This window comes from Heterocephalus glaber, unplaced genomic scaffold (genome assembly GCF_053883595.1).
Source record: "Heterocephalus glaber isolate CG9 unplaced genomic scaffold, H.glaber_assembly_v1.0 deba00001729, whole genome shotgun sequence".
NCBI classification, from domain to species: domain Eukaryota; kingdom Metazoa; phylum Chordata; class Mammalia; order Rodentia; family Bathyergidae; genus Heterocephalus; species Heterocephalus glaber.
The window spans coordinates 806,459-878,547 of record NW_028258440.1 but is presented as its reverse complement, the minus strand read 5'-3'; positions in this window follow the sequence as shown (position 1 = coordinate 878,547).

Sequence of the window (72,089 nt, the reverse complement as noted above, 5' to 3'; positions counted from 1 at the left end):
AATTTCATTGTCTGTGGTAAAATCCTAGGAGATGCAGTAGTTTCCAAAGCAGACCATACTTTCACTCCTCTGGGTCTCTGCTCATATATTTTTTCTAACCTGAATACTGTTTGGTCCCAAGACCTGCCAAAGTCACACATATACTCTGATTCTGCTGGGCTAAGTCCTACACATTTTGTAGGTTTCAGCTTGGATATCCCAGTCTGAATCAGTCGATCCTCAACTGTGTCCTCATGTATTAGTGCATTGCTACAACAAAATGCCTGAGGTTGATAGTTTATAAAGAAAGGTTTTATTTAGCTCATGGTGTTAGAGGCTAAAATTCTAAAATCAGGCAGCTTCATCCAGTTCAGCCACTGGTGAGGTGCCCATTGGCTACATTACTTGATGGTATCATGGTAGGAGTGTGAGACGGAAAGATCACATGGCAAGATAGGAAGCCTGAGAGAGCAGGGAGTGGACAGGCTTGCTCTTCTAACAACTGGCTTAATCCCTTCTGAGGGCATCACTCCCAATGACCTCCCAATAGGCTCCACCTCTAAAGATTCTACCACTTCTCACAGTGCTGCACTGAGGACCAAGTTTCCATGTGAACCCTCTGAGGAGAAGCTCCAACTGCATCCAAAGCATAGCAAGGCATAAGCCTGTGTGATTAACTATAATTGTACTGTCTGACTGGTTTTTTTTTTTTTTTGGTACCTGGGATCGAACTCAGGACCTTGTGCTTTTGAGGCAGGCGGTGGAACCACTGAGCTAAATCTCCAGCCCCTGTCTGACTTTTATTAAAACTGAAACTGTCTGTCTATCTGTCTGTCTCTCTCTCTCTCAATAGTCTGCGAGCTTCTTGAGGATGGAACAGTTTAGTACTCATCTCTCTCTCTCTTTTTTTTGCTTTTTCTTTTTTTCAGAGCTGGAAATGGAACCCAGGGTCCTACCACTGAGCTAACTCCAGCCCTCTTACTCATCTCTCTATTCCCAATGCCTAGAATAGGGCCTAGCTCAGAGTAGATGCTCAGTATTAAGAAGAAGCAGGGCTATAAACAATGTGGTATCTTGGGTTGGGTCCTGGAACCAAAACAAGAAAGGATATTAGTAGAGAAGTTGATAAAATCCAAAGAAAATCTATAGTTCAGTTAATATTTAATAATAATTAACAGTCTTTAACTTAGTTAATAGCAACACAGTACCAATGTTAATTTCTCATTTGTCTTTTAAACCATGTCATTGATGTATGATTTACATGTAAAAAGTGTTGTACTTATTTAATGTCTATAACTTAAGGGGAAAAAAGTGATGGATGTATCTATTAACTTGATTGTGGTAATGGTATCAGAGTGGATGTGTATTCCAAACTCATGTACACAGTACTTTAAATGCACATTTTTGTATGTTTGTTTGTTTTCCCTTCGTTTTATTTTATTTATTTATTTTTTAGACAGGGTCTTGCTATGTAGTTCAGGATGGCCTCAAGCTAGGAGCAATCTTCCTGCCTCAGCCTCTGAGTGCTGGAATTACAGGGGTGCACCACCATGCCCTGGACTATTTTTGTATATTTAGTATACTTCAACAAAGCTAAAAATAGAAAAAAAATTTTCTTACTTGTACCAAAGGTAAATGGTTATGTATGATGTTAGTATTAAGGGAAGATATGAAGCACATGAAAAGTCTCTGAACTATTTTTGCCACTTTTTCTGTAAAAATTATTATTTAAAAACCCTTATTTAAAGCATAAGCCAAACAGGAATATTATTATATAGTGGTTAGGAGCGAAGGCTGTGTGATCGTAAGGAACAACTTGTCCTTCATGAGCCTCTATTTCCCAATCTGTAAATTAAGGATAATGAATATCTTCTTTTTTAAAAAATTCTTTTACTGGTACATTTTAGCAGGGGAATAGCTGGGTCAAATGGGACCTCTAGTCCTAGTTCTTTGAGGTATCTCCATACTGATTTCCACAGTGGTTGCACTAGTCTGCATTCCCACCAACAATGAAGATGGGTTCCTTTCTCTCCACACCCCCACCAGCACTTGTTGTTGGTTGATTTCTTGATAGCAGCCATTCTTTCTGGAGTGAGGTGGAATCTCAGTGTTGTTTTCATCTGCATTTCTCGAATGACGAGTGATGTTGAACATTTTTTCATATATTTGTTTGCTGCTTTTACTTCTTTGTCTGAGAAATGTCTGTTCATTTCAGATGCCCATTTTTGAAATGAGTCTTTAAATTTGGGGTTCTGAGTTTTTTCAGTTCTTTATATATTCTAGATAATTGTCCTTTGCCTGAGGTACAGCTGCTAAAAATATTTTCCCACATTGTAGGTTGTCTCTTAGCTCACTTGGTGGTTTCTCTTGCAATGCAGAAGCTTTTTAATAAGATGAGATCCCAGTTGTTGATTCTTTCTGCTAGTTCCCGTGCTACTGAGGTTTTGTTCATAAAGTCCTTTCCTATGCCAATGTCTTCAAGAGTTCTACCTAATTTATCTTCCGGCAAGTTTAGTGTTTCTGTCTTAATATTTAGATCTTTAATCCACTTCGATCTTAGTTTAGTGCATGGTGATAGGTATGGGTCTAGTTTTAATCTTTGGCACGTTGAAATCCAGTTTTTCCAACACCATTTATTAAAGAGGCTATCTTTCCTCCAGTGAGGGTGGTTGGCTCCTTTGTCAAAGATGAGGTGGCTGAGTATGTCTGGAGTTGTTTCTGCATCTTCTAATCTAATGAATATCTTCTTGATAAGGCTATGAGAATATTAATCTTCATATGTGAGTATATATGCATTTTTATATGTTACAAATGTATATCTGTATTATGTACATGCATAATATTCACTGTAGAGCAGGTAGCATTCTAAACATTCATATAATGTTTTAATCCTCTTAAAACATTCCTAGGACGTAGGATTTACCACCACTCTCATTATCATCCTCCTCCAGGCAAACAATTTGAGGCACCAAGGATTTGATCAACTTGTCCAAGGTCTACAGGTTGGAAATGACACAGCTGAACCATGAACTTGGCAGTCTGGCTGCAGAGCTGATGCCTATGTTGTATTACTTCTAAGTGTAACACAGAGTAATGCCTAGGACCAACTGCTCAGTAATACTTGCCTTACTTCTGGCTTCTATGACAAATATACCACAGACTAGGGCAGCTGAAACATTCTCTTCTCACACTTTTGGAGGCTGGGAAGTCCAAGATCAAGGCTAGTTGTGTGAGTGAGGACCTGCTTCCTGTCTCCTTGATGGCATCTTTTCCCTGCATCCTCTCACAGGGACAAGGCAGCTCTCTGCCAGCTCTGCTTTAATTTTTTTGGTTTTTTATTTTATATTTTTAAATTTTGGGGTTGAGGCATAAAATCGTACATGTTAATGGGGTACCTTGTTATGTTTAGATATACGTATACATTGCACGTTTTAAACAGATTAAATTTATTTATCTCCTCAAATACTTATCATTTAGGGGCTGGGGGGTTTAGTTCAGTGGTTCTGCCGCCTGCCTCGTAAGCGCAAGGACCTGAGTTCAATTCCCTGTACCAAAAAAAAAATACTTATCATTTCTATCTGTTGAAAACTTTCAAAATTCTGAGCTCTCCTTTGTAAGAGTGGTAATTCCATTCAGGAAGGCTCAGTTGTCACAACCTTTATCACTCCCTCAAAGGCCCCTGCCTTCTATCATCGCCCTCGGGGACTAGGGTTTCGACACCTGAGTTTTGAAGAGATACAACATTCAGATCATAGCAAGCCTTATAGGGCATTTTGACAGCCACTGCCTTTAGAAGTGGGTAAGTGTGTGTGTTTCACCAGTCTCCACCTTAATCTAGAATCAGTAGGATCCTTTGTAGATCCGTAATAGACAGAGGTCATTAAATCAGACACTTTTCTTAAATATGTTAGCCAAACTAAGGCAAAGACAAATCAGTAACTGTTTGTTCCAGTGAGTTCTGGAATTAAAATCATTCATTTTTTAATCAGACTTATTTTGCATATTCATTATGCACCAGGCACCGTGTTAAGCAATGAGGAAATGGAGAATGAACAGACACAAACTTCTGATTTCTACTTGCTTACAGTGTAGTGGCTACGACACTGCTCTCTATTTTAGACATGCTTCTGTCTGGGCACCAGGAGCTTTGTGCCCACTCCCAGCCGACCAGTTTCTTGGCCCAGAGTTAGACTGGCCAGATTTAGCAAGTACAATACAGGCTACCCAATTATATTTGAATTCCTGATAAACTATGAATTTTTTTTTTTTTTGGTACCGGGGATCGAACTCAGGACCTTGGGCTTGTGAGGCAGGCGCCAGAATCACTGAGCTAAATCTCTGGCCCAATGAATATTTTCAGTATATCCTAAGTATATGCATGGGACACACTTATACTAAAAGAAATATTTTGTTTATCTGAAGTTCAAATTTAACTCAGCATCCTATATTTGATCTGGCAAGTCTACCTCGAGTAAATACTCAATAAATATCTGTGGAACTATGAGAATGAGAGGAAGGTAGAAAGAAAGAAAGGAAGGAAAGAAGAGGGTCAGTTCACCCACTGGTGGAGAATGAACAAGAAGAGTTGCAGAGCTGAGGAGAGTAGGGGAGTCACCAAGATCGAGAAATCACACAAACTCTGGCCTTGGCATAGCTTCTCGCTATTTTCAGTTCTCTAACATATAAAGTAAATAGTTGTTTCCCCTTTTTTGTTAAAAAGTCTGCCCTCGTGTGGTGGAAAAGAAGTATTGGGCCAGAGCCTTAATTCTGATCTTTCCTTTTATTGTGGCAAAAGGCTCCATACAGGCAAGCCATCTAGAAGGGAAGGACAGGAAGCTAGGAGTTTGTTTGTTGTGGTGGGAGGCAGGGAAGAATGAACAAAAGATGAATAGGTTCTATGTGTGAGATACCAAGAGAGTGTTGTGAAAATAGGTTTTATAAATGGTTCAAAACACATTTATAACTTTGTGTAAGCCAGCAAAATCTGATTCCAAGCTGTTTTGATCAGAAAATATGGTAAGATAGGGCCAGGGATTTAGCTCAGTGGTTCCACCGCCTGCCTCGCAAGCACAAGGACCGGAGTTCGATCCCCGGTACCAAAAAAAAGAAAAGAAAAGAAAATATGGTAAGATGCTGTGCCTAAAATACATGCTGGGGAAATTTAATTGTAGACACACTTTATAAAGTACTAAACGCTGTTCATTAGAAAGCCACTATAGTGACCTTGGATATGAAGAAGGCCTGGTTCAGATGCTTCTTCTGGTCATTAATCCATCTCCATGCTGAATCCACCATTCCTCAGGTGACACCCCACAAATGCAAGCTGCTTACTCTCCAACCACGAGAGAAGGAGATGAGTTTGGCCTCTGCTTTGGGTCCAAATCTCGCTTGCCACCGTTCAGTCCTGAATCACTCCAGTACCTCCAGTGTAGACACCCCTCCAAAAACTAGGCCTCATAGCTCCCTTTCCTCCTCAGCTGCAGGACCTCACTCTTGACTTCACACCACATGCCCATGGACACGACTTCGGCTTTGCTGTCTCTAGCTACACCTCTTCCAAAATTGCACTCTCAGGCTGAACTATGACGACTTCCTGTTCTTCCTACTTTCTCACTCTCCCACAGAATCTATTCCTCAAGCATCTAGCAGACTCCAGAACCATGTCTCTGTTTGTCCAGGCTGGCTGCCTACTTCTTACTTCACATTCTTCCCTTAGCCTCAGCTCCCTGTGTGACCACCTGAACTACTTTGCTCCAGCACCTGAATTCCTCAGCCTTTCTATCCATCAACTGTCTTTGGCCTGCAACTGTCTTGCAGTTGGACCATCAATCTACCTCCTCCCCAAGGGGGTGACTACAGCTGTACGAAGTGGCATGGCTGAGCAGACTGGTGCCAGTGGGCAGTTCAATTAGTCCATCCTGGCTCAGCCCTGGAAGCTTGTCTTCAGTTATTTTACCTGTCCTTGATCAGCTACCTCTCCTTTCCATCCTTTAGGTATTCCAACTTTCTATGCTTCTGAATAGCTCACCTTCCTCCTCTATATACTAGGCCAATTATTCCAAGGGTTCTTGTGAGGAAGCACAGATATGTACACAAATGCCCTGGCATGTTGCAGACCACTGATATACGTCCCTTGCTTATTGGTAACTTCCCCCAGCATCCACCACAATCTATATTCCTCTTACTCTAGCAAATGATTCGCTGTCACTGAGAAAGGAAAAGGCTTTGGATGTAAGAGAGGTGGGGAGCTCTACCCTCCTCTGAACCCACAAACTTACCTGGTCTCTACCCACCTAATTTGCTTCTCATATCAGAGAATGAGGAACGACTCTTCTTCTCCCTAGCCCCTCCTCCAAGTGCTCTTCTCAGAGTTGCTGCTTGATCCATTCCTTCTCTCACCTGTATCTCGGCCTCCTCTTCCCACTCCTTACCTTGTTAGCATGCTCAAATATCTCCCATCTTGAAAATATCTTCTATCTCTCATCCCTTCTACAGTGGAGCTCCTTCAAAGAGTTATCTATACTCATTTTCTCGACTTCTTTACCTCCCACTGACCTCTCCTTCCACTGTAATCCACCCTCTACCCTCACAGCTCCACCAAAACAACTTTCCATGAGGTCCTCAGTGACCTACACACATGTTGCTAGGACCATTGCATATTTCTCAATTTCCATGTCCTTCACCGTTTGACACTGTTGTCCTCTCTTGGCTCCACACCTTCTCAGGCAGGTGGAAGACCGGCCTCATCGCAGCCTTCTTTGCTGACCCTTGTGAGCGGAAGCCTCTGAAGGTTAGTCCTGGGCTCTCTACGCTGCCCTGTCTACACTCTATCATGGTGAGCTCTTGTTCTACTGTAGTTACATGCTGACTGTCCCCCAATATCTATCTCTATTGTGAGCTATGGAGCTCTTATCACATCTTGGGCTAAGGGCTTTTAAGGGAAAACTCACATGCTTCTAATGAGAAACATCCATTTACTTTCACATCTATCTACAAGACAAGGAATAAGTTAAGCATTCTGACACCAGCTGTCCTGCTCCCAACTGACCCCTTTGATGAGTTCAAAAGTGGCCACCACCACTTGTTAGCTATGTGATCTGGGTTAAGTTAACCTCATTAGTAAAATGAGGTTAATAATGAGGTCAACCTCAGTGGGCTACAGTGAAGATCAAACGGGAGGATCCATGTACAGTATGTATGTGTTGCCTGGCATATATACGGCAAACACTGTTTTATATTCTGTCAGCCTGTCTGGGTCAGAATTCTGGTTCTCCTGCTTCCTGTTGGTGTCCCTATAAGCGTGTTTTTTAACTTCTCTGAGCCTCAGCTTCCTCCACTGTAAAGTGGGGATAAAAATAGTGTCTAGCACATAGGACTGTGCTGGACATTCAATAAGTGGACATGGATAATACTTAGAAAAGGGCTCACAAAGTATTCCATGTTGTTGTTACTATTATCTTTTGAAAGGCAAAGAATGCAGCAGTGAGCCTGTCAGAGTACAGCCACCTGGGTCTCATTCCAGATTCCCCTTGCATTGTACTAGACACATGTATACATGCTCCTTGAGGCCAGCCAGGAAATGGGAAGCAACATCAGGACAACAAATGTCACCTGGTGTAGCCTACTGTCAAACTGCTTCAAGAGCAGCTCTTTGTGCGGGGATAAAAGCTTGTTCGGCAATCTCCAGCTACGTGATCGCTTACAGCTGTGCATTGCTACATGACACTCCCTTGAGGTCCAAGTGGCCTCTCCTGGAGTGTCAGGATCCTGTTCTTTCTTATCTTGAAACTATCTTTGGACCTAAACAAGGATTTGCTGTTATTATTTTACAATTTTAAAAAACCTTATTATTAACCCTTAGTCATCTTGCCCTCTGCCACAGAATACAACTGCCTTTTCTACATATCGAATAGGCCTTCCATGCTGCCCAGCAATCCTGCTCCTTCTCTCTGGCCAACTTGTGTTTTCTTTTTCCCTCGTGATGTTTTCCAGCTTTCTTTCCTCTCATGTCCCCAACTCTGCCATCTTCCCAACTTTCCTTATTCCACCTCTGTCTTAGTTACTTTTCTCATTGCTGAGACAAAATAGCTGATACCCAAAGTTAAAGGAGGAAAAGTTTACTTAGCTCACGGTTTGTAAAGGTTTCAGTCCATAGTCCACTGTCTCCAAGGCAAGAAGGGTGGCATGGCAGAGGAGCACACAGATGAGAAATAATTAATGGAGGGCAGAAGGTAGCAAAGCAACAAAGTAGCAAAGAACCAACAGTGACGATAGCAGCTTCTTTTTGCCCGTTTTATATTCTATCTAGGCTACCCAGCTTAAGGTGAGTGTCAAATCAATCAGTGGGCTGATTTAGTAATCACACACCCTTAATCCCAGCACCTTTAATCCTAGCATTGCACCATAAGTCAATCACACACTCTAGATCCAGCCATCTCTGATAAAGCCCCACCTATGATCACATGAGGCTTTGGGGGGACATCTAGACACAAGCCATGACAACCTCCATGACCATGCCTCCTACTTCACAGTGAAAACTGAAGCCATCCAGTGCAAAACAGTCATTCAGTGCTGCAAAATCTAAAACTAATATGTTTGGTCTTCATCTTTCTCTACCTACAGCAGTATCTGACACAATCACTCCCTTCTCCTTGTTACACTGTCTTCCAGGATGCTACAGCCTCATGGTTTTCCTCTTCCCTTAGTGGCTGCTGCTCTTCACTCTCCATTTCTGGTTCCTCATCATTAACCCTACTTTTAACGTTGGGAGGCCTTGTACCTCTGTCCTCAGACCTCTTCTCTTCTTGATCTACTTTCACTCCCTGGATGATTGTATTCAGTTTCATAGCTTTAACTACTGTCTATGTACTGGTGTCTCCCAAATTTATACCTGAAGCTCAGATTATCTTGAACTCTAGACTTATTTTCTGCTACCTATAAGATAGTTCCACCACCTGGGTGGCTTAAACAACAGATATTTATTTCCTCACCATTCTGGAGGCTGAAAGTCCAAGGTGAAGAGGCTGTCAAGGTTGGTATCTGGTGAGGCCCCTCCTTCTGGCCATGTCCTCATGTGGTCTTCTTTCTGTGCACAGACGGAGAGCAAGCTCTCTGGTGTTTCTTCTTTCTCCTTATAAGGACACCAGTCCTATCAGATCAGAGCACATCTTTATGATTTCATTTAACCTTAATCACCTTCCTAAAGGCCCTATCCCCAAATTCAGACACATTGTGGTTTAGAACCTCAAAATATGAAATTTAGGGGATACTGTTCAGTCCATAGGGGATGTCTGGTAACTGCCTCAATCTTAAACTGTCCCAAATGTACCTTCTGGTCAGTGATAGATTCAAATGTTTGGGTCCTGAAAGTTATGCAATTTGAGGGGGACAACAAAAAAAGACTCAGAAAAAACTTGCTAACATATTGCTAGAACACAAGCAAATGAGAAGCCTCAAAGCCTAAGCCTCATTATTTTTATATTGAATCTACATGCCCCTGCTCCTGATCTTCATTCCCTCTATACTTAACATACACTCTTCTCTCTATTAGTCTTCCATCTCCCTGTTAGCAGCAACTCCCTCCTTCCAGCTACCCAGGCCTAAACCCTTGGAATTATGCTTAACTCTGCTCTTTGTCTCCTACTCTACAGCTAGAACATCAGTAAATTCTGCTGGTTCCACTTTCAAAATGTACTCTGAATCTGATCCCTTCTTACCACCTCCACCACTACAATGCTGTACAAAAACATGACCAACTCTTGCTTGGAGTATTACAGTAGCCTCTAACTGTATTGCTGCTCCCACTGCTAACCCAAATGTCTATTTTCAACACAGAGATTCTCTTGAAAATGTAAATCAACTCATGTCACTCTTGAGCTGAAAAAGTCCTTAAGTTTTTTAATCAATGAACATAATCAGGATACCGAGGGGTCGGGAATTTAGCTCAGTGGTGCCACCACCTGCCTCACAAGTGCAAGGTCCTGAGTTCCATCCCTGGCACCAAAACCAACCAACCAACCAACCAACAAAACAACACAAGGATACCATGCTAAGCCCTGAAGACAACAGAACAGATAGCAGTGTCTGTCTTCACGGAGCTTACATTCTAGTAATGACTTCCCTGCTCCTCCTATGAGAATGTAAATACCACCAGGTTAGGAAATTGTTGGTCTACATTGTCAGCACCTGACACATATTAGGTATTTAATAAGTATTTGTTGAAAGAATGAATGGATTTCTGCATAGCAGTAGTAATTCTACCCATATCTATACTTTGCTGATCATCTTCCCCTCCTGTGGCTTGGTGGTGCTCAAATGTGGGTCCAAATCTGCATGCCCTGAAAGGCTTGTTAAAACCCAGGACTCTGGGCATCACCAACCAGAGTTTCTGACTCAGCCTGAAATGAAGCTCCAGAGTTTGCGTTTCTAACCACTTCCGAGTGATGGTAATGCCACTGGCCCAGAGACCACCACTTTTGAACCATGGAGCTAACCACTCCTGCTGTCTCAGAAACTTGACACTGTCAAGAGTATTTTCTCTGCAAACATATTCAACAGCTACCTTTCAACTGAATCTTTTCATTCCTGTCCTCTTGCTAATCTGGCTCTTTCCTTCTAATCATAAAACAAATATCTTAGAAGTCTTATCTATACAGGAAGCCTTCATTTTTCACTTTCCATGCGCTCCAATCAAGCTTCTGTTGCCATAGTTCCACTGAAACATCTCTCATTCAGGTCTACATATCCTCAGATCTAATGGAAGTGATTTTAGTCATCATCTTACACACATCCAAGAATGAAAATTATTTCCTCCTTCTAGAAATAGTCGCTTCCCTTGTCCTCTTCCTTGTAGCCTCCTTGAAGCTTTAGTCTCAGCATTTTTCTCCCTTCTCTGGATGTTCTGTCTCAGGCTAATCTTCCTTTATCAAACCATTCAGTGTTGGAGATCAAGATTTAATATTACTTCCTCTTCTAGTGATACCTATATTCTTCCAAGATCTCACAAATGACCGAAGCTCAATTTCTAAGTCTTAGTGATGCCCAAATTTATATCTCTAGGCATATATTTATATATTGCTAGCTCTAGACTTGTATAAATGACTGCTTAACTTCCGTGCTTATTTGTCTAACAGAGATCTCCAACTTAACGTGACCAAATTGGAATTCTTAATTTCCACCACCCCAGTTGCTGCTCTCACAATAGTAGTCCACACTGTGTGAGCCCCACCATCAACACAGTTGCTTAAGCCAAAAATCATTACTGACTCCTCCTTATTTGCACAGTTGCAGTCACTAAATCCTAGACTTCTTCCTCCTAAATAATTGTATTTATCAGCTCTCCATCAGTATAATAACTGAGATAATCAGCTTATAAAGAAAAAAGGTTTATTTTGATAAAACAATTTTAGAGGTTTCAGTCCATGATTAGACAGACCCATTGCTTTCAGGTCTCTTGTAGGCATGCTGGATGCACATGCATATGTATATATATATATGATGTGTATGTATTTACTTATGTATATATATATATGTATATATATACACACATAAGTAAATACATACACATCATATATATATATACATATATATACATAAGTAAATACACATCATATATATATATACACATGCACACATAAGTAAATACATAATATATATATATATATATATATCCCTGAAAATATGACTTAGGTGGGAACTAATTAGTCTTGAAAAATAAAGATCAAAAATGCCAGCCCCGGGGTGGGGCTTTAGCTCAGTGGCGCTGCGCCTGCCTCTCAAGCGCAAGGTCCTGAGTTTGATACCCCAGTGCCAAAAAAAATTTAAAAAGCCAGCCCCCGTGGGCCTATCCTTGTCTTATCTGCCATCACTATTTTCTTGCTCGGTGGGCTACTATCTAAGGCAGGTAAGGTAAGGACAGGCTGGTTGAGGCTGGCACTTTTATTTCTAGTTTTCAAGGCTGAGTAGATTCTAGGTCTTATTTTCACAGAAAAATAATAATATATATATGAAACATAATAAGTGAATGTCTCCTGGAAAGGGACAGGGTAGTAAAAGGAGACTTGGGTTTCACTGTGTAATCTTTGGCACCTACTGAAGTATATGTTGCCTATCAAAAAGAAGAAATTGCACTTAAATAAACTTAATCAATTCAGCTTCTTTCCAGCATTATTCTTCTTCCCAGGGTGGCATCTAAATTAGAGCAGCATTGGGGCAGCTGTAGGAAGCAGCTACTCGAGCCAGCAACACTTAGATCAGAGGTGAATCCAAATTTGATGGGGCCTGAATTGCACAATCTGGAGATCATTTTTAAAAATAGAGTTATGAATGCAAAATCAAGGAGAGTCCTGGCATTCATTTGTGCAAATGAGGTGTCCTGAAGGTGAAGCTTCATTAGTTGGCAGGTCAATCAGCCTCTGATTCTGAATGCATTATTCCTCTGGGCCTCAGCCAGCATCACTTTTCCACAGTGATCCACTGAGATAAGAACTTTCTCATCTTATTTCCACCCTTACAGCCATACCCTGGATGCAGACATGGCAGGCATATGGCTCCAGATCTTCTAGCTTCCTCTCTTTCTCAGTTAACTTCAGTGACCTTTATAGAGGTTACAGGAAAATTCAGCTGCTCAAGCCAGTGATATGAGAAATTTGGGAAAATCAGAATGTGGACCATTAAAGCACAACATTGTGAGTTCCTCTGAGATTATGGGTGACTTCAGTCCCCACTTGGTTGTGTCATGTTCTCTGGCCACTCAGTTCATCTACTGAGATGTAGGGCTGGAGAAAAGGGGGCTGTTGTATTGATCTAGAGTTGAGATTTTGCACAGTGGGCATGGTATCCAGAGAGAGACAAAGCAGCTAGAGGTATGAAAAGATAAGATGTTGACTGGATGGACCATGAACACTAGGCTCAATGGTGAAGGTAGTGATTCAGCAAAAGGAGAGTGGGAGCTCGGCACTGGTGGCACACACCTACCTGTACTCCTAGCACTCTAGAGGCTGAGGCAGGAGGATCACTGTGAGTTTGAGGCCAGCCTAGCCTACACAGTGAGTTTAGGAGCAGCCTGAAGTACAAAGTGAGACTGATTCAAAAAACAAAAAACCAAAAAGTAGAGTGGGAATGTGGGAAGGGGACAGGACTAAAGCCAGTTTACCATAAAGCTAAGGGATCCAGCAATGATTTCGGTGACATTGCTATATACTAGTCTTCCTATCTGTGTGGCCATTCACTTACAGTCTCCTTTCTTGGATCCTTTCTTCAACTGTCCCTTAAGTACTAGTATATCCAGGGCTTTGTCTCCATACTAGATGGCTCCATTTGAGTATCCCACAGACATTTCAGATCCTACACAGTTGAACTCATTTTCTTCCCCACCCTGTTCTTGGTCTTTTTCTAATTTAACCGGAACTTAATTTACAATTTTGATTTCATTTCATTTCCATAGCAACACTATCAAGTATTAGAAATGTGCAAACTGAGGCCCAGTTCAATTAACTTGCCTTGTTTCTAGTTCTTCTGAAAGTGGCAGGACAGGAATTCGAACCCAAGTCTAGCTGAATAGAAAGCCCATCACACATTCATGAATGCTTTCTGCATGTCCTGCAACTGAATATACTTTATTTACGATTCTCTATCATCAGTGAAACCACCATGTATCCTTTTACTCATGCCAGAAATCGGAGATTTGCCCTTTTTTTCTCCCTTACTACCTTTCCACATGTAGTACCATCTAATCCACTATCAAGTTCTGCTCTTTTTACCTCCCAAGTATCTTTTAATCCATTCATTTCCCTCCATCTCTACCACCATCATTCTAGTTCAAACCACCTGGACTTCTTCCAGACCCTCACAGCTGACTTCCACACACTGATTCTGCCTTTGCCACAGAATCTCCACATGTAGCCAGAGATGATACTGCCAAAGCACAAATATGATCAGATCATGTCCCTTAGTGTGTGTGGAATAAAGTCCACTTCTTTGTGTGTCATAAAAGACTCAATAAATAGGGAGGGATGGAGGGGTTGAAGGGAGGGCTGGGCAAGGGTGAAAAATAAGAACCAAGAGAGTCTATGTAAAGGTGCAAATTTCCAATGATGAATGTCATTATATTGTATACCTAAAATGTACCAATAAAATTAATTTTAAAAAAGACTCAATAATCCCATCCTGAGCTCATTCTTGAATAGGACCTTCAGAGGTTGGTTCCAAGATTTTGGGCATCTGAAGTTTATACTACTGGGTGAGGTCTCATTGAGGAAAAAAAATACCAAAATACAAATAAAATTAAGTATGAAGCTCTCTAGATAGAGGTTCTGCAAGTGAAGTGCCCTGAAGCTAAAAATTCACAAGCGCCACAATCAGTTTCTAAGAACACTTGCCAAACCACAATGCAATTTCCTAAGAGCCCCCTATTTCACGCACCTCACTACCTCGACACCTGTGAATCCCTCTACCCAGAATGCCACTCCAACTTCCTCACCTAGCAACTCATTCTCTGCCAGTGGTGTGCTCAAATCAGCTCACAGGCTCTTCAGAGCTAATTGTTCAACACCAATTTTGTGAACCAGGTGTTAAACACAGCCATTATGAAAAATTAAATCATGTAAACTGCAAATTAGGAAAGCTATTTTAAAAGCATACCTAATAAATATTCAAATCTCATCACTTCCTAATTATTTTGCCTATGTTTTTCCTATTCTCTATGCTTTTAATGCTATCCATGTATGTCCACTGTATCTGTAGAGGAAAATGCTGGTGGGTATCTCTTCTCAATTCTGCATAGTGACATCGCACTGGTAGCTTGAACATGACTGTTGTGGGACCATTTACACCACAGAAGTTGACAAATGCCACAAGTCAGGGCTGTGTTTTCCCTGGAAAGTCCATTCTCAAATATTCACCAGCACGCCCCTCTCTGTAACCCAACCTGAGGAGCATCTCTGTGCGGGTTTCCCTGATTTAACATGCTCTATTTCAGTTATTGGCTTAGTTACAAGGAGGTGCCATATTTTATCCATCTTTGTATCACAAATGGCTCTCACATCGTAAGGGCTCAATAAATGTTGGCTCAATAAATTCAACCTCTATTGGTTCAGTTTCTTCCCATGGCAAATGAGAGTACCTGCTGCCCCTACCACACATGAAGCTTATGAGTACAAACGAAATACTAGACACGAGAGTACAGTGGGGGAAAATGTGAAAAGTATCATACCAGTGCAAGGTATTATTTTCACATGGTCATGTGGTTTAATGAGTCTCCATCATAAAACACCTGTTGAAACATATAATTCTTAGCTTTCCTCTGCTCTCTCTCAAGACGTTCTGGCATTTAACCTCTGGGCTCCCTGGGCCTCTTTGTCTTTCTGGTGTGAGTAAGGAGAAACCACTCTGTTTTTGTAAAGCTTGTTATAAAACATGTTTCTATGAAGTTGATTTTGGAAACCTATGGGAAAAATGATAAAATCAGAGACATACTGCCATCGACAGAAAAATCTCAATTGACAATTAAGGACCCAAAATGGTGAGGTGGTTGAGATGGGTCAAGACACCCTACTTCAAACTTCTTCTGTCCATCTATTTTTATTTTTTGTACTTAACTAGCTCCCATGTGGCACCTATTACATGTCAGACCCTCTTCTGAGTGTTTTGCAGATATCAACTCATTTAATTCTCATAAAACACTTATTCTCATTTATTTTCATTTATCAGGTGTGTTATTTGGGGAGCCTAATAACCCAGTAAAAACTAGAAGGCCTCAGCATGGCACCATAGTGGAAAGAATTCCCTGCTATAGTGGGTAGCTTCCTGAGGAGTGATGTGGCCACTCCCGGCATAATGTTACAGAATGAAATAAGCCAGGGCTCTTCCACTCACCAGGTTTCTCACCACTGGAGGACAGCCATGACCATCAGGCCTCTTCGAGGAGCTGGTGAGTCACTAGGGACTGCATCCACTCCTTTGTATGGGCTTTTGTTTGTTTATTGCTGTTTGCAGTGCTAGCCAAAGCACTCTACCCCTGAGCTACACCAGCAGCCCAGATCCTTTGTGCTGCTTATTTGATGGTTCCATAGTAAAGAAAAATACAAACAACTTGGGTCCAGTGTGAGTCTCTGTAATTATAAAATCCTTGGAGCACAATAAACCTTTATGGACTGAACTGATGCTAGGCCTCCTGGACAAGTCATTCAGTGTATCTGGGTCTCAGATTTTTCATGTATAAACATGAGAGTCAGTGTTTAGTAAGAAGAAAATGTGCTTTGTCAGATATGCTTTTTATTCATTTTATAAATATTCACTAAAGGAATTGTGTATGGAGTGTCTATTATGTGTCAGTCATTTGGTTGAGCACTGGGGACACAGTGATGAGTTTAAACTCTGGCCTTATGAAGCTTACTTTCTACTTGAGAAAACAGGCCAGAGAAGGTGAACAAATAATTTTAAATTAGGATAAGTGCCACATAGTAAATATTAGGAGAGCATTGGTGTGAATGTGGGAGGAAGGCTACTTTCCATACAGCGGTCAAACAGTTTCTCTAAAGAAGTGGCATTTATTCCAATTTATTATTTTTTACTAGATTTGTGACAGTGGCTAAATTACAGTAATTTTTAAAAGCTTACAATAACTTCTTAGGGTTTCAGTAAACACAACTCCTGCCTCAGGCCGAAGTGACGCTCTAGTAAGATGACATGTGTAAAGCATGTGGGACACGGCAGGCATTCTGCACACATTAATTCCTTTCCCCTCTGCGTTCCAGGTGATATTCTCCAGCCTGAAGACAGCTTATCGTCACACAGTCTGGTTTGATAGGTATTTCCTTAATTCAATAAGTCAGGAATTTAGGGGACAAATCAAGTTATCGCCAAATCAGCAAAAATATGTGCTTACACTTTAAAATTGAACCTAGACACCTTCAATCTGGGGTCTCTCCATCATCAAATCTGGCTAAGCCTTCCTCTCAACAATCATTTGACAAAGCAGCAAATTAATGTCCTGTTATTTTCCTAATTGGCACCAACTAGATTTTCCTATTACTGACTCAACCTTCAGCAAAAAGTTATGGAAGTTATTACTAGATCCTTGCATTGTCCATGAACACATAGCACCTTGATTTCTCCTTTGCGGGAGGCAGGGAAACAAAGCTTTGATAAGGAGAGGATGCTGTGGTTCTCTCCACTTACAGATGAGAGACCAACAGAGTTTAATTCTCACATCCAAGGTCACATAGCAAAGTTGCTAGCAAGCTCCAACCAGAAGTCAAGGCTATGCATCCCTTTGCCATTGTTTTCCTGCTTAGACCAGTGGTCGCCTGGGGTGATGATTAAAAAATCAATTCAGCAGAACTAAAACCCCTACAGAGTGGGTATCCTATCACCACACCCACACACACACACAAACACACACACACACATACACACACAATGCACTGATTTTATCAAAAATAAAGTATTCATTTGTGGTGGACATTCACTATCCTAAAGAATATCCACAATAGAAACTATCTCTACAATAGAAACTATCATATGACAGGCCAGTGCCTAACATCACTTGGTGGAACCTCATGTACATGTTATATGTGTGTGTGTGCATATACACACAGATCACTAATGTAGTCAAATGTTTTAGTGCTTATTGTTAACAATACACCTAAAGTAAAAGTCTGAGCCACATTTCAGCTCTAGTCCGAAATAAGGGAAGGATCACACTGTTGGACCAGGAAGAAAGGAAATGAAAGCTGCTCACTTTGATGACACAAAAGCAATGACATTAATTTCTGATTTAATTTTTTATGTGGTGCTGGGAATCAAACTCAGGGCCTTGCACATGCTACGTAAGCACTCTACCACTGAACTCTATTCCCAGCCCTGATTTAAGATATTTTTCATGACCAAGAAAGAATCAGAACTAATATGGTTGCACATGAACATAATTCCACCAATCTGGCTGAGGCAGGAGGATCACAAGTTCAAGGCCAGCATGGGCAACTTAGCAAGACTCTGTCTCAAAACTTTAAAAAAAAGGGGGTAGGGATATGGCTCAATTGGCAAACTGCTCCTGGGTTTGATCCCCAGCACTGGAAGAAAGGAAGGATGGAAGGAAGAAGGAAGGAAAGAAGAAAGAACTGGTATTTATTCAAACTTTGCTTCCAATTAAATACTATATGTAACTTGAATTTTGGCCAAACCAACCATAGCGTAACATAAAACAGCACCTAAAACTTTTATTAATTTTCATCTTTAAAATTGTTTGAAAATATGATTTTACCCTCAAACATGAATATTCACATCCATTTATATTCAATACTATCAGTTCTAACCCCAAAATTGAAGAACTCTATCAAAATTAAAATAACATATCTAGGTACTAAGCTAAGCCATAGCTGTTTTCAAATTATTCAATACAGAAAACCATGAGGTATGTTGAAATAAATTAGAAGCAATGTGTGTAACAACCATTTCCTAAGTCAATGGTTTTGAACAGCTCCTAGAAATATAGATCCCTGGTTTGGTGGCCAAAGCAATTTCAGTAAATTAGAGATGCTTAAGCCTTTGTCAAATGACTGTACTAAAATCAAATTTTATATACTTTAAAAACCAGTATTATAGATAGTAATTATCATTGCTTTTGACAAGTCAGTTGAGAAACCATCCCATGTCCAACATATACAATGCATTGTTTAAATAGGATTGTCCCTTTAAGCATAATTCTAAATAAAGCACTCAAAGCAGCAAAAGAACAGGAATGACCATAAAACAATGCAGTTTGGCTATGTGATTCTCTTAAAATATTAGAAGGGCCCTGGTACATCATCAAAATATTCTAGGGCTGAAAAAAATTCTTGGGGAATAAGAGGAATTAGTAGAATAATGGAAGAGCTCTCATTTCACCATGAACAGAAACACTATTATAGTCTCCAAAGTTATCTTGCTAAAACTATTCATGATTGAATATGGTGAATATAACATGATTTTCTCCTTCTTCCTATGGAAGATAGGCTATGCAAAGCTATTTAGGACAGAAGGCATCTTCCAACACAAGACCAGATATTCTTAAGTGAAATATGACATGAACCTGGGATAATCAACCAATGTTGAGCTTTATGGGATCACTTTCTTGTGCTTTTTCTTCTGTCCTCAGCTTGGCTGAATACTTTTTCAGCTCTTAAAATAAGGTTCCTTCTGAGATACTCTGTTCTTCTCACTGCCAAAGCTTCATTGGCCACCCAGAAGCCGATGTGTGTCCCTGGCTTAGTACCTATGGCCTCCATCTTTCCCAGGGTGTCCCGTAGAACGGGCATTTACAACAGTGAACTCATTATCTTCCCCCATCACTTGCCACCAGCTGCCCACCATCTGTTTCAGCTATACTTGACAGAATTTGGGAGTCCTTCTCGACAGAGTGCATGGAATGGGGATAGTGTTTGGGTTTGGAGTTAGGTCACTCCAGGGGATACTACATTATAATTAGGTGAACTCTCAGAAGGATTGTCCCAAAAATAGCTGACCGGCACTATTAAAAATTTTTCCTGACACCAGGGATTTAGCTCAGTGGTTCTGGCGCCTGCCTTGCAAGCGCAAGGTCCAGAGTTCGATCCCCGGTACCAAAAAAACAAAAGACACAAAAATTTTTCCTGAGACAGTCTTGCTAATTTGCCTGGACACAGCTTGAACTTGCAACCCTCCTGCTTCAGGTTCCCAAGTTTCTGTGAATATAGGCATTTTATGAACACTTAATTAGAACAATTCCCAAACATGGTTAAGTGCGGTAGCTGGAGGATCACAAGTTCAAGGGCAGCCTAGGCAAATTAGTGAAACCTTGTCTCAAAATAAAAGTAAATAAAAAGGGTTAGTTTCTCAAATTTTTTTTTTGGTACCAGGGATCGAACTCGGGTCCTTGTGCTTACAAGGCAGGTGGTGGAACCACTGAGCTAAATCCCCAGCCCCTAAGAAAGGGTTAGTGATATAACTCAGTGGTCGTGTAGCACACATGAGCTCCTGGATTCAATCTCCAGTTTCATAAAAAAATTTCAAACTTTCAGAAAGGCTGAAAGAATTGTACAGCGAACATGCACACCCCTACCACCTAGGCCCTACAATTGTTAAAAAGCTTTCTATTTTGGCTTTAGTACATCTCTATCTACCCATCTCACTATCCATTCATCAGTTCATCTTAGGTTTTATGCATTTTAAAATGAATTGCAGCATCAATACACTTATCCCTAAATGCTTCAGCATGTTTATTATTAACTAGAGTTCTATATCTGGGCTTGTTTTAGAGAGATATATGAGTTTGGGCCAAAGCATATACTTCATGTAACCCAAGCCACTGTTGGGATATAGAACATACCCATTATTCCCGAATGTTGTTCCATGTCCCTTCGTAGTTGTGACACTTTCACACTTCTAAAAGGGCAGCCACTGTTCAGATGTTTTTCCTGCCAGAAATTAATCTACTATAGCACATCATATAGATGAAGTTATAGTCATCTATAATTTTTTTTGGGGGGGTACCAGGGATTGAACTCAGAACCTTGTGCTTGCAAGGCAGGTGGCAGCACCACTGAGCTAAATCCCCGGCCCTATAATTTTTTAAACTATGTTAAAGTTGATAGGTGAAAAACAACTTGTTTTAATTTGTTGATTACTACAGATGAATTTTTGAAATGTATCACTTATGAATTATTTAATGTCTATTATTCTGTTGGCTTATGCTCTGCACACAGAAGGGTATGGACCTGGTTCTCGGCTTACTAAATGTACAAACTTGAACAAATTACTTAACTTTCTGAGATTTATTTTCTTCATCTCTAAAATGGAAATAACACTAGATTCATCTTCTAGACTAGTCCTTTCTTCTAGGATTTGAAAATGAGGTAATATATATAAAACATGATTAGTGTCTGAAAACATGAAGTGCTCAATGAATGTTGGCTATGACTATCATTAGGGTCTTATTGTGTTTCCCTCCATATCCTTGTATCTCATTCATTCAAGAACTCCATCCCCTCATTCATACATTATCACATTAATAAAATCTTACTGAACTTTGTATTTTGTTTTTGGTACTGAGGATTGAACTCAGGACCTTGCGCCTGCAAGGCAGGTGCAGTGCCACTGAGCTAAATCTCTGGCCCTGAACTTTGTATTTTATGTAGCAATCAACTCCAGCATCATTTCCCTACCTTGCTATCTTAGGTTGAATTTGTTCCCTGAAAAGCTATTCACATATAATTCTAGGATCTTCCCAGCTATGATCCAATTAAGAGGAGGTCCTATCAAGTTAGGGCAGGTGGGCCAGGGATTTAGCTCAGTGGCACCGCCTGGCCTCCCAAGTGCTAGGTCCTGAGTTCTATCCATGGTACCAAAAAAAATAAAAGAAATAAAAAATTAGGGCAGACCTTAAATCCAATGGCTGGTCTCCTTGTAAGAGGACACCCAGACACAACCAGACACACCCAGACACACACACACACACACACACACACACACACTAGGAGAGAGTACAATGTGATGAAAAAGGCAGAGATTGGAGTGATGCATCTATCTATAAGCCAACAAATGCGATCACTGGCAACAATCACTGGCAGCCACTAGAAGCTAGAAAGAGGAAGGGATCATTTTCTAGAGGCTTCCGATGGAACACGGCCTTTCAGGCTTCTCAGCTCCAGAATGAGAGAATACAATTCTGTTGTTTTAAACCAGTTTGTGGTACTTTGGTATGGCAGCCTTAGAAAACAAATACCTGTGCTTTTATTGCACGATATTGACGTAATAAATTTATTATGTTTTTTCCTCATTAAAATATAAGATTTAAGAGGGCAAGGACTTTATTCTTACTGATTGATTCCCTAGTACTAAGAGGGTGCCTGGAGCATAATAGATGCTCAAAAAACATTCCTTGAAGAGTGAAGGATATTTATCATTCTGACCCTGTACACTAACTGTGTACTAGCTTTTTGCAGCTGAGGCAAAATATCTGCGATAAACAACTTAAAGGAGTAAAGATTTACAGAGTTTCACAGGGTTCAGTTCATGGTAGCTTAGTTCTGTTGTTTGTAGGCATGTTAAGGCAGAACATCATGGTGAAAGGGCATACAGAGAACAGCCTCACTGAAACTGTAGCCAGGAAACAGCTACAGAAAAAGTCAGAGATGGAAGGGGCCAGAGACTAGATAAGGCATACTTTTAGTGACCTACTTGAACCAACTACTTCCTCAATCTAGTCTAAACTCCACCTGGGACCTGCCTCCTAACAGCCCATTCAGCTAATGAACTCATCAAGGAATGAACCCACTTGATGAAGTTAGAGCCCTTAAGATCCAATCATTTCCCAAAAGCCCATCAACTAGCAACCAAGCCTTCAACTGGAATCTTTTGGGGGACCTTTTGGATCCCAGGCATAGTACACCATGATTTTTTCATTTGTCTTTTGCTTTTTAATTTCAAGATGGTTTTTGATGTGAAGTTTTGATGTTCAAATTCATCTTTTCCAAACATTATATTTAAAATGGCTTTTCCAAATCTCATGTTCATAGTCACCTTATTTTCTTCTTGGTCTTATATAGTTTAATCCTTTTAAAACTGTCACTGAAGGGCCGGGGATTTAGCTTAGTGGTTCTGCTGCCTGCCCCGCAGGTGCAAGGATCCAAGTTCGATCCCCGGTACAAAAAAACACCAAAACTGTTACTGAAAAACTATATATAGAGAAAAACAGAAATAATAATATAATATGCAGTTTCACTTTTTTTTTTTTGTACCGGGGATCAATGCAGTTTCACTTTTATTTCAACCCTTTGTCCATTTGGAATATCTTTTTTTTTTTTTTTTTGGTACTGGGGATTGAACTCGGGACCTGGTGGTTGAGAGGCAGGTGCCGGAACCACTGAGCTAAATCCCTGGCCCAATTTGGAATATCTTTTGGTATGTGAGATGAAGGAGTGCTCTACATGTTTGTTTTGTATTTTCAAAACAGCTAACCAGGGCTGGGGATTTAGCTCAGTAACCAATTATCCCAGTAACTTTGATTGCGTAACCTGTTTTCTTTATCAATTAGAAAGCCCCTAGATGATAATCTAAAATATTTATATACATAAATTTTGACAAAAACAGAAATCTCAGCAACAGCCATCTAGTTTTGTATTAGCATCACATTTAAAATGCTACATTATAATAGGTTTTAACGCGTACTGATAAAAGTTCTACTTCGTGTGTCCATGTAATTGTGGAAGAAATCTGTGTCAGCCTCTGTCCCTCTCTGCCTGTCCTAAATTAAGTCCTCGTCTCTCAGCTGGAAAATAGCTCCTGACTGGCTCTGGCCTAGGGCTCTCCAAGCCCACCTCTACACTGCTAGAGTTCTTATTCAGAGTACATTTTGGGTTCTCTGCGTGAGAAGGTTCTGTGATCTGGCCCTAGCCTACCTATTGTTATATACCAGATATTCTGAACTAAATGCAGTTATTTGCTTTTATGTGGTGTTGGGAATTGAACCCAGAGCCTTGCACATGCTAAGCATATGCTTTACCCCTAAGCTACACCCCCACCCCACTGTTCTTTGGAAAAGCATCTATTTGCTTTCACCTTCTCTTGCTTTTTACAGAAACACCTCTGTCTACAACACCCTTCCTTGGCTCCTTTGCTTGCTGTCTTGTGACCCTTCCCTTGACACTGCCCTGGGAAGCGGATACTTCCTGACCCAGCAGCACTCCATTCTCAGCCTGAGTTACGACTTCCTCCCTACCTCCAAACTTCTAGCACGATACTGATCATATGGTCCCTCATTTGAACTCATCAAAACCTTGAATAAGTCACTTTCTCAGGTCCTAAAAAATGAAGCTGGACTATGATCTATTAGTAAGGATTCTTTCAGCTAAAATTTTATTTAGTAGTTTGCCATCTGTTCCTTGTTTCAAAGCTAATGTGACTGACAATCGCTGAAAAACAGCTTTCAAATCAACATGTTTTTAATACCTATGGTACACTGACTCTTCTAAGGAGAATTAAGGCTCATAATGGTGACCTTGGAAAACCACAAGATATTAAACTACCCTCTAAACCAAAGGCAAAATTACACCTGGTAATGCTTCTATGGTACTTATTGTAATCCTTGAAAATGAGTAAGCTTCATGGTATATATATATTTCTAATTATGCTCGTAACTAATGATTTAAATTACCCCATATCCAAATATTCTAGAGAAATGAATGCAAGATACTTTTAGAATTACTTGATGTCTGTTTTTTCTTCACAGTAGTGGGAATGTAACCCACGGCCTCTAGCATATAGGCAAGCACTCCACCACTGAGCTGTACCCGCCAGACTTGATATAAGACAAAATCAGAAATTTTGAGGCTAGAAAAGACCCTAGGATCATCAAGGTCAGCCTTAATTTTAGATAAAGGAATTGAGACTAACAGGCTGAGTAGCTACCCTGAGAAACACTGCCTCTCCACATATGCCTATTAAGAGTGGAAACTGCAATAGCTGTCTGCATCCTAGCCACCTTAGGTAAAGCACCAGTGAACCACTAGAGACAATAAACCTATATTATTAAAGCAGAGGTTTGGTGGTGTTAAGGATTATAACAAATAAGCTCTAATCCCCCTTTTTACTGAGCTACTTTATTAGAGGGGTGGGAGACCTTTGCTTTGCTGCCACATCAAACTTAACTATGATTAGGCACCAACAAAGTAGGAAGCATTAGACAGCACAGGAAATATCTGTAGAGTTCTTTATGTGTGTGTAATTGCCTCAAGCATTAGTCACTTTTAAAAAATCACACACACACACACACTTAATGCTGTAAGACAGAATTTACTACCTTAAGTCCCTTTTCATCAAGATTTCACTTCATCGCTAACAATTAAAATCCATCTCCCCCCAACCACCATGGCCACCAAAGAGAACTTCCTTTAACCTGCATATCCTTGGGGTAGACCGAGGTTATCACTGTATTTCTCCTAATGAGGAAGTAAAAGCCTTAGGCAACTATAAGGATAAAGTGCAATTCAGAAAGAGCTCCCCTTACTGATTAAATTAGACCTGTTATTAGGAAAAATTAAAAGGGCTTCAAAATTAGAAAATTCCATGGCACCAGGAAATAATACATACCAAGACCATCTTTTTAAGAAGTAGATATTAGTTGTAAGGATTCACACTATAATATGATACACAGAACTAGAAAGTGAAGTATGCAGGACCTACCCAGGGCCCTTTCAATTTTATGAATCTTAAAACTAAGACAACTTCCTTTGTCATCTATTTGTCCTAGAAGCTGGCGTCTTTGGTTCTTTTTTAGCCGACAGTTCTCTGGACCGGCAATATCAGCACCTGAGAGGTCAGACATGCAAATCCTCAGGCCCCGCCTGATGAATCAATCTCTGAAGATGGGGTTGGCTGTTTCAACCAGCACTAATTTTGAAGACCCACTAAAGGACTCAAACTGCCTTATCTAGATGTCAACGTAACGGTTATCAATCAATATTTACTGGCTACTGTGTGATTTGTCTCAAACTAACTGGTCCGGCATCATAATTTCTGCTTTAGGTTAGTCACCTGATAGAGGCCCTGAGCCCTGAGTCCTCACAGCGTGCCCAAGTCCAGGTCTCCATTTGCTGGGCTCCAAAGCACGGTGTCATCTCACCTCAATATCCCTTCCACTACACATCTTCTCTGGGAATCTCCAAATCAAGTGGACAGAATCACTCCTTTCCTGTTACATCTCCAATGTGTCCAGTTCCTCAAAAGTAGTCATCCAATTGGTTTACAATTTGATGTTCTCTCCATAAGAATGAGTATTATTGTGTTCAAATATTAACACAATATACAGTAATTCCCCAAAATCAGGCATCTTGGTTCTTTACGTAGATGCAAACTTAAAAACCAACTATGTCCAAGTTTTCCTTTAGAACCTCCCCCACTAAGAGATTTTTAAAAAACATTCTCTAGCACTGCTAATCTTCAAAAAAAAAAAGTAGTCCAGCCTTTTCAGATCCATACATTTATTTGACAAACTCGGGTTAATTTACATTCAATAACAATGATTACTCAACAAACTGCCAAAGCATACTTCATAATTTCAAATACATTTTATTTTAAAATATTTACCATCAATTTTTAAAAAATGAAGTTTCAGGGTTGGGGATGTAACTTAGTGGTACAACATTTGCCCAGCACACTTGAGACTCCCCTGTACTGCTCCCCATCAAAAACCAAGTACATTTCAAACCATTTTAAATAACAGTAACTACAGGAAAGATTTTACCATCTTCACTGCTGATCAAGAATGCCGCCAACAAAAGTCCTGCGGTTTACAGATGGATACCGTGCAATTTTTCTCCTATTATTCTAATCAAAATTGCATCGTGATCCACCCGACAACAGCAAAACAGGTCATTTTACAATTCCTAAATACTGGAACTTACAAATTTAAAAATTAAAATAGGAAGGCGATAAAATCCTTTCTTCCACAGGCCGGGACAAGTGCAATACTTTACATATAATACAAGTAATGCAACAAATCCCCACCCAGGGATGAATGGGCATGAGTGCTGAAGATGCATATGAAGGTGTCCACAGAGATGTAGAAATCACACATTATCACAATCAGTTTTGCATGGATTTGCACAGCCATATATATACATCTATACGCTGAAATGCAAACCTGCAAAACTAATTGTAAGTAGCAGTGTCCTTGAATATTCTGTCCATCAACAAGAGATTCGTTATCCAGGAGTACTGGAAGTGCCCACACTACAGTAGAGTAATGCCAAAACTACCTGCACTATGAGCACTTTGGTACTACTAGGACCCACGCTTAGCCTTTGTGTATACTGCGCAGTCCCCACCATCTGTTCCCAACAATGAAAGAACAAAAGCCAAACTTTTGAAATGTCTTATTCAAATTAGCCAAGGCATACTTTTAAAATGCTGTATATCAGGCAGCCTGTGCCAGAAGGGGCATTTAGGGCAGTCAATTCTAAGCTGCTTCACTAACTGCACTAGATGCACCTTAACACAAGAGACATAGAGGAGGCTGCTCAAAAGCATCAACAACTTCAATATGCACAAACTAGAGTTCTCAGTAGTCACTGATTAAATCACCATGGTAATGTAAGAAGTGCTTGCATTGCAGTAGATCTCAAAAAGCTACCTGCACTGTAAGCACTTTTACATGGCCAAGGCCTATTACTGTAGCATAATTTTAAGTCTTCCACGAGCTCTTCTTTCCCATCCTCACAGATCTATGCACACTCACCTGGTTAAAAGAAACACACATGCATATTAGAAACAAGTAAACCAGTAGTTAATATTCCTGAAACAAGCTTTCCTTTGGCGTAGAGTCCAGGCTAGGTTTTATAGTTTCAATCAAATCCTGTGAAATATCAAGAATCTGAATTAGTTCCACAGACTTGAACATGAATAACACTGGCAATTTCAAAAAATTTAATTCTTAAACATAAGAGGATTTTTTACTCCTTTCCTCTAACAAACCCAGGTATCCGCATCCCATTAAATCTACAAGCCCGTTACATCCACTCTATTTTGTAAGAGGCAGACCCAGAGAAAGATGCATGTAAAAATGAGGGTAAGTATTTGAGTCATTCAGAGCTTTTGAGCTCTATACAGAAAGTGACTGTGTTAGGTTAAATGAATATTCCCTGCCCCCACTCCATTAATAGAAAATGAGAGAAATTTTAGAGCTGGTTTAAGAAACATGGCCTTACACTCCTCAGATAATGCACAGATGGCCTAGAGATGTCACATTTTGATCTATTTCAAAGGGCTCTACTTCTGTTTAAACATTTATGGACCCATTTTCTCCATTAAACCCAAAGAAGGCAGGTTAGCTTCTTTCCTTCATGTCATTATCTTCCATAAGAAAACCTTCTCTCATTTCCAAGGGCTTATTTTATCTAAGAATATGCAGCAAAGAGGCGAGCCTCTATTTGAAAAAGGCTCACAAGGTTCCCTTACCTCTTTCCTGATGGGATAAGTTTTGACAAAAAAGAAAAAAAAACTTTTCAGGACCATGTAATTTGTAACACGTTAAACAAGTGAGGGAGCTTTTAGTGCTGGATTTCTGTCATGGTACCCTATGGCCACTTAGCTACTCTTTACACCTCTGAAAAACTCAACACACTCGTAAAGATTACATATAAATGTGAAATCAGTTTTCTATAAGGGGAGAGTAGCTTTAATATAGGAACGATAAGAGCTAACATTTTTCCTTTTAAACTGGGCTTCGAGTGTGTAAAGACTTTTGCCTCCACTTAAAAATATTCCAAACTTGGCACAGCATTTGCCGGCTCAAGCTGGCACAACTGAGCCCGCTAGGGGCAGGGAGCGCGCCCTCCAGTTACCACCTTTCTTTAATTAACCGTTCATCTGGTACACATCGGGCGCGCCGGCACTCACTGGCCAACCTCTAAATGGTAAGGAGGAAAGAAGCCCCTTCGTTCCGCCTCAGCGAACTCTCGCTCCGGCCCGCCGCTTCGCGCACCTCTCCCGTCCTTACCTAGGCTCGGGCTGAAGTCCCGGAGCCTCGGCGCGCAGGGTGTGCTCCGGCCGCTCCCACCACGCGCTCCCATCCTCTTGCTGCCGCCGCGGCGCCGCCGCCGAGATTAAAGAGAAAGGAACAGAGCATCATGGGAAACGGAGTTCTCCATTCAAAGCCCCAAAAACGCGCCAAGCCCACGCCTCCCTCCCCCTCCATTCCCGGGTTGGTGGGAGAGAAGCCAAGGGGGAGGGGAGTCTTTTTTTTTTTTAACCTCCACGCGCACTCCCTCATCCTGAACCCCCACCCCCGAGCTTCGCCAGGAACCCAAAGGTCAGCGGTGGAGGGGAAAAGGGGAGTCGTTTCCCGCGCTGCCGCACTCACTACCCCTCAACTTCTCGTCCGGACTCCGCTTTCAGCAAGTCCCGCCTGCCCCGTCCCCTCCCGCCCAGCCAGTCAACTCTCCCCGACCGCTGCTGCCCCGCGAAGGTCTCCTCTCCCGGCTCAGCCGGCGGCCCCTCGCAGGTGGCGCAGACAGTGACCCGCGCCAGCCGCCCTGCCCCCCGTCCCCGCCGCGCACGCAGCCCCCGAGCGCTCCGGAGCACGGCGAGCCGGGGAGGAAGAGAAGCGAGCAAAAGCGTGCGGAAATCCCCGGGGCGGCGAGCGCACGCTGCCCCCGAGCGCCCCGTCCCGTCCGGTCCCGTTCTCGGCGCGGGACCGCGAGCCGCCCGGCCACCACGCGAGGAGCGCTCTGTGCCCCTCGGCCCTCGCTCCGCAGCTCCAGCCCTGGGAAAAGCCCGCCCCTCGGCCTTTAATAGCCCAGGGGGAAAAGCCCGCCCCCGCCCACCCGGCCCGCACAGGAATTAGGAAACGGAACCCCCACCCCGCCAAGGCGAACACCCCACCGAGCCCCGGTTACCCACGGGCCGAGTTCAGTCGGCTTTCCCCCGTCTCTGCCCAAACGGGAGCCCTCCGGGAAAGGCGCGCCTGGGTCGCCAACCCGGACGGCGACGGATGCTGGAGCTGGTGCCACTGACGCCCGGCCCTGGATGGAGCACCGGCTGCCACCTCGTTGGATCCCGCTCCTACAGTGCTCCCCCATCCCCCACCGGAGACAGACGAGGCCCACGGAGCCGTGGGACCCGGGGTCCCGCCACCCCGCGCGCGCATGCGTTATCGCCTCGCCGCTACACTGAAAGTGTTCCTAAGGCCCCCAGAAGGGAACAAATACACACAGCGTGTTCGCTCTGTGCGTAGGTGAAAGTTTTAACCTCTGGCACCTTGTGCTACTGTAGAGTTTCGCACTTGCCAGGCGCCTCCCTCACCCACTAAATCAGAGTTTTTTGGCAGGTATCATTAACAGTAGCAGCTACTGAGTACTCGCAGAAATGCCAGGAAGATACAGTACAACTATCTCGCTCTCTCCTCTCATTCTGTACCTAATGAGAACCAGTTGAGCGTGAGCTGAGGAAAGGCCAAAGCTCGAGTACTCTGTGTAAAAAAATAAAATGTGTCTTAAGTCTAAAATGCACAACATGGAATTGAACATTCTAGACTTTGGACATCTGCCAAAACGCGATGAGCAGAGTGGACCTTCTCCACTTCCCCCGAGAACGCGAGCGCAGGAGGCAGTTGGGGACCGTGGCGGGGGGGTTGAGGACCAGACTACAATTCAGAGAGCCATGAGCACTCGGGGTGGTGGGGAGCACTGGAAGACAACTGGGTAAGGAAGGAGAGGTGGGGGGTGCGAGGTGAAGCCAGGCCCTTCCCTCCCACTATTGTTACCGCGGGTAATGGTGGCAACCGAAAACCCAGGAGACGGGTGCCATGTGATTCTCAACCTGGTGCACAGTAGTAGTTCAGTCAAACAGATGACAAAAGACTGGACTCTCCCGCCCCTGGCACTCGATGGAGCCCAACCTGAACGGCCAGCGCTTCTCTGGAGTCAGCGGTGGATGGACTGCTGGCTACATTCATTTCCCCAGAGGGAGTCACCCCTACAGGTGGGCTCTCTCTCCTTTTCATAAAATGTGCGAACGCACCTTCCAGCCCACCCTGGCGCTTCTGCCCAATATTTTCTGCACACGACGCAGCCCGAAGTTTACTACCCACGCACATCACGCCTGGAAGATTGCACTGACTGCAGTGCAACTTTTGAACTTTAATGGTAACCACTAGCAGTGGGGAAAGGGAGAGGAAAGATATCTCAGACCCGACTTTCGGAGGCATTGTATTAAAGCAAGATAAGAACAGTACCTTTGAGCTCCAGCAAAACCTGGCGTGAAAAAAAGGTTTTTGCGAAAGTGGCGCGAAGATAATATCATGTGATCCGACCCAGGGCGTCTCCTTCCCCTTTTGCCACCCCCCAGAAGGGGAGTGTAGGAGAGTTACATCCGCTCCTCGCAAACTATTAGCATAATTAATTGTGTCCTGCAGCTGCAGCCAGAGCTCCCAGTCTAGGAGTAAACATATCCCCATCCTCTTCACTTTCAGAACAAAAAGACACGTTACCCTGATTTTGGAAAATGTTCCCAAATAAATCTCACTATCACAGAAGTCTTAATTTGGCATTCTGACTCTGTTGTAGAGATAGGACAGGCTGAAAAAGACAAAGTCATCCTATTAAAAGGAAATGAGTAGAAGTAGCTGCCCAAAAGTGAGATATTTAAATAGAGGCTCTCAAATGGAAATACCATGTTAAAGTACTTCACTAGCTTAAAATTTTCCAAGTTTTAACAGTTCCTTAAACAAGACATCCTCCCAGAGTCTTCCTAGTCCCCCCCCACACTCCCACCTCTCTTCCCTTTAAAGCCAGAACAATACCCGGAATAAGGTATTTTGAGATTGCTTTACCAGGATATTTTCTTGTTCTTAATTTTTTAAGAACATGCAACATATAGAATGTCTGGATCAAGTTCCTAACTGGCAAAAACAATGTATTCCATTTTAGTACCTGTCTAGCACGAGGTAAAATTAACTAAGTACAAGATATAGGTTATAGGAAATTAGGACATTTCAAAACAAGAAGGGATTTATTTTTGTCTTTTCCTTTTGGAAAAAAATTTAATCACCAGCCAAAATACGTAGAGAATAATAATTTTTAAAAAGCTAAAGAACAAAGCATTTCACAAACACCCCCCCCCAGTCAGAATAACTAACAGCTCAAAGAAAAGCACGTGATCCCTTCATGCTTTAAAACTTGTGGTCATGCTGAGGCTAAAAGCTAAGAGCTTGTGACCCCGCAACCCTGTCCCCTCCCCCAGACCACAGCCTAGGGCTTAAGGCTCCAAGCTCCCACCAGGCTCCTGCTTGCTCCCAGTATTGTGAGAGAAACAATACTTCTGCGTTCTACAAAATAAATGAACCACAAATCCTGGCCCCCACAGATTGGCCAATGTATATATCCATATACTTATATGTATGTACATATATGTGTATAGATGTTTATCCTACAGAACATATGCCTCCACAGAAGCCCAGATGTTCTATACGAATGTGTAAGACAAGTATGGAAATTGGCCAGGGGAAGGAAGAATCTTATTTTTCATGAGCCTAAGATTTCTCATCACAATTTTAAATTCTTGTCACCATTTTGAGTTTGCAGTGGAATAAAATAAAGCAGATATCTAGCAAAGTATCCTACCTCAAATAGAGACACTTAGGCTTTTCTTTGCCTGAAGAGAGGAGGAGGGATTCTTCTGTATTGACCTGTACACTCCATTGTGCTACATAAAGCAGCAATCTCAAGTAGTTTGGATTTTAACACCTTTAAAATACCAGTAATTGACATTTTACCCAGTTGAGAAATCATTTCACTGATATAGAAATAATATTAAGAGGCTCTGTTAAACCTAATGATTTGTGTCTTAGAACAAAAAAGGTCCCCATGGAAACCAGAAAGTAATTTAAGAGTATTATGTTCCTCACAGAACTAGAATACAGCTTTTGTTCTATGTGTATTTACTACTTCAAATTTTTGGACTGCACTTGCAGTTAAGGTCTCTTACACTCTCATTTTGCCCAGGATCAGGAATTCAATGTCCTACTAAAATATTGTGGAGTTCTGTGTTCATGTGCTCATGTGCCTGCCCATGATGTCTAAAACAAAGCAAGCAGATCAGAACAGCCTCTGAACAAAATGGGGGGGGGGTCGTCCCAAGAAGAAAATATTTCAAATGCTCTTTTACTATTTGATCCTGGAGCAGGAGCTGTGATTTCATTAGACTCCTACAAAACTGGCCTTCAATAACCGTGGCTAGTGAAATACTCTTTTGTTTATAAATGTTACATTAAAAATGAACCAATCCTGTTTTGGATGACAAGAATATTAATACAAACAAAATCTGAAAAGAATTTCTTAGATTTTGGTTGCAAGCTTTAATTTGTTTATGAAAATAGATGTCAGCAAAACAAAACAAAAAATCAAGAGGTAGTTAGGAACTTCTGAATGCTATTCTTTGCAATAACATATACCACATAAACCATATAAATAAAATAATGCATTTTCAGTTAAATAGTGCCAATGTGAATTAAATATAAAAGATTTACCTGTTAATAAGAAGCAGAAAATTTCACTAGTTGAACACACACAATTATACAATTTGGTTTAAAATGTAGGAAGTGAAAATATATTTATCATACTCTCAATGGATTGTGCAAAGACCAAATGGCAACATTTTATTAAATTTAACTTGTAAGTAAACTTTACTTTTATAAACTGGTCTTTGCTGACTTTGATATTGTAGAATAGTAAGCATTATATTGCTTACAAATAGTTCTTATTTTTATTAATGACTTGAACTTATTTTCAATGGCAAGAATAATTAAATTACATCTTGCTCAATTCAGATGAGGTGTGTTGGTACTGGCACTTATAACATGGAACTAATTTTGTTAATATGTGATATCTTAGATTTACTCTGTTCTATAGATATTTGCTTTTTTCAGTAGAATGTTAAAAACAGTTTCCTGGCACTACCAACTGCATATTTTTTACAAGCTGAATATTTTAAGTCAAAATGCTTATGCAAATATTGAAATGATATCAGAATAAACTGCTTTCCATCAATAGAGAAATTGTTTCTCAAATTAATTCTCCTACCTTGAGAATAGATTCAGTAGACATTAAAGTGATTCACTATTAAAATTAAATAGTGTTAAAGGTATTTTTACACTCTGTTTGAAACACTTTGATTTTCCTGTTTATGTGACCTTAGAAGTGGAACTTCTGGTATTACAAACCATAAAATTGCTAGCAGACTGTAATACTATAATCAAAGAAAAAGCTATAAACCAGAAATATTTTACACACATCGCTTTTTTTCAATCACTTTTTTGATTAAATTTGTCCATCTTTGTGCCATTATACATTTCCTAAGTGAAAGAAAACGTCCTGGTATGGAGCATGATAAAAGATAAAATTTTTGAAAATATGGTTTCCAAAACCTTATCAATACAATCACATTTTTTTCCAAAGTAAGCAGAACATGGTATTAAAATTATCCAATTATTTAATAATTGTACACCAGTGAATTTGTTCTTTGAAAATGTCATGATTAAGAAGGAAAAACTCTAGATGAAAAATATGAATTCCAAGTTAGGAATCCTTAATTCATTTAATATTCTCTCTGCTCTAACTGAAATGAAGCACAATAAACTTCTACTGCCTATGAGGGAAAATAGCAAACTGACATTTTTTTTGTGCTTCTTCCTCTCCCTCTCTTCTTTTCCCCTTCTTCAAAGATAACATTTCTCCTCACTTGCTGGTTTTCTTTGCTAAGCTGAGAGATTCTCTTTAACTGTCTTCTGACTTGTGATTGCTGGAGGAAGTAGAGCTATTGTCTGGCCTTTTTCAAGCTGAGGAGGAAGGCGCAGTGAAATGTGTTGAATTATCCAGATGCCTGAAAGGACTGCAGTGAAAGCTTGGAACAACCTAAACGACAAGGCTAACACTCGCTGTAAATGAGAATCTTTCAAAAGAGACAGCCTACAGAGGACATCTATTTTTAAAATGGAAGAGAGATTTTACCTAAAACGAATATAATCTAGCTGACTTGTAATTTTTGAAAGGATGTCTAAGTCATCAGGAAAACTAATGACTTAAAATCAGAGATGGAAAGACACAGTTTTATTATTTAAAATAATGTAACTTATGACCCTACTTAGAGCTCTGCCTGTATTTTATTCATTCAGAAAACAGTGATCGGTTCATATCATCCTATACTTTGCTCAAATCCTAATGAATTTTACTACTTGAAACTTAACTCCCTAAATTAAAAAAAAAATGATTAACATCACTAAGACAAACAGCTCCTTGATGGTTTTTTGTGATCCCATTTCTATAGCTGCTACTTATTAAAGCATCTTTAAGAATTAAAACGGTTTATGACCAAAAAGATAAAAGCAAGAAGAAAATGTTGGTTATGTTTAGATATCACACTGATAAACTTGCTGAACTAATTAACATTATTCTTGGATGGGTCAGAAGTACTTAAGAACTGAAGGTTAAAGAAGCAAACATGACATATTGGTATGTATTACAAAAAATACTGTACTACAGCATGTTAAGCCTTATTAATGTTTTTTATCATTAATTAACTAGAACAAAGTGCAGTGTTTCCTTGGAGGATATCAATGGTAATAAACAAAGCCATTTTAAATATAGAGTCTGCTTGTTGATTTTGGAGAGACAGCAAGACAAATAATCCTGGTGAGTATCTAGGATTAAATTCATAGTTTTAGAATCCAAAACTTAACTAATCTGCAGAATCTTTCATAGCTAGTTCATTTGCAACTTTGTTTTAAAGATGATTTTAAACAAAAGCATGGAAACCAATAGCTCTTCATCACCAGCAGTTTGTAGCTTCTTTGGAGTTAGATACACACCTTACAAATGCTAGCAGCCTTTAGACATAATCACATGACTTTATTTAGACTTTCTTTTATTTGATTTGAAATCAGATTTGTTTTCATCTCTGTGTGTTTTAATCATATTTTCTTCAGTTAGACATATATTCATTTTTCTGACATGTTACTATTAGTGTTGTTTGGTAATATCTTTGATTAGATACTAGATATATCTATATAGCTTTGTATTCTTCAATCCAATTTATTTTTTTAAAATAAATGTCTAATGATAACAAGACAGAAACTGAACAGACTCCATCAGTTTGGTTAATCACATAACAAGAGCAAGAACCAATTTTTATGTGTTATATTACTTGAAGTCTTTATTGTTCCCTCGTCTAATTACCCCTGTTCATTAACTTCAAAAGGTTCTTCTTTAAATAGTAGTTTATAACATCCTTAAAATCTTCTGGGAGGGGGAAAGTCATACATTTACTTGATTTTACTTCCATGTTGGAAATACAAAGTTAAGACAATTCATTTTATGTTTAGGTTTCTACACAAAGTGGTCTATTCTTGTTTTGGTCCACAGTCCTTTGGTTTCCTGCAATTTCAACTATTTAATTGACAATTCAAACCCACCATTCTTAAACTAATCTCTATATTTTATTAATCTTTGCATGCACATTGAATGTTTCTTAAACTGCAGTAAAAATGTTACCAAGTTTACAAAAAAGCCTTTTGCTAAAGCTTTTAGCAAATTAATTCTAAAATTAATTTTGCTGGCTTTTAACACTACCACATATTTGAAGCTATTCTTCTAGCATCTGACAGATTAAGACAATTTATGGAAAGAATCACAAATTCCAATTTGTCTTTCATTTTGCCCAACTCCTGGTCAAGTCTTTATGTTCTTTCAACACTAAATTTGTGTTGAAATACTGTATATAACAGCATCAAATCTGGAAATGACTGAGCAGGTATCTTTTAAAGGACAGTGGAAGCCAATTGCATGGGTTTGCAAGGTCCGTGGTGGGCATCTAACTTGATTTCTTCATTTTACAAACGAGGAAACAGAGGCTCCATAAAAACGCCTTGCCTCCACCGACTGTCAAGAGCCAGAATAAAGAAAACCACTTTTATGATTGTTGGACTGATTGATTGCAGTGCCGGGGACAAAACCCAGGGCCTAGCATATACTAGGCAAGAGCTCTACCACTCAGCTATATCCCTAGCTCTATGGTCAAATTGAAAAGAAACTTTAGATAGTCTTGCTTTCTTTTCAAGCTCAATTTTCCTGCAGGGCTGTGGTGAAGATTCAGTGAGATGATGCTGGAAAGCTGCAGAGCGGTCACAGTGCTTGGCACTTCAGAGTGCTCAATAAATGTTCTCTCTCCTTTTCTCTTTCCTCCTGAAGCCTCATGCCCATTTCTCAGACTCCTTGCCACAGTCCAACCTTTTTATCGCCAAGGTTTGCAACATCAGAGGTGCAAGCAAGGTACAGAGTGACTGTGGATAAAATTTATTTTTTTTCTTAAATTCTTTTATTGGCACATTTTTAGGTATACAATACACTTACGTTTATCATTGGATGCTTGTACCTGTACATGATGTATCTTAGTTCTTATTTTTTCCCCATTACCTGTGCGCCCTTCACCCTGTGGATAAAATTTAGAAATGTGGTCACCCTCACAACTTAGCTACAGTCTGACTGTACCAGCTAAAAAGACACACAAACTGCCACTTTCCTGCTTGAGTTATCTGAGAAGGCTGGCTGTTGCACCAGGAAATAGCTTCATGCTTTTCTTATGACTCCCTCAAACCTCCATTCTAGGTTGGGATTTCCAGATTATGATACAAAATAATGAATATTTAACCCTTGAAATGCAGCTTCGTGTTCAAATTCATAACCCTCTGGTTGCAAATTTCCTTACATGTTAATTGTTTCTTAGATTTTTCTTTTTATAGTTAAGAGAGGGAAGCACAGTTCAACTGATGCCTTTATATGTACTAACTTGACATTAAAAGAGCTGCTAATATTATATAAACTGCTATACTATCTGTGTTATAATACGTCCTCATCAGGTCATCAGGTTTGATGGCACCCCGCCCCCCCTTTCCTTCACTCCACCAGGCATGTCATCAAAGGAGAATAAATTAAGTATTGTGCCAGAAAATGTGGTCTACTTTCTAAAAGGCATCTATCTCTAGCTTTTAGAAATGCCTTTTGGAATGAGCAATGTGGAAACAGTGTCCCCATTGTTGTTTAGGAATGTCATGAATTGGATCCCCACCCCAGCCTTTTATAGGGAAAAAGAATAAAAATCCTTCATCTGAGTTTAAAATTATCATATTTTAGGGCATATGCTAACATGCTAATGAGGTGAGGTATTATCACATCTTTGCTGAGGCCATTATGGATAATTGAGCTTTGTCCATCCGCCCAACTAGATTGTAAATTCTGTGATGGTGGAGAGAACTTCCACTTTGTAGTTTTATGAGACCCTTTTCAGAGTGTGTTGACATTTCTATTGTTGATCCAGCGACTAGGTTGAGTATTTGTATTGAGGAGTATCACAAATGCCAGCTCCTGCTCACTTTGTAAATTCTACTTCAAAACTGTTTACTAGTGACCAGTAACCATTTATAAAGTACTAGATAACATTAGCAATTCTTTAACTCTGTTTAAAAATGTGTAACCAAGAGATCAAGCAATTCTCCTAGTCAATAAAGATAACATAGGAAGTGTCTCTGTTAAGACCTAGATGGCTCACAGAGAAGTTCCTTTTGGTAATTTGGAGAAGAAAAGGGAAGATTAAGGGAAACCAGCTAAACTGTTTGTTAGAGAGAGGTTTTTGCATGTCAAAGAAGGGCAAGGGCCCGGAATCTAAGAAGGCTGAGGCTGGGAATTTGTACCTTTCTCTGCCCACCCTGACTGCTCTAAGTCCCTCTCCCAAAAACCATGCCATAGGGACCTGGACCAAGAATCAGGAGATCTCAGCTTGAGCCTGTGCTCTGTCACTAACTAGCTGAATGACATTTAAGCAAATCACTTACTAGATTACCTCTGCGTTCTCTTCCACTCCATAAATCTTTGCTCTTTATCTCACTCCCTCCTCCTTTTTGTTCCTCCTTTCCCCCTACCCCCACCTCTTCTCCTCGGTCTTCCTTTTAACTGGCAGTCATGGTAGTAATGAATTAGTTACCTCTGGAGAGACAGAGAGAGAGAGAGAAGTGAGATGGTGTGTGGAGAATTAATGGAGGCTTTAGATTGCTATCTGCATCACGAGCTTTTTCTTTATTTCTATGAATTTTATTTATTGACTATTTAAATTAAAATTCCTAAAGGTCCAAGGGTTTGGGGATGGTGAAAGGGAAAGGGGAAAGGGAAGGGAAAGAAAAAAATTATGAGGAAAAAAAAATGAATCAAACTCTGTGTAGATAGGGAAGGGTGGAGGGGGTGAAGGGTGCACAGGTAATGGGAGAAAAAAATAAAAACTAAGATGCATCATGTTCTGGTACAAACACCCAATGATAAATGTAAATGCATTTTATACCTAAAATGTACCAATAAATATATATATTTTAAAAAATAAAATAAATTAAAATTACTCATACATTTAAGGTGCTTATTTAACTATTCAGTCATCTACCAAAATGTTCCTCTTTTGTGGATACAAATGTTGGCACACAACGTTTGGTAACAGAGAGTGTGGTCAATGGGAAATCATTTCATAGGTAGGTCAATAGGAATCATTTCATGTAGACCTACCATATAGAAAAGTAATCCACCAGGGTTTATTTTACCTCATCTTCTATGCTCTAATAAGGGTTTGCTTTTATATAAGTCAGTAGAAAGATTCTGAGCTCATTGACCATGGTTGTGTTCAAAGGAGGTTAAAAGTTTATCTTATGACAGACACATAGAGATATGGGCAAATCAATGGCGTTTTGTTCTCTCTTCTTCCATCCTTGCTATATCTGCTCCTTCTTAGCAAGCCCCAATACCACAATCTGCCCCTTCAATGATTTCACATTCAAGAAGTCTGCTCCTCACTCCCACTGGGACCCTAAAAATGACTTTAGCTTCTATTTTGTACCCCATCAGTTTCCTAAACAGGGGATACCAGTACCTGAAATCTTAAATCTTTAGTGATTCCATCACTTTACAGTTCATCAGCCAAGTAGCCTGGGTAGATTTTTCACCTAAACTCAAAACAGATTCGACAATTCAGATGCCTCACCCTACAAAACACCCCAGGCAAATATAAGATCAGTAACCTGTAACACTGAGTGCTTACTATGTGCCAGGCACGGCTCTAAATACTTTAACTAAATATCTCACATCACAATTCTATTAGGTATGTAATTATTAGTGTTGCCTTTCTAGACAGATAAGTCAACTGATATTCCACTGCCAGTACATGAAGGAGCCCATGTTTAAAGTAATGGCCTGGGGGCCGGGGATTTAGCTCAGTGGTTCTGTCGCCTGCCTTGCAAGCGCAAGGACCCAAGTTCGATCCCCGGTACCAAAAACATAAAAAAAAAATAATAAAGTAATGGCCTGTCTCTCAGCTCTATTTAGAAATCTTTATTTTCACCACAGCAATGCCATGAGGGGGGCATTTGGGTTAGAAAATCAGAGTAAAGTCAAATGCTGGTGTCAGTTAGAATGTGACTTCCTTCAGAGCTTCTGAGAAAACCTCATGCCACAGACCTGTGACAGAGAGGGAGAAAAACAGAACTTTCTGGGGCAGAGTAACATGGTAGCATGACTTTCAATGAGAGACTATTGGAAAAAAATAGTTGTAAGACAAGGAGAGTTAGATTAGTGCTGTCCAATAGAAATATAACACACATTGCAAGCATAATTTTAAACTTTCTTATAGCCAATGTATAAAGTTAAAAAGAAACAAGTGAAATTAATTTCAATAGAGTATTTGATTTCACCCAATATATCCAAAATATACTCATTTGGACATATAATCAGTATAGATATTTTTTTACTGAGATATTTTACCCTTTTGTGGGTACTGAGTCTTCGAAACCTGGTGTGCATTTACTTCATTTCAGACTAAACACATTTCAAATGCTAAATAGCACTTGTGGCTGGTGGTGATCTCATTTCATAGCCACTTCTATCATACTACCATGATACCAACTACTTCTCTCTCTTTTTTTTTTCAGTGCTGGGGATTGACCCTAGGGCCTCCCACCTACTCAGCCAGTGCCCTACCACTGAGCTGCACCTCCTGTCCCTGTCCCTCTCCCTCGTTCTTATTAATCACCTGCAATGTGACTATTAGCTGTTAATATTTCTTGTCAGTGTTTCCAGGGCATCAAACAATCTCCGTTAACGAAGAATTCACACCATATCGGTCCCACAATAACGCTAACATTTACTGAATGTATATTATGTGCCAGGTGCATTTTTGAGTACTTAGGGAATTTGTACCTGCACATGATTTATCTTGCTTCTTCTTCTTTTGAACTATTTTCCTTCCCTTCTTTCAACCCCCTCCCCTCTTTATCTACAAAAAGCCTTGTCTCCATTTTTTCCTTCCAATCTTTTTTCCTGTCCCTTCTTTCTTTCCCCCCTCCCCCTGACTTGTTAGCCTTCTCGTTTGAACATTTTCATAAAACCTTCACAACAACCCTGTGAAAAATATTTTGACCATCTCCCCATTTTACAGTTGAGGGAACTATGGTTACTTAACTACCCAAAGTGTCTTAGTCCATTTTCTCCTGTCATAATGAAATCCCCCCAGGCTGAGTGATTTATAAAGTCAAAAGCTCTATTCTTCCCTATGGTTCTGGAGGTCCAAGAGCATAGTGTTTGCATTGGCTCAGCCTCATGTGACAGCCTCATATGACTTCAGCTCATGGCAGAAAATGGAAGGAACATACGTGTAAGAAAGACGAAGGGGAGGTGTCAGACTTGCTGTAACGTGGTGGTAATGCTGGTAACTAAACCATCCCTAGGAGAACTAACTCAGTCTCAAGAGAACTACCCAAGTCCTATGAAGACGTTAATCCATTCATGATGGTGGCCTTCATAACAAAGCCTCTAAAGGTCCCACCACCTTTTAGCAACATTACATGGGACCAAGTCTCCAATACATGAATTTTGGAGAGCACATCACATTAGAACCACAGTTCCAAACCCATACAATGATCAAGTAGAGGAACAATAATTCCAACTCCACAAGCTCACCCACCCCTTCATCCAACCCTTAACCCCTGCCATGCCCTACAACCTGGGCCATAGAGAACTGGCTAGCATTTCAAGTGTGTCAGCAACAGAAGTACAAGTTGGTTTCAGCTCCTTTCAGGCTCTCCAGACCTGTAAGAAATTTGACCACAACTGCTTTCTTTTCCTGTGGTGGTTACCCAAAATGACACACATATATGTGTGTATGTATACTGTGTGTGTATGTCTGTATGGGACTGTATCTACATATATGCACATGCAAGAATTATACAATACTCATAAAAGCCATAGAATTGTAAAGCCATAGAATTGTAAAGCCAGAAGGGCTCTTAAAGACAGTTTTATTAAAAAAAATACTGTTCAGCACGTTCAAGAGACTTGTACAAGGTTACACAGCTGAACCAGAACCCAGATATCCAACTTCTGGTAATGTAATATCTACTCAATACTTTTTTTTTTTTTTTTGGCCTTGAACTCACTAGGTAGCCCAGGCTGGTCTCAAACTGATGTAGATGGATCCTCCTGCCTCTGCCTCCTGCATGCAGGGATTACAGGTGTGCCTAACCACACCTGTACTTCTTAAACATAGTTCTTCCTACTTGAAATGCAAAAGATGGAGCCATGTAGCTAGTCTTTTCTTACTAACATATGTTTATTAAATGTTTATCTTCCCTACCAAAATACTTTTATTGTGCCAGCATTATTTGAAAAAAAATATTGTTTTTATGAATTTAAAATTGGTGACCTTAGAGTTAAAGTGAATTTCCCCTGCCTTCCCTTGTCCTTGCCTTATAGTTAAGCATTTATGTTGTTTTCTAAATGATTCACCAGGCAAACGACATATGAAGTTCTTTAAGGATTAAGACAATATTGTGCAATTAAAATTCCCTACTGGACTAATTTTCAGCCCTTAATAAATGTATGATTTAAAAAATTGAAACTGTTCAACTATTTCTGTAATGAGGCAGTGCTTAGTCCTCTCATAGATTTAGTTTTTAAAATAGTGCTAAAACTCACTACCGCACAGTGTTGTTAGGATTAGTGCTGGTCGCCATTTCAGCCAAAGAGACAGCAGTAACATCTCACAAAGATTCTTTCTTTCAGCAGCAAACTAGCCTTCACTCTTCCCTTGGATCCTTCTATTTCAAAGTGGAGAGCTTGAGTATAGTTTAAATGGTGAAATGTTTCCCACTTAAGTACAAAACACACTTGATTTCTTATTTTTAAAAAAACCCACTGGGCTTTTATATATTATGTTTCAAAGTGGAGATGGCTGTGAAACTTGAGCCCTGACACACAGCCTCAACCTGACTTTCTCAAAGTGCTCAGAAAAATGTTCTTCTAAGCATGAGAGAGCCCACTCTCTAATGATTTTTTGCCAGCTTACATAATTTGTTCTAAATGATTAAAAAATCAAAATAGTTTACATTTCATAAATCCCAAGTAGAAAGAAGGTGGTCTCACCCCTTGTTAGATAACGACTGAAAAGCCTACAAAGCTGGTCCCACTGCAGAAAAGTGACTCAGTAGTGACAGTGTAATTCTCAGAGGCTGTTCACAAAACTTTAAAGTGAAAAGTTGTATGTTCTTCAGTGATTTACAAAATCATGAGAAAAATACTTTAGAGACCATGGGAAATTCATTTTGTTCTTTCAACATTTTCAGAGCCCACCTCAGTGAACAATGTGAGAAGTAAAAAAACAAAAGAAAGAACTTTTAGGTGACTGAACTAGGCTCCTGTATTAGTTTATTGCTCTTTGATTTTTTGTTCTAGTAGCCCATTGTAAAAGCCCTGGGGCAGAACTTCTGAATACACGAATGATGTGAGTAAGAACTAATACAGCCTGCTATAGAAAATACTCTGTTTGCAAAACCACAGGTTAGTTCCTGGAAGTCAGCCTGTCAGAGAAAGGATGTGGTATGTAGCAGCAAGCTTAAATAGCTTGTGCAACAAAAGGAAGAGAGATCTGTTGACTTCTGCCTCCTCGAGGGTTGAAATTGGAAATAACAACATAAATAGCTCATTCAGAAAGCATCCCAGATGAAGAATTCATCACATCTTTCAAAGTTTCACTGATCACTGTTGGGGAATCAGGTGACAGAGGAACTAATGTGTTAGAAGAGTGATAACGATAAAAATAAGTGTTAACTTCAGATCCAACAAACTGGCCTGGTTTGTTTTGGGTGTTATAGGAAGGACATTGACATCACTTTTTAAATTAGTCCCCAAGTCCCCTTTCTCTGTGTTGTAAAATGAAAGAGCCCTCATAATTCACCTGGCTTTAAAATTGTGTGCAGTGTAGAGCTCTGTAGCCAAATAAGTTTCACAAAATAAACTCACTGCAGGCGCAGGAAAAGCAGCTCTTTTGAAAATACCTTGTGATCAGGCTGTAGGTCACGACCTGGGTCTTGAGAAACTTGAGTCAGTAGATGTTAGTTTTTCTTAGCTCTTTGTTTACCCTGGACTTAAGACATTTCGTATTATTAAAAACCTGTGGCTTATAAGGACATTCTATTTATCTTTCCAGGCTTTTTTGATGGAAATGCCTGGATTTTCTTGGAAACAGGGATTTTATTGTGGATTCCTGGTGCCCCTTGGAGAGGCTTATTTTTCTGGACAATAGTTTTCCTTAGTGTCACTACTCTTTTCATCTCCAAATGGTCACAAGCTCCCAAGGTTGAGAAACGTGCATCCTTTTGTACTGATGAATCTGAAATTCCATTTTTAAAAGTCTGAAAAAGATCTCTTGACTAATAACTAAAGTCATATTTCCACTCCATGAAATATCCAGACAGGTTCGCCTTCAAGACACTTGGGGAAAAAAAATTCAACTAGGTTAAACTCAAGAGAATTTAACAACAGTGCTCCTACTTTGATTATGGTCACTTGAGAGTTTTCATCTTCAGCTGTACTTTAAAGTGTGTTGACAGCATAGGGCTGCTTGCTTTTGTTAAAAGAATAGGACTCAGTAAACGCTGCATAACAAAATAAATTACCATCACTTCTGACTGTAAGTAGAATTCTCAGGGTGTATAAAGTTCTGTTGCACCAGAATGCATCTTATCCTCGAATAGACATGAAATGCTTTGTGAGTTCATGTCATATTGATGTATGGCATTTTAATTCATAACTCTGTTATTTGGGGAAAAAGGGAGTAACCATTTTTATTTAAATGCTATACCACTGGCCACTAGTCTTATGTGGCTATTTATATTTAAAATGTAATTAATTAAAATCAAATAACAAGAAAAATTCAGTTCCTCAGTCTCAGTACCTGCATTTCAAATGCTCAATAGCCACATGTAGCTAGTGGCCTCCGTATTGAACAGTGAAGATAAAGAACATTTCCATCACAACAGAAAGCTCTATTGGACAGCACTGCTGCAAAGGATACCAGTTCTTTGAAATGAGTATTATTACTGGGCAACAGAAAATGGTGATTATTGTTGTAGTTTGCCATGCGAAGAATACCAGCTTTGTAAGGTGATTGTTATCTCTTCTCCCCCATCACGAGGCAGAGAAATTCACTGAGCCTACAAAATTGATGTGATTATTTAGAATTCTGGGACTAATGGTGTAGCTCCATTGTACAGCTCTTTCCCAGCATACATGAATCCCTGCATTAGATCATCCTTGCAAAACAGAAAAAAATTTGAAAATTTTTCTCAAAAGTTGTTTGTTACTTTATAACATAAAACCCTGTGCCTCAATGCCACTTAGCTTTGATTAAGCAAGAAAGAAATGTGGTTTCATCTTTTTTTTCTTAATCAGGCCATGTAGAACACTATAGAAACTGTGTTGGGTCGGTGCTCCTTAAAGGCCCATAAAATTATCACCAAACATCATTAAGAAAAGATACAATGGTTGGGGCCAGGGATTTAGCTCAGTGGTTCCGCCACCTGCCTCATAAGGGCAAGGTCCCGAGTTTGATCACCGGTATCAAATAAATAAATAAATAAATAGTCAATGAACCAAACTCTGAACCCTTTAAAAAAAAAAAAGAAAAGATATAATGGTAATATGTAGTGGCTGCTATCCAAAGTATTCATGCAATATTTTAAAATATTACTAAAAATCTTAATATTTAAATTCTTTCTTTCTTTCTTTCTTTTCTTTCTTTCTTTCTGTTGCGGTGAGGATTGAACCCAGGTACTTTGCACTGAGCTACATCCCCAGACCTTTATTATTTTGTATATTTAGGCAGGATCTCACTAATTTGCCAGGCTGGGCTTGAAACTGTGATCATCCTACCTTAGCTTCCCAAGTGCTGGCATTACAGTCTTGTGCCACCATGCCCAATTAAGACTTTTACTTTACAGTAACAATCATTTTCTCTTAATTATCTAAAGCATTATGTTTCATAAACACCTATGCTAAATACCTTGGCTTTCTATGCTTCTCAGGCCTGTGGTCCTTCTAGTCCTCACAGATCCTTTATCTACTCCACAGTCAAATTGGCTTTCTGGGGGATTCCTTGACCTGTATTTTCTTTATCTCCAACCTTGGTTTATGCCCTTTCCTGTTATCTGGAACAACGTTATCCCCACCTGATAAACCTTTCTAAGACTCAGCCATTCTTCAAGGCCCTTTGAAAATGCTACCTACTGCTCCCTGCAGCTGAAGTGACCTCTTTCTTCCTCTAAATTTTAACAGTGTTATGATTGAGTGCTTCTTTTCCCTTACTGGACTGAAAGCTCTTAGTCTATCGTTGAATCCCTCCACATGCTTGGCACTGAGCTAATGCTCTAAACATGGGTGTTGAAATGAGAAAATTCAATTGATTTTCTAACTATACACATAAATTTTTTTAGAACTGCATTTGTACTGACAAGCCAAAGGAAGTAGCATCACACACATGCCTTTATATTAAGTTTTAACAGATAGTTATCTATGTCAATCTATTTTGACTTATATAGATAATTTGGAATGTTACTGCATTTGCAGAGAATTTTGACCTATGGTATTGCACTCATGTGAGCTAATATGGAAAGAAATTGGGTGGCAGCAATATGAAATCTGGCTCCAGTTAAATATAAATTGTATTGCCACTTGACAAGATAACATTTTTCTCATATCAGATTGGCAAGGACTCAAAAGAGTTTGATAAAACAGTGTTCATATGAGAAAATAGAGATTCTTATTTATTTTAGGTGGGAATGTAAGTTGGTAGAATTTCAGTGGAGGTTAATTTGGTAATACCTACCAAAGGGCAAAATGGAAGAAGCAAGTTCGTTCACTTAGAGGAGTAATTTTACAACCACATTCCCACCTATATATAAGAATGCCCGTCATCTCCTGAAGTACACAGTATCATCCAGGCAGTATTCTTGCAAAGCATTAAACCTGAATCTGATAGTCTCTCTATCAAACCACTAGCTTGAATGACACACAGGGAAGAGCATATCAAGCACCATGCAGTTCAGTTCAGCAAGATTCAGAATGTGGGAATCTAGGACAAACAACGCAACTGTTGTTCAGCAAGACTGCAGAGCAAAAAGGAAAGGAGGAATTTATAAATTAAAAGAGATGTAAGAGGCAAGTAAACTTAAATGAACAATAGTCCAAAAGGCAAATAAGAATCTTGATAAGAAGTTACTGATATCAAGAAATTATCAAAAGAAAAAATATGAGAAAAGGAAAAACATGGAAACAAAGTCTTTGTAAACAGGGAAGGGTGGAGGGGGTGAAGGGAGGGCAGGGGAATGGGGAAAAAATAAGAACCAAGATGCATCATGTAAAGGTACAAGATCTCAGTGATGAATGTAACTGCATTGTATACCTCAAATGTACCAATACACTAAATGGGAAAAAAAGAAATTATCCTTAATTTTTTAGGTATGATAATTGCGTGTGATTTTTTTTAAAAAAAGTGATTCTTAGATTTTACAGATACATAACAAAATATTTATGGGAGAAATTTCCCTCAAAATAACCTGGCAGAGAGTGTGACACAATTTTGCCCATGTTGTTTCTTAAGTTATTTCTTACTAAATTTGAAAGATTATGTTTTTTCCACTTTTGTATATCCTTTACATTTTCCACTGTAAAGGGGGAAGGGAAAATGTTGGAAATACTTCTTGTAATAGGAAAGAAACTTAGAACAAAAAAGCCTATATATCTCTAATAAGGTTTGGCTAAATAGGTTCACATACAGCCACACCACAGAATACTGTGATATTATTAAAAATAATGATATCATGACATATAATAGTCTCTAAGATATAGGAAGTAAAAAATACTGTAGAACAATATGATTAATACATTTTCATTTATGTCAAAGGGGCACAATACACACACACATATGTATTTATCTAAGTTGTTTCTAAAAGTATTCCTTTTTTTTTTTTTTGGTGCCGGGGATCGAACTCGGGTCCGTGCACTTGAGAGACAGGTACTGGAACCACTGAGCTAAATCCCCAGCCCCCTCTGAAAGTATTCTTAAGAAATTGCTAAGAGTGGGTGCCCTTGGAGAAGTGGCTGGGTACTATAGGAGACCGGTATGTGGGAGAGAGGCATTAACTACTTTTCTAATTTATTGTTTTGTTTTTTGTTTTTTTGGTACCAGGGATTGAACTCAGGACCTTGTGCTTGCACGGCAGGCGGCAGAACCACTGAGCTAAATCCTGGACCTACTTTTCTAATTTAAAAGCCACGTTCAATTGATTAGCACTTCAAAATATAACAGCCTAGACCAGTAATTAAGCACTGAATAGATGTTAGAAAAATTTTTGCTGCCTGGTAAAAATTTGGGGGTTCGTACACATTTTGAAATTATCTGCAAATCAGTAAGGATTAATGCACTCTTTTGTGTCAAAGGAAATACATGCATTTCTCGCTCACAAAGGAGAGAAACATTCCCACTTGGAGATTCCCCAGAGGGACTTATGTTTATAACTAAACACATGTTTTCAAGGGCTACTAAGCTTCAGAGGAAATTTGACCCTCTAACAGCAGTGGCAGAGATAATCCAAAACACCAGATAATCCAAACCTCATAATATTTAGTTTTTAAATGCACAATATTATTTTTAGAAGCAGTCCATTTATGTTCTTAATTACGTTTTGCTAACGATAATAGACATATTAAAGTAAATTTGTCATCTCTGTATACCTACCCATAGAAGGTGGTGGAAGACATGGGGCAGAAATATGTTTTGCGGTAGAGGAGATAATGACAACCTATAACTAAGTCAGGAGGTGGGGATTGTAGATTTTTATTTCATTTCCCACCACCATTTAGAAGTTCTGCTTTGCCTTCTTCTGACCCGCCCCCTCCAAAATCATTCTGAGAGCATTCCAGCTAACTTTCCTTCCAAACCAAAGTTTAAAATAACAATACCGATGTGTAAGAAGAGAAGAAAATCATTAGCATCCTTTCTGTTTATAAAGTAAAAAGATTAGGGTATTTTTCAATTAATATGTTCCGCATGGACAACTCCATTCTTCCTGCTTAGTGAATGGTGAGTATCCTGTACACCAATTCTTTCAGGTATACAGTTTAACAAGTAGGGCAGAAGTCTGAGGTAGACAGTGTAGAAATCTGCTCATCACTAGTGATAGTGCATTGTTTTTTAACAATGTGTTGCTCTTGCTGTTTGGGTGTGTTGTTGCTGAAGATGGAAAAAAAGCTGCAAAAGGTGAAAGAATGCAACCCCCTTTCCTGACCACTGCCTGCCTGACATTGTGCCCAGGGCCTGCAAACTTGTTACCTAGTTTCCTTTTCATAAAGGCTCAGTGAAAGGGCTGAGGGCTGGGGGTGGGGGCTCAGCTGCATGTGGCAAAGAACGAAATGGTGATGATCCCCAGATTTCTAGCTTGGCGCGCTGTGTACATGGGATGCCTTTAACAGAGATGTGGAACGCAGCAGGAGCTACAGAGTTGGGCAAAAGTTAGGAAGAGTTAGTGAGCTCCATTTTCCACAGGATAATTGGTGGGTCAGTAGGTCCTGACGGGTCACGTGGTGCATGGTGGGTCATAACCTTTTAGCCAGTGAAAGAAACAAGCCATCCTTTCTATCCCTCTGCAAATCTTAATTCCCACCATATGTTTTACTGCCCATGGCACATTACAGATCATTGGCCTATTTTTTTAAATGACAGAATACCGTATTTCTATTGTTCTTGTCTTTATACACTTAGCACTTATATGAGTAATAGAAAAGTTTTATTTTTTCAAACTGAAAGTCTCATAAAAGTGTATTGCATTTACCATAATAGCTGTGTTCCCCTAAAGTGGCATATATAGCCATTTATTTTCAGCTCACTTTAGCAAAGTGCTTCTTTAAAGAAATACAAATATCCAGTAACCAGTCATCTTAAAATGTTCAGCCTCACTCACAGTTAAATAATACACCTTAAAATGGCACTGTTCACTTTCCCACATTGGCCAAGGTGTGGGGAAATGGATGGACCCTCTCCAAATCCCTGCAACCTTTTCCAGGCCAAGGTCCATGCATTTGACTACTTTTTACCACTCTCCTATTCTTAGCTTCATGACTTTTTCAAAGTCATTTCTCAAATGACTTTCTACAAATACATGCCTACAAGAACAACAAACATTAAGAATCTTCACTGTAGGGCCGGGGATTTAGCTCAGTGGTTCTGGCGCCTGCCTTGCAAGCACAAGGTCCCGAGTTCGATCTCCGGTGCCAAAAAAGCAAAACAAAACAAAACAAAAAGAATCTTCATTGTAATGTTGAAATAGCAAAAATCTGAAGCCGACTTGAATATCCACGAATGAGAAACTGCTTAAATAACTGAAGGTACATCAGTCAAAGGAATAACATGCAGCTATAAAAAAGAGTAAAGAAGATCGGTCTGTATTGGACTCTATGTTTAGTGTGGTCCCACTGGTGTCTAAAGAAACAAAAGTAAACAAAATTTTTTTGTCTACTCGTATATTGTAAAAATTTGGGGATGAGTTTATAAGAAACTATTAATGATGGTGACTTCTACGAGCAAGATTACAGTGGAGAAGAACGTAGGAAGATTTGTTTCCTCTTTTATTTTTTGTTGTACCCAATAGTGACTTTTTAAAAAACCCACATCTGTATCTGAAACAAAGAAAAGGAGAAGCTGAAAAAGAACTGACATTAAAAATGTTAATTTTGTAATCTTTAAAAATCTATCCTTCCCTTTGGATACATCTAAAAATGTCACATTCTCTTTTAGGCTATTTGAAACTTTAAAATAAATATTGTTACTACAAATGAATTATGGCAATGCAACAAAAAGATATTCTGTTTTCAAAACACACATGTTCCTCATAGAGACTCTAATATTATCTTCTACAATTGCCCTTAAGGGAATCAAGTTCTCTCACAGTGCTCAATATCCATATTCCACTTTTTACAATGTCTTTTTACAAAGAGTTTCATTGAGGTATAATTGACATAAGATGAACTGTAGGGCCTGGGGATATGGTTCAGCGATAGAACGCTTGCTTAGCATGTGGGAGTCCCAGGGGTTTGTCCCCAGCAGAGTTTTTAAAAAGTGCATATTAAAAGTGAATCTTGCCCTGTTCTCTCTCTTCCTTCCTCCCTCCCTTGTTCCCCTTTCCATTTGAACATTAACTTCCTACTTCCCAATATCTATCCTCCGTTTTGCTCCTCATTTATCCTTTGGATTTCTCACACCAGAGAAACAGCGCGATATTTAAACAAGTGTGCCCAATTTATTTCTCTTAACATTATGGTAAGGGAAGGGAAGGGACTAGGAAAAAAAAGAATTAAGATATATTATGTATAGGTACAAATTCCCTATGATGAATGTGATCATTGTGTATGGCAAAAGTGTACCACTAAAATTAATCTTTAAAAAGCGAATCGTCTCAAACTGAGTGCTTCAAAGGGATACTTAGGCTCCTGTGTTCATTCCAACACCATAGTCAGAATATGAATCAACCTAGGTGTCCATGAATGCATGACTAGAAGAAGAAGATGTGGCACACACACATGGAATAAAAAAAGGAGATTCTGTCTTTTCTGACAATAGGGATGAACCTGGACGACATTATGTTACAGAAAGGCAAGTACTACATACCACATAATTTCATTTATATATGGAACCTGTTTGTTTGTTTTTTTCCGTACTGGGGACCCTGGATCCACTCTACAATGGAGCTACACCTCCAGTCTTAAATTATTTTTTATTTTGCTACAGGATCTCACTAAGTTGCCCAGGCTGGCCTGAGTTTGTAATCTTCCTGCTTCAGCCTCCCAGGTAGCTGGGATTACAGCCATGCACCACCATGCTGGGCTCTGTATATGTGGAATCTTAAAAAATCAGACCTGAGATACTCCATTCCAAGGGATGGGGGTGTGGAAAAGGGAGATATTGGTCGGAAGATAAGAAATTCTGGTTAGTCAAGAGGAATGAACTCAAGATATCTATTGTACAAAGCAGTAACTACAGTTAATAACAATGTATTGTATTCTTGAAACTTGCTAAGAAAGTAGATTTTGTGTTCTCTCCACAAAAAGTGCTAAGTATGTGAAGTAATGTATATGTTAATTAGCTTGTTTTAGTCATATATATTTTCAAACATCATGTGATACATCATAAATTTATGCAGTTTTAATTTGTCAATGTAAAAAGTGTATTGTTTTGTTAATCATTGCCATATACATAGTCCCACCACAATCAGAACAATGAACATATCCATCACCCCAAATTCCCCCTTCTTCTTTGGTACCGGGGCTCAAACTCAGGACCTTGTGGTTTCAATGCAGGCACCACTGAGCTAAATTCCCAGTGCCCCCCTTCTCCTTTGTAGATTTTGCTTCCTGCCCACCATAACCCGGCAAACTTCTGGCCTGATTTGTATCACTATAGGTTAGTTTGCATTTTATAGAATTTTTACATAATAAAAATCATACAATATGTAGGCATTTTGTCTGGGTTCTTTCATTTATGATAATTATTCTAAGACTCATCCATGTTGCTGCGAATAACAAAAGTTCATTTCTTTTTATTGCTGAATAGTATTACACTATGAATGTTTTGGAATTTGTTTATCCACTCACGTGTGAATGGCCATTTGAGTTTTTTCAGTTTTTAGCTATGACAAGTAAAATTATCATGAATATTCACATAGAAGACTTTGAATGGACGTATGTTTTCATACTGCTCAGATAAATACCTAGGAAGATAATGGCCGAGCCATATATCAGTACATGTACATTAAACTTTGAAGAGAGTGCCAGTTGTTTTCCAAAGAAATGTTACCACTTTGTATTCCCACCAGAAGTGTACAGGAATTTGGTTTCTCCCACATCCTATCCAGCATTTGTTGTAATCAGTTGCGATGGTTCAACCTGTCAACCCAATTGTTTTGGGAGCCGCCTGCCTAGCGGATTAGTAATAAACACAGATGTGTCTCTGCGGGTCTTGGACGTGTGGCGTTGGTCCCTGGCCTCGGTCCCTGACCTCTTCTTCTCTGGTGTTATTCTGCTCTGCTTCCTTGCTGCCATAGTGAAGCACCATTTCCCCAACAGCCTTTTTGCCATGATGTTCCTGCCTTGGGGCAAGGTTAATATTGGACTGAATCTCCTGAAGCTGTGAGCCTAGTAAACCTCTCCTCCTTCAAATTGTGGGTGTAAGGTATTGAGTCCCAGGGAGAAAAAGCTGATTAATACATCAGTCTTTTAGTTTTAGTCACTCTAGTAGTGTATAGCAGCACTTCTATAGTTTTATTTTTCTATGCTGGGCATTGAAGGGCTTCATGCATGCCTGGCATTTGCTATACCAGTGAGCTACACCGTGAGCCCTATTATGGTCTTAATTTACATTGTATTAATGGCTAATGACATTGGACATCTTTTCCATGTACTTTATTGCCATCCATGTATATTCTTTGGTAAACTGTCCAAATCTTTTGTTTTTTTTTTTCTTGTTGGTTTATATTGAGCTATAGGAGTTCTTTATATAGTGTGTATACAGGTCCCTTGTGAAAACTAAGATCTGCAATTATTTTCAATCAATGCCTTATCTTTATATTTTCTTAAATAGTTTTTTTTTGGAAGAGCAAAGACATTTTAGATTTCAGTGATATTCAGTTTATAAGTTTGTTCTTTCACAGGTGTGCTTTTAATATATTATATATAAGAAATCCTTACCTAATCCAAGTTCAAAAAAAGATTTTTCTCCAAAATTTTCTTTGAGAATTTTTATAGCTTTAGAACTATAATTTAGACTGGGTATGAGACACATTTGGAATTATTTTTATATATGATGTGATGTATGAATAAAAATTGTTTTTACATATGGATATTGAAACACTCCAGTACATTTTATTGAGGAGATGATTCTTTTTCACTGAACTGCATTTGCACATTATAAAGTTGAGTTGTCCTATATATGTGGGTCTATTTCTGAATTTATACTTTGTTATACTGATTTATTGATCTTTACATCAATGTCACATTCTTTTGGTTACTGTAGCTTTATAATATGTCTTGAAATCAAGTTATATTAGCTCTCTGACATTGTTCATTTTTCAAATTTAGGTTTTACTGTTCTAGGTATGTATTTCTGCATGAATTTCAGAATTATCTTATGAATTTCTACCCAAAAAGGGCTCCTGGGATTTGGAGTGGTAATGTGTTGAACACATAGGTCAATTTGTACAGAATTGATATCTAAACAGTATTGAATTTTTCAATCTATGAATACAGTATCTCACTGTATCTTTCTTTTTTGAGGGGGAGTGGGGACAGGGTTTCACTATGTAGCCCAGGCTGGCTTTGAACTCACAGCAATCCTCCTGCCTCAGTGTCCCAAGTGCTGGGATGACAGGCATGAGCCACCATACCTGGCTCATCTTTCAAATCTGCCCATTTCATCTAAGTAAATTTATAGGCACAACATTCATAATATATTTTCTTATTATTCTTTCAATACCTGAACACTCTGTAGTAAAATAATCTCCTTCAATCCATTTTAGTAATTAGTGTCTTCTTTTTATTCCTGATCAGTCTGTCTGGAAAATTGTCAAAATTATCTCTCTTCTCAAAGAACCAAGTTTCACATTTTCTTTTTTTCCCCTCTATTTCTATTTTATTGATCTCTACTTTGTATTCTTTCTTTTCTTCTGTTTACATTGGATTTGGAAGGTTTGATTTCTTTTCCTTTTATAACCCCACTCCATACTAGGTATTTGAGCTACATTCCTCCTTCCCTCTTTTCTTCATTTTTTATTTTGAGACAGTGACTCTTTAAGCTGCTAAATTGCACAGGCTGGGCTCAAATTTACATTCTTCCTGCCTCAGCCTCCCAGAGTGCTGGGATTATAGGCCTGTGCCACCACACCTGGCTCCAGGTCTTCTATATGCTTAATGATTTTCTATTTACTTGTTCTATTAGTTATTGAGAGATGGCATTGAAATTCCCAACTGTAATTGTGGATTTGTCTATTTCTTCTTTGAGTTCTGTCAGTTTTTGCTTTATGTAATGTCTTTTGTTTATTTTTATTATTTATTTATTTGGGTGTCTGTTTTTGAGACAGTGTCTCACTATATAGTTCAGGCTGGCCTTGAACTCATTATGTAGCCCAGGCTGGCCTCAGGGTGGCAATCCTCCTGCCTTAGCTTCCTGAGTGCTGGGATTACAGGTGTGCACCACCACGTCTGGCCTATTTTTATTTTTTTAGTAGTACGTGTATGCAGTACATAATGATTACATTCCTTGTGGGGAGTTGGTACATGCCCATAATACATCTCAGTTCTTTTTACAACCTCCTTTCCTCCCCTCCTCCCAACTCTTGATTCCCTTAGCATTTGAAAAAGATCTATCTCTATCTCCCTACTTCCTATTACCTATCTTTTATTTTGCTCTTTATTTATATTTCAGGTTTCTCATATAAGAGAAATCATGTAATATTTAAGCTTTTGTGTCTGATTTATTTCACTTAACATGGTTTCAAGGTGGATTCACTGTCTTACAAATGACTTAAATTTACCCTTCTTTATGGCAGAGTAGTAATCTGTTGTGTCTAAGAGCTCAAAATATAATTTTGCTTCATATAATTTTAAGTTCTGTTATTAGGCACATAAGTATTTAGGTTTCTTACATTCTTTTGAGGAAGCAACCTCTTTATCATTATGAAACGAAAATTTTTATCCCTAACAGATTTTACTTTGCAACCTACTTTGTCTGATATTAATATAATTACTTCAGCTTTTTTTTAACCAACATTTTTAACGAGCATATCTTTACCCAAACATTTCACTTTAACCTAATAGTGTCTTTGTCTTTATCCATCCATTTGGTTTTAACATAATAATGTATTTATATTTCAAGTGAATGTCTTAGCTTGGGGGTATAGCTCAGGGGAAGGGTATGTGCCTAGCGTGTGCAAGGCACTGGGTTCAATCCCAAGCACCAAATCAATTCAATCCAAGTGAGTTTTCGTTTGGTACCGGGGATCGAACTCGGGACCTTGTGTTTGCGAGGCAGGCAGTGGAACCACTGAGGTAAATCCCAGGCCCTCAAGTGAGTTTCTTGAAGGTAGCATATAGATGAATGTTTTAATGGGAGTTTGTTAATCATGGATGCTTACTGTGATTATTGATATGCTTTGGTGTAAGTCTACTTTCTTACTATGTAACTTTATTTGTTCAATCTTCTTTGCTCCTTTGTCTTTCTTCTGACTTCTTTTGGAAATAGTACTTTTCATTTATTAGTTTTTGTTTCCTTTGTTGTCTTAATTAGTTATAAATCTTTATATTGTTATTTTAGTGGTTGCTTTTATTTTTTAGAATTTACAGTTCAAGAAAATCTCACTTTATGTGGCAGTGTTGGACTATAAAAATGATATTTCAAGATGAACTGTACAAAGAGATTTTAATAATTAATGAAAAAAGTTATAGGGCTGGGGATTTAGATCAGTGGTGCCACTGCCTGCCTTGCAAGCACAAGGCCCCAAGTTTGATCCCCAGTACCAACCCCCCAAAAAAACCCCTGTTATAAATGTTCCATGACTTTGAAAATCTTTCTCAAAATATTAAAAACTCTCATCATCATTTATAAATGCACAAGGAAATTAAAAACATAATAAAATGACTATTTAGAATACTGTAATTTAAAACATTAGAAACACTGAGCATTACAGCACAGTAGTTTGTTTAAAAAATTTATCAAGAAGACTTTCCCTCACCACAATACAGAGTAGGCACAACTTGAGTAGACATACCTCTAGGTACAACTAAAACTTCTATACATTATATATAAACGAACATAGGAAGAGTCTAAAAGCTGGAGAAGACAGACTAGAGTATCTAGGAAACTTGGAACACAAAGAACAAGGTGGTTTTGAGTTCCTTGGGTTTTTCTCCTGCCTCATGTACCTCACACACGGAGATGAAGAAAAAAGAAACCCCCAAATGCCAACAGGAATAGACACCAAGAAAGCTCCAGTGAAACCTGTGCTTTCTAGCCCAGTTGAGGCAGGATAGGAGAAATAAAGATAGGTAGAAAGGAGACAAGAAAAATGATAATTTAATATTATACTTTTAAGAAAAACTGTAGCTTTGACACACAAAAGTTACCAAGCTTACAATGCCCCTTCTCTTCCAGAAATTAATGTAAATTAATCCTGCACGCTTCCTCCTACAGACCTCCATCCTTAAGGCAAACATGTGCACATGGTTTGCATTCTAACTTGGTCCACCCAATGGGCAGCCTGACAGACGGTGGGAATACACATCCTAGATCACTCATATTGAACACATCACACTCCCTACACCCTCCTCAACTCCAGACCATAATACACCTCTCTCGAGGGCCAGAATTCTTTCTCCATGTGTAAATCTTCCTAATAAACCTTTTTTTGTGTGTGGGGGGAGTCTGGGGATCAAAGCCATGCCTTATGCATGCTAGGCAAGCACTCTACCACTGAGCCATACTCCCAGCCCTTAATAAACCTTTTTATGCCTGTCACTAATGCATCCTGAACATTCTTTTTCTGTGACAGGAGGCAGTAAAGCTATAACCTATTCTATGTATGAGTGAGTTGAGTTCACCACTTCCTCTTTGGGGACCGTCCTTGGACCACATCTGATGACAAAACAAGCAGGGAAAGGGTGGACTACTAAGAAAGAACACATTTGCAATAACTATTATATTCCAGCCAGACACCACAGAAAAAACTGTGGTTCCACCCCACTCCCATACCCCCAGCCACCAACAGATGATAAGTAGGGAGCTTGGAGTTCTATAGCAGGAAGGCAACGAGGAGGGTGGTGTCAGAGAATGCCAACTCAGGAGCCAGGAGTCCCATTTCTGCTGACCCATAATAAGCTCCCCTCCCTGTTGTAGCTAACAGTGGAGATCACATGGAGAGCTTGGACTTGCCATTCCCGCAGTATTGACTTCCTTTCTCTGCTAGGGTGGTATCAGAGACAATGGCAGCTCCTTAAACTGGGAAATGTTCCTTCTCCTCCCGTTCTCTGGATAGAATCATGTAGACTTAGAGTTAAATATTCATGCAGTTGGTAGAATTTTCCATGAAATAATCTGGATCTGAAGTCTCTTTTGAGGGAAATTTTAAGATTAAAAATTTATCTTATATAAAGAAAAGCCTAAAATCAACCCAAAAAAGGACTCTTAGAGCTAATAAACCAGTAGGGTAAGATTTCAGGGTATAAAATCAATATACAAAAACCACTTATGTTTCTATATACTAGCAGTAAATACTCCAAAAATGAATTTAAGACAACAATCCTCCTGAACCGTGGTGGGGCATCACTATAATCCCAGCACACTGGAAGGCTGAGACAGAAGGACTGCAAGTTGGATTCCAGCCTGGACAATTTAGTGACTTAGTGAAACAGTCTCAAAAAGTGGGGTGGGGAGCTGGCTGGGAATGTAGTTCACTGCAAAGGTTTTAGGTTCAATCCCCAGTATCGAAAAAATAAACAGCATCAAAAACAATAGAGTGCTTGGGAATAAATTAACAAGTGAAATGCAAGACTGAAAACTAAAAATATTGTTGAAAGAAATTAAAGAAACCCCAGTAAATGGAAAAGATCACCCGTGTTTATGAATTGGAAGACTTAGATTTGTTAAGGTGGTAATATTCTTCAACTTCTCTACAGAGTCAAGCCAATCTCTATCAGAATTCCAGCTGCGTTTTTGGATGAAATGGGCAATCAGAGCCTAGAAATTTATATGGAAATGGAAATGTATAAGAATGATCAAAACAATCTTGAAAAAGGACAAAGCTGGAGGACACACTTTCTAATTTTAAAACTTACTATAAAACTATGGTAATCAAGACAGTATATTAATGGTACGAGAATATATATATATATATATATATATGTATTAAAGGCCTAGCAATAAATCCATACATCTAGTGATTTTTGATGAGAGTGCCAACTCAATTTACTGGGGGAAAGAAAAGCCTGTGCAACAAAGGATGCTGGGACAACTGAATATTCACATATAAAAGGGTGAAGTTGGAATTCTCCCTCACCCTGTATACAAAAATGAACGTGAGTGTGGGGGCAGGTGTCAGGACAAAACCTCATCAGTTAGCTCTTATGGATGGTGGCCCAGCAAAGGCAGTAGCTGAGATCTGTTCTACCAAAATTATTAAAAGAGGCAAACTCAAGAAACAACAATGACACTAATGATTTCAGTGATGCAGCAAATGGACCAGCATCAAGAGTATTGGTGAGGGAAGGCAAGGGAAAGGGAAGTAAAAGGACTAAGATATGATATGTATATGGACCAACTCTCCATGGCTAAGGTATTGATTATGTGTTACAAACATGTACTAAAAAAAAATCTACAGGGCCAGGGATTTAACTCAGGGGCACCATGTCTGCCTCACAAGTACAAGGTCCTGAGTTTGATCCCTGGTACCAACAAAACAAAACAAACAAACAAAACAAAACAAATCTATATTAAAAAAAGATTTGGTGAATACTGGATGTCAGTGTCATGAGCCAAGGGAAAAAAGAAGCCTCTAAATAGAAAAGAAAAGCAAGATTGCCAAAAAAGTAACAGTGAAAAGAGAGGAAACAAGATGGCGCTACTGAAAATACCAGAGATGAGACATAGTCAAGTAATTAAAGAAAGAAATCTAATGAGCATAAGTGGGCACCATTCCACTCAGATGATGGAACGTCAGATAATTACCAAGTCTAAGATCCTAGAATAGCTTGGAAGATCCTGGAACCTAAAGCAAATAGATTAGCACAAAACAATAGACAAGGTGAGATAGAGAAAAGAGATGATGGAGATGAAGTTTCTAGTATGAGAATTGAGGGTGGTAAGTTCCTTTTTAGGCTAAGGAAGAGGTCAGGCCAAAGACAGGGAAGAGAAAGAGGCAGAGGAAATCCTTCAATGAACTTGTGTTATTCACATGGTTATCAAGAAAATGGTGAAAGGAGTGATCAACCATTTCAAACAATGTAATATCAGGATAATGCATTAGTGTAATGATAATATCAGCGTGCAGGTATCTCTTCTGGAAGAAATTTAAAAAAGAGTATATTAAGCCACCAAAGGACCATTTTAAGACAAAGATGTATGAACATGGTTTCTTGTCTATTTTTCTGTTTGACTGTTGGTTTCCACCAGATTAAGCTTCTCACTATAAACTTGAATCTCATTTCAGAGGCACTGAAAGGTAGCATGGAAATGGAAATTATAGAAGGGAACATGAGACAAATGATGGAAGCAAATAAGGCCAATTTCTGACTTTCCTCCACCAATTATGCCACAAACAGACTTCTCTCAACTGATTGATTGCTCACAATTCATACCACACCAAGTGTTACGGTTTAGATCTAGAATGCCTCCCAAAGGGTCATATGTTCAGAGATGAGGCTTTTGGAAGGTGATTGATTGTGCCAGCACTATATCATCAGTGTATTCATATCATTCCACTGCACTGTGGATTGTGAATGCGCGCATAGCTGAATGTGTTGTTAGGAGGTGGGACTACATTGGAAGAAGGAGGTTAGTGGGGATGTGACGTGAAAGGGCATATCTCCCTCCTCAGTTCTACCCTTCTCTGTCTCTGCTTCCTAACTTGCATGAAGTGAGCAGCTTTCTTCCATCAGACCCTTCCACCATGCCCTTCCTGCCTTGAAGCCAGGAAACTTGTGGACTGAATCCTTTAAAAGTCATGAGCCAAAATAAACCCCTTTCCCTTTTAGTTGTGGGTGTCTGGTATTTTGTCCCAGTGACATAAAAGTTATTAAAACACTAAGCTGGAACAAGTAATCTTCAAGCAATGTCTAGAGAATTGTCTGTCACTTTGCCTGATTTGGACTCAGAACATTGGTGTCTGTTTAAGTAATCCGTTTTACTCCATTCAGATTGCTTTAACAAAATATCCTAAACTGGGCATCTTGCAAAAATAAAAATTTATTTCTTACAATTCTAGAGGTAGGAAGTCCAAGATCAAGACACTAACAGATTTGTTGTCTATAAGGGATTTTCCCCTCATTTATAAATCACACCTTCTTGCTGTGTCCTCATATGATAGAAGAGGTGAAGGATCTGGCTCAGGCCTCCTTTATAAGGGCACTAATCCTATTCACATAAATTCTCCCCAGTTACCCAATCACCTCCTGAAGGTCCCAGCTCTTAATGCCACTACCTTAAAGGTTAGAATTTCAATGCATTAATTTTTGGGGTGTGGGATAGGGGCACAAACATCCAGATGATAGCACTTGGACAGAAGTAAAAAAGAGATGTCATCTACTCCCTATGAAATGGAAGGTATCATGTCTATATCTGATGAGACATCCAGTCAACTACTTCCTCCAGAAGAATAAGAATGAGAAGAGCTTGATTTTTTAAATGAAGAAATGAAATATATAGAAAAAGGATCAAAGATGCATTTATTGATTGGTTCAATAATGATTCAGATTAGGGAATCAATGATTAGAATTTAAACAAGATTTTGATTGTAATTCACTGTGCCGTATGGGAGAAAACACCCTGGAGGTAAACAAATAAACAACTACATGTCTCAGGCAAAACTTGTGCGAGAAAAATCTTTGCCTACCCTTCCAACAGAGTATTAATATCCAGAATACATTAGAACTCAAAAAATTTAGTTTTATTTTTATGGTACCAAGTATCGAACTCAGGACCTTGCATTTGCAAGGCAGGCATGATGCCATTGAGCTAAATCTGGGGCCCTGAAAATTTAATACCAAAAGAACCTGCCTAAATAATACCATCAATAAGTGGGCAAATGAATTAAACAGACACTTTCTCAACAGTATTACAAATGGCCAGTAGGTATGTAAAAAAAATGTTCAGTATCTTTAGCTATCAGGAAAATGCAAATCAAAATCATAGTGAGATTCTATCTCACCCCAGTCAGAGTGGTTATCACCAAGAATACAAAAAAACAGCCAGGCGTGGTGGTGTATGACTCCCAGCACTCTGGAGGCTGAGGCAGGAGGGCTGTCATGAGTTCGAGGCCAGCCTGGGCTACATAGTGATTTCAAGGTCATCTTGAACTACATACCAAGACCCTGTCTCAAAAAAAACAAAACCAAACCCAAAAAACACCCCCAAAATAACAATAAATATCGTCTAAGATGTGGTGTAGGAGGAAAAAGAACCATTTTATACTCTTGGGGTCATCATGTTGAGCGTAATACGGCAGACACAGAAAGTCAAATACCACATGTTTGCTCTCATAAGTAAAATCTAAAAATAAGTAAGTCAATAAGCAAAGAGACAAATAAATAAAAGTAGAAGGGAGGCTGAGAAGAAGAAGGACATTGGGGCCCAGGGGGAGAGGAGTAATTGGAGCAAGTGAAAATGATGGAAGTACGTTACATGCATGTGTGAATATGCCACAGTGAAACCCACTGTTTTTATCACTAATATGCACTAGTGAACACATGTATGTACAGCCAAACTTGCTAAAGGTATCAGCATGATATATCAATGTTAATATTATGAACAGGATTTATGAGTACAGCGGATGAAAATAAACACAGCTAAAGGTCAGTAATTGTTTCTTGCCAACATCTGTCGGCTGACATTTGAAAAAGTATGTCTTGCTGCTGTTATTTCCTTCAGCTTGAGGGTTAATGTTCTGAAGTTTTCTTTTTTGGTGCTGGGAATCAAACCTAGGGCCCCAGCAGATGCTAAGTAGCCACTCACCACTGAGCTACACCTCTAGCCCTGAAATTTTAAACATAAGTAATGTTAAATTTGAAAAATTCCCTCAAATATGCTTCCTGATAGTTGTACCCTGAACACAAGAAGTAATTATTTTATATAAATGTCAATGAAATTAATACTTTAATTACAAAATATGTTAGTACTCACTGCCTAAAACCCTTGCTTTTTTCCAAGTGAAATTGTATAAACTCTTCAAAATAGGGCTTTTTTCATAAGAAGGAATAAAAACTTCTCCTAGAAGAAAATTGTTACACACAGGCTTACCTTATATGCTCATTATTTACCTGAATACAATCATCTCAGCTGTGTGCAGCAGCAGCCCTAGAGAAGGCTTATTTTCCCTTCCATCTGGCTCTCTACAGCCTATGGTGGGTACACAATCAGAGACTGATTGTTTCTCCTCATCCAATCACTACTACGGTGCTAGCCACTATATTTGAAACACTGTCCCAATATTTTTTATTTTCTCACTTTTTCATCCCACATCATGCCTTCATCCAAGTTAATAATGTAAAAAGAGACAGAGTCAGAGTAGTCTGCTAGCTACCTTTAGTTCTTCTATTTAAATTTCTATGATACAAGTGGGCATAAGAAGGGATCTTTTTTTCTGCCAGTCCCCCCATGTTGTTGACAATTAAATTATCAAAAAATCCCCAAAGTTAAGTATTTGTTTCAAAGATAAAATACAAATGGCAAGGTTATATAACTATACTACGCCAAATAGGAGGGGTCAGAAATAGTCACAGCAGTAGAAAGTACAGATGGTTAAATAACAACTGAATAGTGGGGACTGTTTTTGCACAGAAGTTTGTATTACTGGGGCCGGGAATTTAGCTCAATGGTGCTGTGCCTGCCTAGCAAGTGCAAGGTCCTGAGTTCGATCCTGAGTACAAAAACAAAACAAACAAAACAACAAAACAGAAGAAGTTTGTATCATCAGCAAGAAGTGTGCTTTACTTCTTGGTTCCTCCTTTGTTTCTTCTTGGACTTTCTATCACTCTTTCTAGTCACAGCCTTTTTAGAAACCTGGTTGCAGACTGCAATCGCTTGTCGATTACTTAGAATCTGAACATTTCTCTGCTTTTTCCACGTCTATGGGGAAGGAAGCATCTTTTGATAAAGTTTCACAGGTGAAAGTCTTTACTTGTATAAATGTTATTATTATATTTGTGACCATTAGAGTCTATAAATACTATCTATCTTAAATCCTTTTTAGGGACCAATGTGGGATATAAATAAATTCTACTCATATTAGGCTAAAATTCCAAGGCCCCATTTCCTATCTTTGTACCCTACTTTGTTTCTCATTGTACCATATATCACTATTTGTCATTTTATATATTTTACTCCTTTCTTTTCTGTTTGATCACATGAATAAAAGACCCATGAGGATAGATGTTCTTGCCTATTTTTTTTATTATTATATCCTCAGGGCTGCAATATTTTTAGTATAAAGAAGTTTTATGATTCACATTTTTAAATGGGTAAATGAGTATGAATTAAACATTATGAACTAATGATAGGAACCTAACTAGCGTGTGTGATATTAGATCTGTGAGAAAATGTTTTTAGAGTTCTAAATAACAAACATCTAAGTCAACATGAGAAAAACAAGCTATTTGTAGGAGATTATTTATTTGCTTTCACTAAAGTGTAGATGAAAATAATAAAAAACCATGAGTTAAGGTACTGATGAAAGCAATGGTTTTGTCCATTAAATATTAATCAGGAGAATGCAATCAGAGCTATATGGCTTTAAGCATTGAGTCTATGCACAGGCAAGTCTTATTTTTAGCCTCTCCCCTATGAGTACTACTGCTGTCAAACTCATGCCCCTTGATTCTAATTCTGTGCTCAACAGGTCATAATTACACTTATGTAATTGTACTTTTCATATAGGGCTGCTTAAAGGGGGGGGGGAATCAATCATTTAGCATATGTTTACTGAACTCCTACTGTGTCTCAAACACTATGTTAAGTCGTAGGCATTGAATGGAAAAGTAACATACATAGACTCTACATTCTTGACATTTAAAGATTTTTTTGGGGGGGGTAGACTTAAATGAATAAACTCACAACAAATAGTCACAAATTACAATATATTTTCTAAAGGAAAAAGACAGATTCTATTCCATTCAGCGATCAAGGAAAACTTCTGAGAAGCTAATGGTCAAGGTGAGGCATTCAAAAGCCTGGAAACAATATTCTAAGAAGAGGAAACAGCAAGTGTCATGGGTTTGAGGTGAGAAAGAACTGCACGTTTGAGTAACTGAAAAGTGTTTGTCTATAATATTATACAGGATGATAATTATGAGTATACAGGCAGGAGATGAATCATAACGAAGTTTTGTGGCCAATGTTAAATAGTTTGGAATTTATTTGATGTTCCAATGCAGTACCTTAAAAGATTTTAACCAGTAAAACGATGTGATCTAATTTTCAATTTTAAAAGATCACTTTTGTTGCTGTGAGGAAAATAGACTATTACATCCTCAGGTCTAGAACATTTTTTTTTTTGATGCTGGGGATCGAACTCGGGACCTTGCGCTTGCGAGGCAGGCACTGGAACCACTGAGCTAAATCCCCGACCCTGGAGTTTTTTGGGGTTTTTTTGGTACCAGGGATTGAACTCGGGTCCTTGTGCTTGCAAAACAGGCCTCGAAACCACGGAGCTAAATCTCTGGCCCTCTAGAACATTTTTAGTATAAAGAAATTTTATTATTCATATTTTCAATGGGTAGATGACTATGAATTAAACATCATGAACTAATGATAGGAATCTAACTATCTTTAGATCTGTGAGATCTTTTCCTGTTGAAAAGAGTAGGCCCAAAACATCCCATGAAGAGGCTATTGAAGTGATATAAAATATAGATATTGGTAGCTTAAGGCACAGTGGTGGCAGAGGAGTGTAGAATGAAAAAATCCAGATATGAGCCCTGAGGAATGGTCACTTAGGCATTCTGTAGGAAAGGGAGGTGTTTCAAAAGCCAAAAAAAAAAACTGGTTCCAAGAGGGGGCAAATAATCAGGTGTCAAAAACCGTGGAGAGGTTGAATTAGATAGGAATGAAAAGTATGTCAAATTGATATGGCAGCTTGGTGATCTTTTCTGACCCCTAAAAGAGGAATTTTAGTGGATACAGAAGATACATCAAAGTGGGCCAAAGAGGGAGTATAGGCTTTCTCTTTTTGGCACGTCATCACTGCTGGAGAAAAGAGTACTGACTAACAGATGAGAAAATATCTATTTCAAAGTCTTAAAGACATGCAAGGTAAGGAATCATCAGCCTACAACCTGTGAGATTACAAAGATTAAAGCGCTGAAATTAGTTTTGTTCTGAAGACAATCGCAGAATTTAAAGACTTTGAAGATTTCAATTATGCAGAAGTCACCTGAAACAGGGTTTAAAGACAAGCCCACAGGGATCAACTAAAGGTAGGAAGTCTAAAAGGGAATCATTTCTCTATTAAATTGACACCCAAAAGGAATATGTCCTCAGAGAAGGAAGACTTAACTGGCTTTCCAACCTGCTCCCCCAGGGGACTGAGAAGAATACTTTCTTGGTGGTGCCAAGTGGGATAGAGAGGAGGAAAATGGTCTAGCAGTTAAATCCTGCAGCCTGATTCCTACTGCCTGAGTGAATAAGCCTAAATAAACCCCTAGTCATAAATTTAAAGTGACTCTGGCCTGCTAATGTTCCCAGACATCTAGCAAAAGCAAATAGAGCCTCTGTGAAGAAATTCACCTTTGTCTTAGATCTCAAAGAATTTACTCAAATTATTTTTACAAGGTAAGTGAGCAGTTCATAAAAAGTTAATCAAACAAAAGAATGAATTATCACAAGTGAGAACCAGCAAAAATAAGAGGTGGCAGATCCATATTCTGAAGTAATTTAGAACCTGGAGTTCATTAAACACAGAATATGAAGAACTAATCTTAGTATATTTGAAGAAACATATGTGCAAAGAAACAGAAAGTCTAAAGAATAAACACATTTGAAAAAATACTTTATTGAACTTCTGGAAGTAGAAATATCATAGTTAAAATTAAGAACTCAGTAAATTGAAGAGATCAGCAGCAAATTAACTACAATTAATTAGAGAATTGGTGAATTGGAAGACAGTTCACAAGAAATTACTCAGAATTACAGAAAGACCAAATATTTAAGAGGGTACAAACTACATTTTTAGACAAGCCGCTATAGTATAGTAAGTTTCAAATCAATGTGTATAATATGACATATACTAGGTATTATAGTATGTATTTTATTTCTGAAGAAAAGATAAGAGAGGTCAAATAGGAAAAGAAATTTGGAATTCAGACTGATCCTGTTAGAAGGTCAAAGTAAACATTTAATCAGAGTTCCAGAAGGAAAGGTGAAGGATAAAAAGACAGAGTCAATATTTTAAGAGGTAATAAGTAAGGATTTTTCAGAACTGAAGAGATAACACCAGAGTAGAGCAGCCAGGAGAAGGGTGGGGTGTGATGGGGGGATTACTTTTAAAGAAGGGACAGACACTAACTACATAGCTAACTTGACAACTGACTCCCAGCAACAACAGTGTAAGTCACCAGACAGAAAGCCAATTTCAATAGGCTACATACACTGCGTTTTCATTCATATAACATTCCTGAAATGACACAATTATAGAAACGGAGGAAAGTTTGGTGGTTCCCAGGAGTGAAAGGAGCATTGGGGAAAGTGGGTGTAACTATAAAAGGGCAACATCGGGGATCCTTCTGGTGATGAAAACTAGGGGGAATCTAGGTAAAACATACAGGAGATGCTTTAAAAGCTTAATTTAAGAATTTATAAAAAGAGGTGGCTTGAACAGTGCTTGCACTCTTCCATTGTATAGCTTATGGAGTAAGCATCTTTTCTATGCATTGGTGATTTGTCATGGTACCTACTTTGTGGTGCTATAGATTGAACTCAGGATCTCCTACCTGCTAAGCGTGCACTCTGCCACTGAACAGCATCCCCAGCCCTGTCGTGGTATTTTCTAAATTTGAGCCACTTTTCACATTTTGTCTTTTGTGTTTTGAATATCATGAAATGTCATCAAGAGTGCCTTTAATGTGAAGAGTTTTCATTTCACTTTGGTTGATTTTTTTGTTTTCATTTGTTTTTACTAGCATCACTTCTGGGATTCTGTCTTTTTAATCACAGTTACTTTCCTCACTTGTGTTGATAAGTTTACTTCTGCTAGCTTCCTCTGCTGTATATCTACAGTTTTTGGAATGGCGTCAACATTTTCATGATCAACTGTTTCTTCTATGACTCCATATACATCATATTGAAATTTTGCTTCCAGTTTTCTCATTTTATTTTTCTTTATTGCATCCTGATCTTTGTCGGCCAGATCTCTCCTTTTCTTACCAATTTTTATGAAATGCCACTTGGGTTTATCCCTGGGATTCATGGAATCAACACAGCTGCAAGCTTTGCATCTGTGCATCAACTGAATAAGAGCTGCCAGTGCTCATCTGTTATTTATTTAGTTATTTGTGCACTGAAAAGTTAGCAGAAAATTCTACACTTTATGCAATTACTTACAGTTAATATACTGTGACAACTAAAATTTGAACTGTGTTGTTGAAGGTCTGGTGTTACTTTACCAAACTGGACTAACTGAAATTTGTGTGTGTGGGATGATGCAAAGTGGGAACTGCCTGTATACATGTTTTACTTATTAGACACTACCCTCAAATGATGATACATAACACTTCACATAGAATATGAAAACCTTTTAATATTATACTTCCTTTCTCCCCTCCCAACATTTGTGCTATTTTTATTATATGTTTTACATTTACATATGTTATAAGCCCATAAAATAGCAGTAATTTCAGGCAGTTTAAGAGATTTCAGGAACAAGAAAATAGCCTTTAATAGTCAAATATTTATGATTTCTAGTGCTCTGCATTCCTCTGTGTAGATCTCAATTTTAAAATCTGCATTCATTATTGGAGGGCTTCCTTTAACCTATCTTGTGTCGCAGGTCTTCTAGTGAGGAATTCTTTCAGTTTTTGTATATCTGAGAAAGTCTTTCTTTTGCATTTATTTTTGAAAGATATATTTACTGAGTAAACAAGTCTAAGTTGACTTTTATTTTACTTCTAATACTTTAAAGATGTGCTTCCACTATGAGAAATCTCAAGTTTTCTGTATACAATGTGTTTTCCTCTCTAAGATTTTCTCTACCACTAGTTTTAAACCATCTGAGCATTGTCTTAGTTGCTTTCTCATTACCAGGACAAAATACTCAGTGAGGAAGTCCATCATCCATATCCAGAACTATGCTAAACCAATCAGTGGAATGATTTAAGATTTTCTCTATCACTGGTTTTAAGCCATTCGAGTATTGTCTTAGACACTCTCTTGTTGCTGGGACAAAATACCCACCACCCACAAGTTAAAGGAGAAAAGTTTATAAGATATAAATCATAACGAGTATCTTGTGCCTTGATATTTTCTTCATGTACCTTGTGCTTGAAGCTTGTTAATCTTATAATTTTTAATGCTTACTACTTAACACACTGCCTGACATGTTGTAGATAAATGCATAAATATATCCTGAATCAAACTCAACAATTTTATAAGATGAATCAACTGAATGAATGCATTTATTTAGATTTTTTTTTTCAGTACTGGTACTATGGCTTATATCTAGATATCCTCCTGGAGCCTGATGTGCTCATTTCTGGATCTTGGGTATGTGATACTGGATCAGTCCACTGACTGGTTTAGGATAGTTCTGGGTGTGAGCGATGGACTTATTTACTGATGACGGAAGACCCACCCTGGGTGTGGTTGGCACCATCACCATGCCCTGAACTGTTTTTCCTCTGCTATGCCCCTCTGGCATGCCACCCTGCCTTGGAGTCAGCCTACTATGGATTGAAACCTCTTCAAACTGTGAGCTAAATAAACCTTTCTTCCTTTGAATTGTGGGTGTCAGGTATTGTGCCTCAGTGATGAGAAGTAACTAAGACAACAGGACTAGATCCAGTGCCTCCCGCAGGCACTCTATAACTGTACTATATCCCCAGCCCTCTAATATGTTAAACTAAAATAATTTTACCTACAAGTTACACCTTTTTTTGTGGGCTGCTCCTCACTTGATCTACACCCACCTCTGTACCTTGCACTTTAAACTCCAGTAAATTGGAATTATTTTAAGTTTTCTAGTCATGTTTTTTTATGCTTATATACCATTGCATAGGCTATTCCTTCTGCTCTTATCTGCCTGGAGAACTATTCATTCTTTAAGCTCCTGCTCAGATAGTTCATTTTCCAAGGAATTTGAGACTTCATTGACTCAAATCCCTTTCCTATCTGTGAATACATTCATATGTCACTGAATGACAGTTAATATATATTTAAAGAAATGGATCATTAGGTTACCACATTATTGTGTGAGCATTATAGAATGTACTTACACAACCCTGATGGTATAACCTGAGCTTTGTGATAGAGCCTTGTATATGTGGTCCATTGTTGACTGAAATGTTACGTGGCAAGCAACTGTACTTCCATCATTTTCCATTGTAATCCCATCACTGGATTTAATACATTTGTCTATCCCAATATTTCCCTTTCTTAGTCCAAGGCCAGGACATTGAAATGCTCAGGAAATATTACTTGAATGTATGGAAGTTTGGAGAAATTTAATAAAAGAAAGAGAGAAATTAGGAAAAAGTGATATGATACTGAATTCAATTGTTTTTAAATAAAAGAAATTTTGAGGTACCTAAACAGAAAAAAAATGTACAAACCTTAAGTGTACATTTCCATGATTTTCCCCAAACTAAATGCATTCATGTAACCAATACCCAGAGCAAGAAATTGAACGTTATCAAAGCACCAGAAAACCTGCCTTGTTCTCTTTTCCAGTCATCACCCCCCTCCCCTGTGACCATTATTTTGACTTTTAACACCAAGGACAAGTTTTGCCTGCCTGACAAAATCCATATTATAAGCAAGACTGGATCAAAATTTGTTACTTGCACAAGACTACTACTACTAATTGCTAAGATCTATTAAGCATTTCCTATTTATTAAGCACTGCTCTAATTGCTTTACACGTATTCACTAATTTATTTTCATAGCCACTCTGAGAAGTAGATACTATAATTATTCCTCGTTTACCAATGAAGAACCTTGAATACAGGGAAGTTAAACAATCTGCTCAAGGACATAAAGCAGCTAAGTGGGAGAGCTAGTGTTTGAACCCAGATAGTATCCAGAGTCTGTGTCATGCAATGCACAAACGTCATTAAGCAAAATATGACATCAGCAACTTAAAAACTGTTACTATTATGGCCTGCTGTTGGAAAATATAAATGTCAGAGCAAAAGATACCTGGATTTAGGGTCTCATTGATACTAGTGGTCAGATATTTGTTCATCCACTGAACAAATATCTCTTCAGTGCCTACCATGGGCCAAGCACTGTCTTGGTGCTTAGGATATATCAGTGAACAAATCAAAGATCCTTTCATGCAAATGTCAGTGGGCAGGTATTGTGGATTGAATTGTATTTGTCCCAAAGATACATTCAGATCCTAAACCCCAGTACCTATGAATGTGAACTTATTTGGAAATTGGGTCTACACAGATGTAATCAAATTGAGATGAGGTCATATTAGATTAAGATGGGGTTCTAATTCAACAACCGATCTCCTCATAAGAGAAGAGGAATTAAGGCACACAGACATACATAGAGGGAAGACAGCAATGTGAAGATACAGACAGAGGAGGAGCAGAGCTGCTCCCAGTGCAGAGGAGGTGAATCTTCCGGGCTGCAGTACTACAGCCACCAGCACAAAGGAGATGAGCTGTGGAGGTGCCAGCAGCACCCCCCCCCCCCCACGACTGAAATGAGAAGACACTTAAGTCTCAAAACCAGACTTCCAGGTCACCTAAAGCAACCCCAAAAAGAAATGTGATGGAGCAATCTGATACTCAACCACCTGGACTCCCTGAACTGGCAATGAAAGAGGATCTGGAAAAAATAAAATCAGAAATTATTTCTCAGATAACAGCAGAGATTTTGCCCTTAGTGCAAGAACTGATTAATAAATCTAGAGAGGACACACATAAAAAAATAGAGGAGCTGAGGAACATGATGGAATCGCAACATAGGAAACAAATGGAATCTATAAAACAGATGCATACAGATTTCCAGGAGATTAAAAACTCCATTGAAAGTTTACACAGCAGAATGAGCCAAGGTGAGGACAGAATTTCAGATATAGAAGATAAGATTGCAATTAGTGGCCAAGAAAAGAAAAATTTCTCTAAAATAGTATGGGATGACGAGAAATCAATCCAGCAGCTGCTAGACGATGCAAAGAACAATAACAAAAGACTAATTAGAGTCAATGAAGAAACAGGAGA